This window comes from Sphaeramia orbicularis, chromosome 12 (genome assembly GCF_902148855.1).
Source record: "Sphaeramia orbicularis chromosome 12, fSphaOr1.1, whole genome shotgun sequence".
NCBI lineage: Eukaryota > Metazoa > Chordata > Actinopteri > Kurtiformes > Apogonidae > Sphaeramia > Sphaeramia orbicularis.
The window spans coordinates 29,311,601-29,383,689 of record NC_043968.1 but is presented as its reverse complement, the minus strand read 5'-3'; positions in this window follow the sequence as shown (position 1 = coordinate 29,383,689).

Genomic DNA, 72,089 nt, shown 5'->3' with positions numbered 1-72,089 from the left:
CAAAGAGCCCGGACAGCCGTCAATCATATACCCTCAGTTTAAATACAGATTGACACACATATCCCTCTGAGATTTGCCAACGTGCACGTGTGGCCAGGACCACTCAAGCACATGTGCAGGCGGACAAAAAGAAGTCAGGCGCTTATTCAGACCAAAGGCACTAAACTGAATTGCTAAAGGAGCTCCTTTTTTATACAAGTCTCTTTACAGAAGAATAAAACATACAAAACACCACAATTTCCAGACTACAAAAGAACCAATAACCCAACTATCTTCGCAATAAGATGCAAAAGCAATGTTTCCACCTTCCTTCCTTCCCTCCCTCCCTCTCTTTTTCCTCATCATTTCTTCCCTCCTCCTCCTCCCTTTGCGTCCTCCCCTCTCTTGCTTCTTCCCTTCCCAGTGGTGTGGCCTGTCATGTACAGCCTATGATTAGAATAATAAGACTAATTAAATCCATATCGCAGTGGGTCTCAAGCACATCAGTGTATTTGTGAGTCTGTGTGTGTGTGTGTGTGTGTGTGTGTGTGTGTCTGCCACTGTTCTCTACTGTTCGAACCAGGCTCCACTCATGACAGTGGGTCATTGTGGAAGGCCTTTTAAACATAAACAAACCATTACAAATGTTCAGCTATTGAAGAGTTCTTTGGCCTTCACAAACAGACATCATGTACAGTATAGACTTTCCATTTAAGGTTGTGTCCAAGAACAAGAGACTCTTAAAAGAGCCAAGAGAGGGAACAGTAACACTGTGTATAAATATAGAAGCAGAGGGAGAGAGAGAGGGAGATGAGTGAGAATGGCAATACTGTGTTTTAACAGTGAGGGTTGCAGAAAGTGAGAGAGGCTTAAATCTATGAGGCAGAATAACAGCGCACTGTATGATGACAGAAATGAAAAAAAGGGGATATATAAGAAATCTCATATTGATTTTGCACTTGAGGCTACTTATTTGTTCAATAGCAAGAATTCAGATGAGTTTAAAGATCCATTATTTAAGATTAAGTTACAGTGTGGAAGGTTTTAAGGGATTTCAGGAGAGTCAATAATATTCACTCAACCAAAAAGCTCTAAATAGACAAATCAAATACTGGTTCTAATGAAGGCCTGGCCACCGTAGGGGAGGGTGATGTGGGAAGTGTTCACTAAAATCCTTTTTATTTTATTTTTTTTTAGTTTAGTTTATTTAGAATATGCAACAAGACAAAGTAATCTTATAGTCCTTTGAAATAAAACAGGTAGTAAGGAGTCATGGAAGAAAACAAAAAAATAAAAACAAAACTTATACATGACTTGATTTGCACTTTTGAAAAGGAGTGAGAGGAAGTATAACTTATTTAATCCCACCCCTTCTCCACACAACAGTCTACCCTTTAGCTTTCTATCAGCATAATATATGAAAAGTCAAGTCCTTTCGATCTTTTGTAAGTAATTAACCTCACTTATCATTCTTACACACACATACATACACACCCATATTGACATACCAGAAAAGTAAATACATAAATAAGTACATACATACATACATAACACCTTGAAGGGAACACAAATGAATACACAATAAAGTAAACAATAAGACAACGTAAACAACAACAGCAATCAAACAAAACATAATCAACAAACACACAAAAGCAAGGAACAAACAAATCAGACAAGACAGAATATTAATGTAACAAAAGTATTAGGACCCTCTGTCTTTGTACTGGACCAGACCGTCTGTTTATATACCAGTTTAAATCGGTGGATATTTTGGCATTGCTTGCATTGGATATCCAGACTGTTCCAAAGTTTTATATACAGTATATGTACAGCTTACATATTTTGGGGGCATTTTGTGCCTCTATTAATGGTAAAATGGAGACATACAAGAAAAGTGGGAGTACAACATATCCTTTAAACCTCTTCATAGCCACTAGGTCTGTGGTAACCCATGTTTCCACCTTAAGACTAATGGATAAAGCTTCATAAAGAAATGAAGTAATGAAGTCTAATGCATACAAATTGGCTTCTGTTATGAGTGTAAATCTACTCCCTCTTCAGGTCGGGGTCCCATGATGATACAGCCCTGCAGCCCAACACCACTTCCTCTATGTGACTAACCTTTTGTCTGAGTTTGTGAACATGCAAATACAGAGCTGAGGTTCCACCCCTTCTGGCTCTGCCCCATGGAACCTCATTTCAGATTAAGTTGTTTTATATTTAACGATAAGAGACAAGTAACATTTGTATTCCCTTTGAATTACAAATGTGAATGTTTGTAAATTTAAAGGATAATTGTATAAGTCAAGAACACCGCAGTTTGTTGTAAAACTGTTGAACTATAAGACAGTGGAAATATGTCCATAGAAAGACAACACACCTGAAAAGTTATGGAGGGGACGTATCATCACTGTGTCTCTCCATGATCTGTTCGGATTCTCTGCAGATGTTTCTGTACCTTCAACAGGACCAGACTTGCTGTAATTTTTACTTCTCCTAATACTTTTTCACCTGACTCTCAAAGTTAAATATGCCACAGCAGCAATTACTTTGGTATTGGTGATGTGTATGGCATGCAACAAGAGATGCAGTCCATTCAGCTGTTTGATATTTTTAAGTTTTAACAGTCAAGGGCATCAAACTCAAAAATAATAGTATGATAACCTAAGAATAATGAGTCCAAATGTTCTTCTTGGTTAAATGTGAGAAAAATCATATGATATTATGCTTCTAAATAATGGCAACACCAATATTTCCTCTTTGATTTATTGCAAAGAACATCAAATTCTGAAATCCTTAAACAATAAAATGTCAATAACCTGAACAAATATGAACAACCTGGAATGTCTAAAGCAGGGGTGTCAAACATGTGGCCCAGGGGCCAAATGCAACCCGCCAAAGGATCCACTTCAGCCCCTGGGATGTTTTTGCCAAGTGCAAAAATTCCACAGTCTTAAATTGAATTAAGCAAAAAAAAAAAAAAAAAAAAAAAAAAAAAAAAAGCTTGAATTAAGGAAAGAAATCTTGAATTAAGCCAAAAAAACATCTTCAATTAAGTAAAAAAAAATCTTCAGTTAAGCCAAAAACATATCAAATTTAGCAAAATATCTTGAATTAAGCCAAAAAAAAAAAAAAAAAAAATCTTCAATTAAGTAAAAAAAAAAAAAAAAAACTCTTGAATTACGCCAAAAAAATCTTCAAATCTAAACTGTGGCACTATTTTTTGGGATAAAAAATATTTACTTCTCACCATTGACTGCTGTTAATATTTTATCCAAAAGTTAGGTATCCAACTGTGTGGGCCCTCTGCTATGGTTGGTGCCCACACTTACATCAAGCCCCACTTTCCTCCTGAGTGACTGGACCAGTGCCCCAGTCTTATGGATGACACATCACTGTTTGATTGATATGATTGATTGATGTATTTATTTTGAAAATGAATGTCAAAACAGAAGAAAATAAATAAACAAAACACCTAAACGTAACACATAAGACATATAATGCATATTCGAAAAGGAGGGAGAGGAAGTATAACTTATAAACTCCCACCCCTTCTCCTTATATAATTAATAATAATAATAACCTTCCTAGTCTAAGGCTATCTATACTATATACTATAATATGACCAATGCTTATTATTAAATAGTTTGGTTTCCGGTTTTATGTTATTATGAACAAATAGAATATGATTTACTGTGAGTTGTATTCCTGAGTGGGATGGCCTGCCCTGTCCACAAGGAGGCTGGGACACTGGTACACCTTTATATACAAGGCCATACTTGGACTATTGCCTTCCTATATCTGCAGCTTAATAACAAAAAGAACTGTTGATTGTTATTGGCTGCGATCAAATGATCATTTGTTCCTCTCTGTGCCATATGCCTGTCCAGAACTGGGTAAAAGGGCATTTGTCTACTCTGCTCCTTGCACATGGAATATGTTGCTAAAAGACTGGAAACTGACTGAATTAATCTGCTTGAATGCTTTTTAAACCGTAGTGCTTTCAAACTCAAAGCACTACGGACTAACTCAGTGACTTGCACTTGTTTTTCATAGTTTGATTTGTCCTGTACATTTTTATATGTTGTAACTGTGTGTTGTGTTTCATTCTGCCTCTTGGCCAGGACTCCCTTGAAAAAGAGGTTCTTAATCTCAGTGGGATGGTTTTTTTTCCTGGTTAAATAAAGGTTAAATAAAAATAAAATAAAAATGGACCAATCAGGCTTCAGCAATTGCTGAATTGTGTAGTTTGTGTATTCTGTGGTCTGTTTATCTGACCATAACAATCCAATAACTGGGAGTAATCAGATAATTGTAATAAGTGGATCTGCTGCCTTTACATGCACTTCAGAAATGCAACCATCAAAAAATCCCATGTTACACTGCCTAGTTCATTATTGGATTTCTGACGGAGTTTGTATGTACTGTATGCAGTGAAACTAGACTCAAACTACCTCTTATTTTCTTCTGCACACTCTTGACTGCATCACTTCCATTTTCAATGATTAAATTTTTTTTTTTTTTTTTACACATGTGCAGATGTAAAAGAACAAAGTAAATCAGATTAACAGGTGTACGTGCATGAAGACATCTGAGCTTTAGGGAGAAATCCAGCTGTGTTAATTGGATTTTCCATAATCAGATAACTGCTGTTATCTGATAAAGCGTATCACATACAGTTTATATGATCACTTGAATAATCTGATTACTCCAGAAATCGCACAATGATCCTAGTTTTAGTGTGCATATAAACGGGCTCACTGATAGAGTTGCTCTTTCATGTTGTGCTGACACACTTCTTGTGTATTTGATGTGTAACTTTGACCCCTGTAGACTGGACCAGGTATCCTCTGCACATGCAGCACATGTTCCTTTTGTTGCTTCCTTAGTAGTCACACTAGAGGTGTTACTCTTTATTGGACTGGTTTGATTAGTAATAGTGTAGGTAAAGTAGAAAAGCTCTTTTGTTTGGCTGTTTTAGGTTATTGTAGATCAGAGAAGTGGTTTTCCAACTCTGACTCAGACCTTTTGTTATATTAAATTTCTGATTTGAGTCGCACCTGTTGGTGGTTTTGTAATCTCCTGATTGATTTGTTCACACACAACTTTCTGCTTTAACCTCATTCCACTTGTGTTTCACATTCTTCACTTTTATCCTAGCTAGCTGGGGTTATAAAATAAAACGAGGATTTAAGAGGATAATGTCAATGGAAACACAAATTTAAATAGATGTCAAGTGAAGCCTGTGAGTTCTGACTTGAGTGAGTCATTTGCTTATTGCTGTGATGCCAAAGCCTAATGTGGCTGCACAAGATGCCTGAGATTATCCTTGTACATGTCCAACAATATATGCAAACTTCACTGATATACATGTCATTTCTGACGGTCAGGTAGAAGACATCATGTAGGTCAGGGGTGTCCAATCCTGGTCCTTGAGAGCTGCTATCCTGCATGTTTTAGATGTTTCCCTCTTCCAACACACCTGATGGTCGTTATCAGTCTTCTGCAGAGCTTGATGATAGGATTATCCTTTGAATCAGGTGTGTTGGAAGAGGGATACATCTAAAACATGCAGGGTAATAGATTTCAAGGACCAGGATTGGACACCCCTGATGTAGGTAATGGGACTGAATCTGTAAAATCTAATATTCAGCTCTACTTTGCAACATTAAATGGTAATTATATATAACTGCATATAATGACAAACCCATGCTGCTGGTATACACTCATATTATGAATGTATGTTGTGTTTTTTGTACTTTTTCTTCAGTCCATGATCTAAACCCTTTTTCCACTGGTGACATGGACAGACGGAGACAGAGAGACGGGGAGACAGACATTAAGTCCTGAACTCCAGCTTACAGAGGACCCTTTCTGTCGAAAGAGAAAAGCTTTCCTTTCCCTCTTACTGCTCCTTGTTCCCTGTTCAGGAGAGTTTACATTTTCTATTAAACATGTGGTACTGACAGGGGCAACTCAGGGGATCCCCTACCTGATATAAAACACACACACACACACACACACACACACACACACACACATGCACGCACACACAGTGGAGTTCTGTCAGTGTTGCAGACTGTCTGTCTCCTTGTCGATCCAGCGGTGACTGTAACTAGGTGTAATGGCCAGCCTGTGGTTAGCGACTCTATGGACCTATTCACAAGTCCCCCACCCCCTTCTTCACATACACAGACACCACACATACACACACATGCACGTACGCAGTGTTTACAGTGGTGTATTTGGACTGAACTGCTAATTGAAACATATTTCTTTTTCCATCCAAAAGAGTAAAGGGCATTCCTATTTTCTCTGTGTGAAAGCATGGTGTGTGTGTGTGTTTTCTTGGGAAGTAACTCCACTGCAGGGTCCACTTTGGCTCGGAGCCATAAACATTACCATACAAATCCAAGTGGCGCTGCCCCCACATTCCCAGCCAAGTTATTTGGGGTATACTTCACTCAGTGACATATGCAGGTACAAATTCACCACACTTTTCTGTACATAGTTTGATATTGTAGTTTGTTTTTTTGTTTTTTTGTTTTTTTGTTTTTTTTAACCTAGCAAGTAAACATTTATGTAGTGGCTCACAGTTATTCCCAGGGTCGAATATGTGAACAAGCTGTAAAGCATACTGTATACATCTGGCAGTGCCTTATAAAATATTACATAACTTGAAGGAGAAAATATCACATGAATATTAGGGGTGTGTATTGACAGGAATCTGGCAATATGATACAATTCACCATACTAGGATCACGATACGATATATCACGATATATCATGATACTGCTAAAAAGTTGAATTTTTTGTTTGTTTCTTTTTTTAAAAAAAAATTATTTCCTTGAGGAATTGAATTACACCAGAAATATGCACAAATGCTAAACACATTTTTGTTTGATCACAACAGGATCTAATGCTACATCGCAAAATTTTCCTGTGTTAAAACTTAAATTATGTTTTACAGACATTACAATTTAAGATCCTGTTCAAATGTTCATATTCTATTAGTTCATAGCTAACATCATAACATTATTTTTCTGCAATCCCAACAAAGACACTAACATTATTTGATAAAAGAGTGTTAAATAATAATAAAATATAAACAAAAAATAAAAACAAAAATGAACCACCACAATATCTGCTTTTGAATAAATACCTAAAAATATTGATACAGGACTTTTTGATATCGATACAGTATTGTGAAATGAAATGTCGTGATATGTTGCAGAACTGATATTTTCTTACACCCCTAATGAATCTGATAATCTCAGAAACAAAGCCTTCTTGTTTATTTATTTATTTATTTATTTTTTAACCAAAATCATCCTGCATATAAACCCAGCTGATGCTGTAAATGTATTTCCTCAGATAGATGTTTACTAATTTTTCTCCTAAATGTTGTCCTCTGTCCTACTATCAAAGAATGAGCCTCAGGTCTTCGGTGATGCATGCCTTGTGTTTGGCTATTGTGTAAAGTCATTTCATGTAAGCTCCAGGCTTGGACAAAATCGATTGTTCTGCAAGTGACAGACGAGACAGAGACCCTAGTCAGACCTGCCCCTAACATGCATTTCCTGTGATCTTATCTCAACATGTTTCTTGAGTGACGACTTATGATCAGATCTCACTTCTCCACTTCATCTACAAATAAACATGCACATTGACCATACAACTAAAACATAGCTGTTATCTGTTGCAGCACAAATTGTCTAAGTTCAACAGGTGGATTTGTAATATTTCAATGTAAAGGCTCAGAAATAAAGAAACTGTCAGAGGAGTGAAAGGAGAATGAAATAATATTTTAATAGTTATTAATGAAGTACAAAAAAAAAGAGAGAAAAGTTCATTCATATCTGTATGAGTTGATGTAAATTAAATGCCACTATCAGAACTGTAACCATTTACTTTGTTTTTGATTTCTCTCTTGCATCACATGTGCTTTTTTTAGTGACTAGAAGAAAAATACTTGTCTGGGATGGCCAGGTTGTGTTTCTTTAGATGAACACACTCATCTGATGTGGATTGTATCAGTGTACATACATTGGCTCTTTTTACATTTAAGACAAAAACTGTGACTGTTGTCATGGAAGTTTCTAGCACTCTGAAGCAAAACACAAAAGTCACTGGATTGGGGGTCAAAGCATCAAAGCAAATATAATCAGGGTGCGATTTGTCAAAAAACCAGAAAGGGAGATTTTTTTTATTTTTTTTTTGGTTGGAGCGGGGGGGGGTGGGAGGTGTCAGCAGTGGGGGTGTGATTCGTAACTAACATCACTAACGCTGGCGTGAAACGAAAGTGAAACTTCTAACCTGTATCCACTCGACCTCCTCCACTGCTCTATGGGTTCCATGAATTTGTCATGTTTACCCCCCCTTTATGGCACCTCAGTGCAATTCTGAGACTACCAACAGTTCGGTTCACGTGAACGTTAATGCCAGTAATGTAGGATACAGGTGGAAGAAAACTGTCCCAACCTGCTGTTATTTACATTGGTTGGTTGTCCCCCCCGAGGATGAAATTCATTGAGCAGAAGGAGGGATGTAAAAACCAGAGGGGGTGTTGATCCCCCCCATCCAACAAATCACACCCTGAATATATTGTTTTTTTTTTCCCCACAAGTGTATTTATTTATTTTTTCAAAGAAAATAATCCCTTTACAACAAATAATTAACAATAATTAGTACAGTAAATAAATATACAAACAATAATATAGGTGCAAAACATAATTATCACAGTAAGGCTCATATTCAATATAACAAACATGACAGGGCAGTAACATGCATTATAGCTGGTACAGTCCAAGACATAAATTATTTTTATTATCCTTAGAGGTCACTGATGATCTGAGGGTTCACTTAGTGGTCTCAGAGTGAGACGCATTTCAAATGAAACGAAAAAAAACCCCAACAAAAACAGACGTATACTAAATATATTGCAATGCTCATTTGTTGATGGACATATTCAAAGAGCATGCCTTCAATACTTTCCTCCCTTCGCAGAACACCATAAAAGATCCCCACATTCTGTCAAAGATGAGAGATTTACCCTTTAACATAAAGGTGAGTTTTTCCAGTGGTAGAGTGTTCGACAGTCCTGCAAGCCATGCATTTGGTTTAATAGTGGATTTCCAACATTTGGCTATGGTATATTTAGCTTGTTGCATACATAAGGTAATCATGCATTTGTAGGTCTCGCTAAGGTTATGATTTGCAGGAAAAAAAACAAAGATACACAGTTTGGCATCTATTAATAATTTTATACCAGTAACATGAAAAATCATATCTATTACTTCACTCAAAAAGCCTGGATTTGTGGACAGTCCCATAGGCAATGGTATAATGTGCCCTTTCAGCCACATTTGTAGCATGTGTTTGTAATATTAGGGTTGAATTTGTTTAGCCGAGTTGGTGCCCTGAATATATTGTTACATCTGTAAGAATATTGAGACAACTGACCGCACTTGTCCAAAGCCGTGCCCCCTGCTGTCTGACCAACAGAAGAATGTTCAAAGCTTATGTTTAGTCTTTTCCATGTTAGATTAACTATGAATTGGTTGGTTACTCTTATCTTTCTGCTCCCTGTGCGTATTTCCTTGAATGGAAGACTTGTAAAATGAAGTCAGTGGTGTTTCCTTAAGGAGAGGCTAGACCGTAAGTCTCTGACCCATTAATTTGTAGCCAGAGAAGGAAACAACAAGGTTGACATGTTCACAGCAGGTGGTCATACATGTTATGTCATGTTTAAAATACTACTACTGGACACTGCAACATTCCACTTTCTTCATCACTGTGACGAAACTGTGTGACTGAAGATTTCTTATTCGATGTCCTTTAACACTGATTCAAAATAATCCTCACAAATTTGAAGATTTGGAAAGAGCAAGAGATATGAAGCCAGACAGCGACTCAGAGGTGAGTTTGTGCTCAATTCACACCAGGTTTCTTCATCTGTTGCGTGTAGTAAGTGAAATAAAAGTGGCAATTTTCACAAGTGTTTTACAAATGGGTGTAATGTTTTTATGCAACAAGGCTTCTCTGCACAGAAAGGCGAATTTTATGCCTCCAGATGAACACACTCATCTTATGTGGATTGAATTAAGAAAAGTTGTTTTTAGGAAATAATTGCATGCGGACTGTGCTGTTAACTTCACAAAATAAACCACATAAAAAGACTTTCAGTATGTAGTTGCTTGGAGGTTGTCGCTCTTTCACATATTGAAACATGCAGATAGTGGAGGGAAGGAAAATGCAGAGAGTATTCACCCAATGATATGATTATCTCACAGTACCAGACTATACCTATAACACACTCAAGATACTTCACTCTGAACTTTCTGATTTTTTTCTAGATATCTTTAAAGCCCTTTAATATGACTTGGTGTATAAATGAGAAAATGTCAGCTCTGACATTTGTGCTCTCCTTGTTAAAAGTGCAGCAGCAGCTGGCAGTGACAGCACAGTGGGGGACGAAGAAACTGGAAGTTAATGTTGAATAAAGATTTTTTTTAAGCAAGAAAATCTATTGATCCTCATACTTCAGATGTGTAGTCAATGTATAAAGATAGACCAGCTTAAGCATTTACGCCAACGTTTTTAGAGGTGTCTCGCTAGCTACACACATAATGATGCAGCAATGATTGTAGATCAAACAGTCGCTGATCTGCATGATCTTACATCACTGTAAAAAAAAAAAAAAAAAAAAAACACAACTGTATTTGATTGTACTGAGTGGTCCCTGTTTTCACCCAGTGGAAACACCAAACAAACTAGTGCTGAGTCTGATACCAGCAGTGGAAAAGCACCAAATGAGTTCTTAATGTGTCTTGAGTGCATACACACCTGACAGTAGAACTGCCTCTTTGTGATTAGAAAATGAATGTGTCAAGGCCAGGTGTGAACAGGACCAAAAACCAACTGGATAAAACACTAAGGCTACGCTCAGACTTCAGGCAAATGTGGTCTAAATCAGATTTTTTTTTTACCCATATGTGACCGGTATCCGATCTGTTAAAGACAGTTTGAACAGCACTAATCTGATTGTTTCAAATCCGACCCAGGCCATTTTCATATGTGATCCTAAATCCAATACATATCTGATATTTACCTCCGAGGTTATGTTTTCTTTTCTTAGGTTTCTTAGGTTATGTTTTCATCGGGGTTTGTTTGTCTATTTGTATGTCTGTTAGCAAGATAACTCAAAAAGTTATGGATGGATTTTGATGAAATTTTCAGGAAATGTTGATCCTGGCGCAAGGAACAAATGATGAAATTTTGGTGGTGATCGGGGGGGACTGTCACGTACTACGTCAGGATGTCTTTTACACATGCAGGTCACTTCAGGGTTGCATTTATTGTGTAATATGGAGTACATTAAAAAAACGGATTTCATCCAAAAATCTGAATTGTGCATTAAGACTTGCTGTCTGACAGCTAGCCTTAGATATTGTCTAAATACAATGAAAACATTTGCACTTTTAAACAAACTCTTAGACCATAGCTATTAGCCTCCTAAGACCCAGCTATGCATTTTCTGTCCACATTTATGGACAAGAGTTTTACAACTTTATACAAAAAAAAAGCAAAGAAAAGAGAACTGTCCACCACAAAGGACATTCCATAAAAAAAAATAAAAACTGCATCTGAAAAAACTGTTGCATCATGATGTTTCCAATATAGGCACTTATTTAATAAAAAACAAAAAAAGCTTGTACTTTTCTGACATTTCCTGGGTCTTAGGAAGTTAGACATTCTATACATATAATTAGAAAGATGAACAGAACTGCCTATCTTTTACACTGTTATAATATTACATGTTGCTAAACAAACTCTATCTTCAGTGAGTGGTCATTTTAGCCCATGATGTGAAAAACATACGGAGCATTCAAAGAGAAAACAGACAAAAGTCTGTAAAAGGCTTCTACGGATAGCTGAATACATTTAGTGAGGGCAAAACTGTACCATCGATATGTCTTTTCATTTTTTGTGAAACACATTTGAAATGCGCACAGCTGAGGTTGGAGCATATAGGCATGTGGGCACCGTTCAGGGAGGGGGTGTGTAAAGACAGCACTGAAGTATCAGAGGCACACACTAAACAAGACAAATGCTGTGAATGTCTGGATGTTTTACAGTGGATTAGCAGTACAATACTGTTGAAAAGAAAATGAAATTACACAGGTTGGTGCTCAGTTAAAAAAACGCTTTGTCCCATGCTATTTGACTTTTTTTTTTTTTTTGAAATTGAAAATTCTGTTCAAGGACATAATATCACATTTATACGCTTTATGTAGAAAACTCTTTATAAAACGTTTCTCAATAAATCGTGTTTAAAGAAATGAAAAGAAAGTTTCATACTACTATATGTACTTAAACAAGAAGAAAATGTTAGGATTGATCTTTTTGAAAATGGTACTATTCTCACATTCAAATACTTTATAATGTAAATCCACCTACAGCACATCTATCCGTCTTCACAACCAATCCCTTAATTTTCTCATGCTGGTCACTGATTTGTAACCTGGGTCACTTAAGGAGAAATGCAAATAATCCCCTCTACCAGCCTCTCTGATGACCCCAGTCACACTCCTCTGGCTCCAAAAACTATGCTCCTCTACCTCATAATGGGAGACCCAGTCATTTCCAGTGACCCTGAGTTCCATTCTAAGTGGATTTGAATGGATGAAAGGAAAGTCAAGCAATGAAATGCTATTAAAAGCTTTCTGTAGGTCACACCACTATCTGTTTTCCAGTTCACCTTGCATCATGTCAGCCTGATTTGAGGAGATTTGATTGTGAAGGGGTGTGTGGACATATTCACATGTTTATCCTCGTGCTCAGGTCCTGGGGACAGAAGAGAACGGCAGGTGTTGGGATTAAACTGTTTTTCCCTCTTGTGAGGCTAATGGGAGGTTTGATTTGTAAGGAAATCAGCTGCAGGGAAATGGTCAACACATAGGTCAGTGCATGTGCAGCCTTGGAAGGAGTCACCGTGTCTGTATGTATTCTGTTGGCTTTCAGAAGAGGTGATTGAATGGACTTCGTAACACTGCAAGCTTAGAGAGGTCATCGTAAACTGTAATAAAAAAAACAAAAAACAAATTACTAATGCAGTGAAAGGGTTCCCATTTCATAAACAACCATCAGTTTGATAGAGAGCATAAAGACTGGACTGTGTTTCAATGGAGTAAAGGTCATGTGGTCCGATGAGTCCAGATTGACCCTGTTCCAGAGCGACGGGGGTGAGAAAAGAGGTTGATGAAGTGATTACCCATCATGCCTAGTGCTCTCAGTACAAGCCTGCGAGGGTAGCGGGAATGTCGTTAACATCAGATCAATCAGGATGTGACGTTCATTAATAACATGTTCTGGATTTGCAGGATAATAAGGTGAAGTGCTTGTAATAAAGCAGTCTCATCTACATGAGCTCTTTTGATATTTGGGTACACAAACTATGACTGCCACTAAAATGTGACTGAAGATTTCTTATTCAATGTCCTATAACAACCCTCCCTCCATTCCATTTATGCTGTCCATCACTGTCCATATGCATCACTGTCTATAGGCACCATATTTATATATCTTAAACTGCACCTGTCCAAATCTGTATATATTCAAATCTGTATTTATTTATATATTTTTTTTATATTTATAACCACTGCACTACATTCATAACAAACCGTATTTGCACTCTCTTTTTAAAGACTTTTTTACTCAAATTTATATGACTGTTTTTGTTTTACATGTATGTGTATGTTTATGTGTATATTTTGCTGCTGACAACACTGTTCCCCATTGTGGGATCAATAAAGGAATATCTTATCTTATCTTATCTTATCTTATCTTATCTTATCTTATCTTATCTTATCTTATCTTATCTTATCTTAACACTAATTCAATGTAGCCCAGTGGGAAAAGTTATATTATACTCCCGACCACAAGGGGGCGCATCATACCTACGTTAATGCTAGAGTGACGTACAGGAAGTGCACGTGCACATTCACTGTCATGGCCGCTTGAGTTGACTACTACAGAGCGCGAGACATCCAGTCATCTGGGTAAATATATTATAAATAATTGTTTATGTTCTGGCTCCTCAAGAACCATCCAGGATTATTTTTTTTGTTCTTATGTATTTTCAGAGCTGTGTGTTTTACTTTGTAAGAGTTTTAAGTTTTACGTTTTTAATGTGAAAGGCAAACCGAGTGTTGCGGAGTGGCGCTTCCTGTTTTAATGTTTTGACCAAGTGTCGTCTGAAAATGAAAATGACTGCAGCTCTGTGTTCTGGGCCAAGCACAGCCTGTACGTGTGAGAAAACGTTCTGTGTCTTATGTGTAGTTTTGTTAAAGTTAGTGGGGTTTGTATTTGTGCATTTGAGTAATGAAAGACGCTAAAAAGACGTTTGTTTATAATTAGCATTTAAGCTAGCGATTAGAGCGTTAGCTGCGTATGTTAGCATGCTAGTGCTAAGTACTCATTGTTGCATGTCATCTTAGAGGGACATGGTTTTATTCTTGTTTGTAAAATTCTTTTCTATGTGTTTGTTATTTCAGTTTTACACCCCTGTGAGTCATCTCCACGATGAATAAATATGAAAAATCATCAATAGGTGTCATCATTGAGGAGTTAGCTATCTGTCTAGCTGCACCGGGGAAGTAGCAAGGACAGAATAGTTTATGATCATGATTCGCTTAAATATAATTACCTTGTAAGATGTGCTAGATGTGTGAGTCGGCAGATAGAGCACGTTGTTGATGTAAAGCTTCGATTGTTTCAGATTCGCCTTAGCTGAGGGTGCCTCATGTTCCGTGGCGTATTCACATTATGAACAGCGCGGTACTGAGTGTTGTGTGAGACAACCATCAGTATTTCAGGTGAATAATATTTTATTTATTTGATTATTGGACTTATAGCCTCAGATTTTAATCTGATATTTTTCTTTGAATGTTTTAGTCACTTGTGTAGCTTACAACAGGAGTCAAGCCATCCATTCAATGTACCATAGCAAGTCTGCACAGTGAGTTTGGAGGTACGTGGTTTTGCTGTTTTAAATGTATTGTGTCTAGATTGTAAGACATGTCTAGCATTTGTGGAACATGTTTAACATTCTTGATGTTTTCTTCAGCAATGTGTTGCCATGTGTAATGTGTATTGTGTATTGTGTGTTTCTTATTGTCATAGGATCCCACACAGTTGTCTATGCACTTAAAGGTTTACTGAGTTTTCTCTGCATTTTTGTACTAAATACACTTAGTGTTATATGCACTTTGTTGTGCAATCAGTTTTATATGCACTTTGCAATGCACTCTATTTCCTATGCAATTTTTGTTATTTTTGCACTCTAAAAGTTGAGCAGTTTTGTGTGAAAGCAAAAGAGAGATTTCTGTGAGTTTTGTAAGCCTGTAAACAGCCACTGTTTAAACTCTACAGTGTGAGTGAGCTACAGATTTCATTCTAAAATTTAATTACTGAATCCCAATAATTAATGCCGTTCTTATTCTATCAGTCATTGAGAACAGTGAAGAATAAAAGAAGCTGTTTATAGCTTGGTGTGTTGTCCTCATATTTCACCAGCCTACATCAAAATAATTCAAGCCTCACAAATTTGAAGATTTGGAAAAAGCAATAGATACAGAGTCAGACAGTGATTCAGAGGTGAGTTTGTGCTCAATTCACACCAGGTCTCTTCATCTGTAGTGTGCACCAAGTAAAATTAAAGATTTTTTTTACTTTTACCAGCCATTTTTACAGGTTTTTTTTTAAATACTTCTGTGGCAGCTCCAAAATATTTTTTTCTCTATATTTATTATAAAATTATTCTCTGTATATAGCATTTTTTCAGTGAAAATCAGATATTTTTCTATATTTCATTCACTGACTATGTAGATGTTTATAAAAGCTCACATTAGAGTTAAGGGTTATATCAGAAATGGAGAAAATTGAAGAAAAAGTGAATTTTTCAGTAAAATATCTCATTAATTGAACATAAACCCAATGTGTCCATCCACTGTTATTGATCCAACTCCATGGGTTTTACCGGTGAATCAATGTAGAAGATGATGGTGTTTCCATGGTAATTACAGAGCCTCTGAACGTCCAAATGGGTCATATCTGATGACCATGAAAAGATGACAAATTGCATTTTACACCAATTATTTACATGGATTGATAGGATTGGTGGATCAACAGGTATTTAACAGTTTAGATCAGTAGATGGTTTTGGTCACAAGTGGATGTTTGGGTTTTTAAGTACATTCTGATATGAAAAATTACTAAATCCTTACAAAAGAAAATTCCACTTAGTGAAGTCCATGCACAGATAGTGGAAAGGAGGACAATGCAAGTCCTGTTACAGTCACCTTTATTCTTGCAGAGTAGGTTACATTCTGTGAATCAGCTCATTAGGTAGCCAAACTAGACCACTAACTGGTACTGCTGCATTTCTGTGATAAGTGCAACCAGCCACCTGTTATCAAATCAGAGCAAAGTATTTTGGCTTAATTTCACATTGTCCAAAAATGACAAGTTGCATAATTCGCCTTCCGTATAAACCAACAAGTACATGTAGCTATTATCTCCAACAGTCTCAGAAACATTTGGTAGCATAAATCAATGAGAGTGATAAAGATGAAGTTAAGGCTTCACTAGGCTTCAAATTGCATTTCCTTTCATCAATGGCCAAATCCACCCACACACTATCTCTCAAGGACGAGAAGATGAAAACACTGTGTGAGTGTACATATTATCTGTTCTGTACTTCTCTCGCTACCTTTCTCTAATGCAACAAAAGAAGCCATCTGTAGCCTTTGTCTTAGTTCGGGGATAAGCTGAAGCCAATCCAGCCCTCTCAGGACTGATCTGTGGTTGGGCCCCTGTCCTCGTAATCCTATTAGAAGTGAGTGATTTCTTCAGATCCATCCAGGAGTATGTGAAGCAAGCTTTTAAGCAAAGAGCCACATAGGAGTTTCACTCTGTAGGAGACATCCAGCTTTTGTAAGAACTGGATGGATGAGGAAAGAAAGCACAAACCTCGTGTTGAATATTGCAAGCGATTGTGTTTATCTTTTTGGAGCTAGTTTATAATACATTAAAAAGACTTTTCAAGTGGATTTCTGTTACAAAGTCATGCGTCTTATAATTGTTGAAGTACTGAAAACTGCTGAATAATTTCTGGAAAGAGGCTTTAAGATGTTTTGGCATGTGATCAAGGTGAATAAGGTTGATCTCAGAGAAAATAAAGGCAGTGAACCCTGTAAGAGGCCAACTTTTGACAGCTGTGTATGAAGAGTGTTTATGAGAAATTCTGGCAGGGAAGTCTGAGTGTGTTTGGGTGACCATGCACGTGAACGCATGTCTGTTATTGTTTTGATCTGACCCCTCGTGTCACCTGATTCTTCTTGTGTTTGCATGAAGGTTCTGTCACATGCTGCTCTGAGAACACACACACATACACACTTTCTCTTTCTGTCTTTTTCCTGTCTTGCACACACACACACCCACACACACACACACACACACACACACACACACACCCTGGGGCTTCAGCTGCTGACTGTAAGCAGGGAGGAAAATGGAAGACGATCATAATAGTGGAATTAATAACAAATAGTTCTGGCTGAAGGCAGGGTGGCTGTTCTGGGAACAGGCTGGTATGAACCTTCTGAAGAAATATTTACCACACAGTAGGGTGAGAGCCAGCTCACACACATTCTCCGAAGCTTTGCATGATCATCACAGTATGTTTTCACTTCTAAGTGGAAAATAACATTTGAGGGTCTGGTGAGGGTGTATAGTCTTACACTCTGCATGTGAGATCTATTAGATTTTTTCCTGCTGTTCTCCCTGTACAGTACAAATCACAGTTATTAAATTCAGTACATTTGGCACAGTTTGATTCGTTCACACTTTTACAACTCAGTTTTACTTTTTACATTGCTAATATTAGCATGTAATATATTAAATACTATTTTAGGCTTTCTTTTTGACTAGCTTTGCATAGAAACTGCAGAGATAGGATATATATTTAGTACGTATTTATTTTTTCACCATTTTGAACATTTCATTTACATATATTCCCTGTGGTGACTCACTTTGTATTAAGAATGATGTGAAATTTCAGAATGACAGAGGGTCCAAGGTCTACATACATCTTCTTATATCTGTTGTCAATGCCTTTACTTTACAAAGCTACACACAGTGCTCTGCAGTGATTTCCAGCTGAACTCGCACCACTGACTCAGATTTGTGGACTTCCTCATACAAATCATGCTTTTCAGCTCATAGATGTTCTACTGGATTGAGGTCAGGGCTTTGTAATGGTCATTCTGAAACTTGCACTTTGTAGACCTCCAAAAATGGCAACAAGGTGATTGTTCTGGCTGTTAGGAGCTTTGTCCTGCTCAAAGATTAACATCCATCCTTCACCCTCTGCTCTGATGTGTTTGGATATGGTTTTAAAATAGATTTTGCTTATTCATGAGGTCACCATGATGTACACCTGACTTGTAAAAAAAAAAAGCACTCAACAACCTCACAACATGATGATGATGTTCTAAATTCATGTTTGACAGTTGGGATGATGTTCTTTTGGTTCCAAAACTCACCTGTCCTCTTCCTTACATTGTATTGATTATTCTGTCCGAAAAGTTGTACATTCATCTGACAGGAGGATGTTCCTCCAAAGATCTACACCACAGAGAGCACATTTGTAAACTTTTGGAGATTTTATGTTGGTTTTGTATGAGTTCCTCCTTGTGTCTTTCAGGTTCTGATGATGCAGCACTGTCTTTATGAGTTCCCTCCAACATCTTTACGTGTTCCCACATAGTTGTCCTGGAATATGTTTGAACTAGTTGCACCACAGTTATGCCATGTTTCCACTACGTGGAACCGGCTCGACTCGACTCGACTTGGGTACCAGGTACTAATCTTGAAAACTGTTTCCATTACAGGATACTACTGACTTTAGAGTACTTGGTCGTCATAGTGACCGTGCTGTCTGCTCAGAGAGTTGCTGATAAACTCGTACATTGTGTGTTGCCCCGTCAAGTTCATGCTGAATTTTTTCATCAGCCACCAAGAACAGAAATATGTGAATCTCTTGACAAACCACGGTGTGGTTTTGCAAGCTTTCTTCATGTGGATTAATTTACCAGCATATTTACTGTAACCTTCACAATCTGTTTTTTTAAAAGCGGGTCACACATTGATGACAAAATGACGCAGAGACAACTCTCTGACCAATTAGTGGTCTGTAATGTTTACACATCACATTTTAGTATCTTTTTCCTCATTTTGGAACCTTGGTGGAACAGATACTAAAAAAAACTAGTACCAGGTACCAGATTCCAGGTTCTTTTATGTAAAGGAAATGCAAAAAGGCCAAGTTGAGTTTAGTCGAGGTGGTACCATGTAGTGGAAATGTGGCATTAGTCACACATCTACAGTGTACACTACAGTTTATACAGATAGACATTGTGTCTTCTAATCTTTGGACATTACTGCCCAGGACTTTAGAAGTCAACATATTATTTCCATATCTCTTGGCTAATTTTTACAAGGGGTCCCAATATACAGCCATGGATTCCCAAAACAACTCCCAGTAATGACAATTAGCTAGCTAGTGTGAGGACCAGACACATCTGCCTGTGAGCAAATGTTCATTTGCTCTGGCTGATCAGTCTGGCAGTGATCCCACTCAAACTAATTTCCACTGAGCCAAGATTTGGTAGAGCCAATCACAAACATTTATCAGATATGGAACGAGTCAGATGTGGTCTGATACAATGACGGGCTGCTGCGTGTGACTGCTGCCTGTCTACTGTTGCCTTTTGTTAGGGACTATCAGGGACTAAAAAAGATCTAAAATGGCCCAGGCTAATTCTCATTTAAGAATTAGTCTGGCAATAGCATCCTATCTACTACTAATATTTTTCCATCTTTTATCTAGGAATCTATGTTTAATCTATGTTTCTAAAGTCGTGATCTTGAACACAGTGAACACATCATTTTGACCTCTTGACAATGTGCTAAAATACTTGAAAGCGTTGGTGTTATTTTGAAATGATCATTACTTTTGCTGAAAGAAGTGTTTATTTTTTTCTATAAATTATCTATTTACATGAACTGTAGCATATTTTCTTTATATATAAACATTTACTGCTGCTTGATGTTCCCTCACACTGCAGGCATGTTGATGTGTTGTCTCTGACTTATAATTATGAATTTTGAGGTTGTGTGTATGAAAAATAAGATGCAAAAAAACAAAAAAAAAAAAAAATCACCATCTTGAGATAAATGTTGTCTTCATCTGAACAGTTTCAAATAAATGTTGAGAACATGTTGTGATAAACAAATTAAAACCATATTTACTGGATGTAAACTTCCACCCTCGACTGTAGCACCTCTTCCATAGTGTGGCAGTGCTGGTTGTTGTGTTGGAGTGTCAGAGAGGGGGTTTCTCATTTTTCCATATGTATTTCACACTTTTCATAGCAAGAATCTCAGAATGTTCTCACTTCATGTAGCACCTTCTTTTTGTGTGGTGACACAATAAGTCATGTTACACCTACTTAGAGGTTTAATAGAAGACTTTTTTGTGCTTGATGTTAGTCTTCAAGCTAAAATAGCAAAACCAAAGTTGTATAGAGGGATTGATGCTTGTCTGTACTCTACTCTTAGCCAACCAAACACCAGTGGGTCTGTTTTCAGACAGTACACTGTTCCACAATCAGTGTTAAAGTGGGGGAAGCATTGATTTTTAGAAATGTTTTTAGTTAACTATCCCAAAAAATATCAATGTATTTTGAAACTGCATAGTTTGATCAGCTTTCTGCAGCTTAGCTCACAAAGAATACCAAATGCCAGGTTCACTTTGGGAAAACACTTTTAAAATAACCAAAACTGGAGGTGGGAGAGCTACTGAGAGCCATGTGAGGTGAGAATAGTGGAGTGTGGAACTTGGCACCGGTACCAAATGTGTCCTAGAACACTGAGCTGAGCTGCCAGGCAGGCGGACGGAAGGCAAACCACCACGTGAGGTACCACACATACTAGAAACACACAGAGTTGGACAGGAAAATATACACTCACTCAGACGTCTCACAATCTGCACTCATACTGTGCACAAGTACAAGCACACATACAGATACAAACTGTGAATTTAAATCTCTTAGAACTAAAAGTAGAAAAAGGCAAACACGTAGTTATGAGCTCAACAATAAACGTACATGCTGTGCACAAACAATGACTAATCTGCAGTTGGTCCTCTGGGTGCTGCACACTGGCTGCTCCTATTGCATAGAGTAGGTCCAGTTTGAAAGATGGACAGGGACTTAAGAAGATCTAAATACAATATAATATTTACAGTCATGCCTTTGTTAGTGTATAATCACTTAAAAAAAAGAAGAATTGTTGCCATTAAAAAGTTCTTTCCATTTGAGTGACAATTTTGCAGAGTATATGCAGTTTATTAAATAAAATGTAAGTTATGAAAAATAGCCTGCTTGTATATTCAACAAAAATAAGGAATTGAAAACTACTACAACTTCAACTCCAAATTCAGCAACTGAAATTGAAATTAAAGTAAAATCGAGCAGTGCCCTACAAAGACCTGCAGCCCACATGGTAGGGACGGGATGCTCTTTTCATTTGTGGCATTTTCTGTCAGTAAGAATTCTGTCTTTTAATTTGTCTGTCGTTTATTGGGTAAATTGTTTAAAGGTAGATCCCTTTGGTTGTTATTTTGGCTGTGTCCAACTTGAAATTGTGTTTCAGTTGCTGCAAATAAAATGAATTATTGAGCTGATTTTGCATATCCTTGGTGCAAAATAGCAGCTACCGGTAGAACCACTAAATGCTGTCTGACATCATCAGGCCCCTCATTGATATTTGCCCTTGCACTCCCTGAGTGCAGTGTTAACATTGGTGAACTTCTATTCTGTGTTATTCTGAGCTTTTTCAGGGTCAGAGTGTAAAGTAACAGGAAAACACAAGGTTGTTCTTCACCTGACAAAGATGAACTATATGCAACTGTTTTCTGGCTGTCACATACCTTTGTTTGGTATAGTAACCCATATTACGTCCTTCTGCATTCCCCATTCAAGTGTATGAGAGGGGTGTGTTTATTAATGAGTTTAACTGATTAATTTAGTCTGAACCAAATGCAGGAATCCTAACCTAAATATTCTGCCAGTGTGAGTACAGGTTGTGTATTGACTACTTCATAATGGAACCTCAGTTCATGTCATTCTGCCAGTTTCTATGTAGGTCTACACCTGAGTACAACTCAAAAGTCAAGCTTTTACTGGGATTTATGCATTGGGCAACTTCTTGGTCAACAGAGTAACCTCCTGGAGCTTTTTTGTAAATACAAAAGTGGCATTTTGGTATCTTTTCATCTTACTCCCTACAGGGAAGTGAATGAGTGTATTTAACCAAAATGTCAAGCTACTGTAATGTTTTAACATTTCAGAAGATCCAGCTGTGGGGATAATAAGTCAGTAATGTTAAATCCATCATTTTGATGACCATGATCGTCTCAGGATAACGGAATCAAGATGTGTTGGGTTTCATGTGACGGGAGTGAGGAGGATGTATAATCTCTATCTATGAGATCACTAACAGCTTCATCAAGTATTTTCGTCACTGTGTAACGACTGCCGATACGTATGCTTAAATGTGTCTGATGTATGGATGGGCCAACAGATGGGCAGGCTGTCAGTAGGGCTGATTGACAAAAGCACAAATAAACTAACACACACACTCCCCCTGAGAGTGTTTGATTGACGGATAAATGTCTAGAGGGGCCTTTGTATTCAATGCTCTCTGCTGCAGCTGCCACTTCTAAGCCACTTAGCACAAAGACATACACACATATATGATCAGTAAATATAAACACACAAGCAGATACACACACACCTGCACACGTGCACAGAAACATATTCAATCATGCTCTTGGTCCATGCATAATGCAGTAGGACCTCTGTGTTTACACTTGCCATTCGTCTAATCAATAAATTTATGAAATGCTTCCCGCTTCTTCCCTGACACATGCACACGCATATATAGATGTGAATACTAGAATATTTCACAGTAGATTAACCACAAGGGATGGATCTCATCTGGGTCCATAGTAAAACCAGTATACCTTCACAGATGATTGATCAGATACACGACTGTCAGGCGAGGTCACTTCGCTCTGTGTGGTTGTGTGTTCCTTACTCCATCAGACACACTCATATACACACATGGAATAGCACACACAGACTAAAACACACACTGACCTCTGACCTAGGTGTAATAAGGTCCTCTGAGTGGAGTGGGAATGGGCTGTAAATGCCACTGAATGCTGACATTCTCATCCTCTGAGGTTACCGAGAGGCCAAAGAGACGAAGACAAGGTAAGACAGAAAGTGATGAATAGATGAATGGGTTGATAAATGGAAGGAGGTATGGATGGAAAGATGGAGGGATGGTTTGGTTGACCTTTAGCCTGGCAGAAGATTGAGTGAAAGCAGTCGTCCATGCCATAAACTCACTGCATCCCCTTCTCCGGCCTTGTAAAACCAGGATGCCATCAAGCCTGTTATGTTTGCAAAATACAGTTCTGAGACTGTTCATGTACAGTAATGTTTATGCAGAAGGCTACTGTAAAAAAAAAAAAAAAACTGTTAAGAACTTATAGTAACGATCTTCAAAAATCAATATGCTATTGAGTAAATGTCTGAATTTCATCATGAAGTGGGAGGACAGGATTGTTCAGAATGTGTGCTTTTTAGCTCCTCTGACATTGTAAACTAAGAACACCCAGAATAACTGCAGCTGCTTGTGTTTTACAACTCCTCCATTGACTAAAACAATAGTTTTACTGTTGCAGGATGCATAGATGTGGATTTTGTGGGGGTTCAGGGGATAATCCCTCGATATATAGAGCATGTACATTTGCCCCTCCCACCAAAAAACACAAAGCTGCACCAAAAACATATTACAACAAAATACAACTCATGAGCTCATACATTTAGAGAGTGTTTAACCCATAAACACCCAAACATCCCCTGGCAACTAAAATAATTTACTGATATAAAACGATAATTACCAGTTGATCCACTAATCCTATCAATCCATGTAAATAATTGGTGTAAAATACAGTTTGTCATCTTTTCATGGTCATCAGATATGACCCATTTGGACGTTCAGAGGCTCCGTAGTTACCATGGAAACACAGTCACCTTCTACAACTTTGATTCACCAGTAAAACACATGGAGTTGGATCAGTGAGAGTGGATGGAGACACTGGGTTTATTTTCAGTTAATGATAGATTTGCTGAAAAAAAATCACTTTTTCCTCCATTTTCTCTGTTTAGATATAATAACCCACAACTTTAATTTGAGCTGTTATGGACATCAGTCATGATCATTAAATTAAATATAGGAAAATACCTGATTTTCACTTCAGAATGCAAAATACTGAAAATAATATTAGAATAAATGGTGATAAATCACTTAAGTTTAAAACAGAGAAAAAAAAAATATTTGGGAACTACCACAAAAGTAGCACTGGGCCTTTATGGGTTAATGTCCATCAAAAAGGCTTTCACATACTCAAATTGTACAGCAGGCCTATTCTAGCTGTTGAGCTTTAATATTCTTGAATCATTTGAGATATGTTTACAACATTTGTACAAAAAGTATTTAACATCAGAGATATGAACTTTTGTAAAGTCAAGGGGTTTTAAATTAAAGAGATTGAATGTATCGTTGAAGTGAATAGATGCATGTTTAAAGAGGTTAGTTCACCAAACAAAAGACACAAAAGGACATAAGGGTAAATCATGTCTGTATGTGAGTAGACTCTGCAGACATAATTAATGAGAAAAGCTGATCTACAGGAGAATACATACTTACTGAAGGATAGTCATTATATTCTCGTCACCTGCTGTCAGAATTTTATGCTTTCCTCTACAGGAATAGACCAAGACATTATTTTTAAAATAAATATCAGACTAGTAACACACAAAACACAGTCATCTCTGTGTGTAAATGTGTGTTTTCACGTGAGGAGAATCAGTAACCATGGATACCTTTCAACATCAAGTTGACCCCTGATTGTCTTGGCAGTTGATGGTATTTCACGGTTACCAATTTGCAGTGTGTGTTCATGTGTTGGCTTGTACATGTGTGTGATGTCAGGGGTCACTGATGGGTGATCAGGTTGCCAAGTGAAATCACTGACACGTTTGACACCTTCAAGGAATGAGTAGCAAATAATGGAAAAAAAAAAAAAAATTAAATAAAAACCATTGCACACGTCAAATAAAACTGAGACTAAACATTTAAAGTGGAGTTTAACGTGAAATATGTCATAACCAGAATGATCTGTTCTTTTTTTTTTGCCATCACAGATTAACCCATAAAGACCCAAACAATCACCGGCGGCCAAAGCATCTACTGATCTAAACTATTTAATACCTGTTGATCCACTAATCCTATCAATACATGTAAGTAATTGGTGTAAATACGGTTTGTCATCTTTTCATGGTCATCAGATATGACCCATTTGGATGTTCAGAGGCTCTGCAGTTACCGTGGAAACACAGTCATCATCTACAACATTGATTCACCAGTAAAACCTATGGAGTTTGATCAATGACAGTGGATGGAGACACTGGGTTCATATTCAGTTAATGATAAATTTTTACTGAAAAATTCACTTTTTCTTCAGTTTTCTCTGTTTCTAACATATTAACCCTCAACTTTTATCTGAGCTTTTATAAACATCTACATAGTGAATTAAATATAGGAAAATATCTGGTTTTCACTAAAAAAAAATGCCAAATACTGAGGATAATATTATAATAAATGGTGAAAAATCACTTAAGAAAAATTAAATATAGAGAAACAAATATTTCTGAACTGTCACAGAAGTAATACTGGGTTTTTATGGGTTCATTCATCCTAAGGAAGAATTAAGGATTGACCCAGTGCAATATTTCTAACCACAGCACAGACATAATATTAAACAGACCGGAGATCATGCTACATACAAGTTTTATTTTAAACTCGATTCCAATGCAAAACAGAAATGTGATGAGACAAGGTAAGAGGAAGAGGAATAACATGGCACAAATGCTATGTGGACGATAAAAAAAAATCAGAAATGTGTTTATGTTTAAATATATCCAGACTTAAATGATTCATCTAATGTACAGACAGCTGATTAATTGATTAATTGTCAACTATTAAATTAAGCTTGAGATAAATATCAAACTGGAAGAAAAATCCAAGGCACTCTTTAAACATTAAAATGCCTTTATTAACAAGGCACGGTCATATCTAGACCTAAAAAACACTTCTACGTGTTTCAGCTTCAAGCCTTCGTCAGAAAGTCATACAGGAGCATGGAAATATGCAATAAGAACTGGAACATAAACTACCCAATGGCAAAACATTACCTGGAACTCCACAACAGGAACCCAGCCACATTACAAGCTATTGGCATCAACCGCATTCCATCCTCCAAAAGAAAGAGAGACAGACAAAAGACACTGAATCAACGGGAAGTTTTCTGGATTTTGAAACTCCAAGCCACTGTATCCCCTGGTCTAAATGAAGAGTTGGACCTTTCTGTTTTCCTGTAATGTATTGCTTGTTTCTTGTTTTTAAAGACTACACTGTTTTGATCCTACATTTACAGGGATATGTAAATTTTGCACTGTTATTTATCCATGTATATTTGTAAATATTTCTGTTAGTGAGGTTTTCTTGTTTGTGTATGGTGTTTTGATCTGCAGTGACACCATCTGCAGGCTGTTATCTTTTTTTTAAATTTTTTATTTAACCTTTATTTAACCAGGAAAAAAATCTCATTGAGATTAAGAACCTTTTTTCCAAGGGAGTCCTGGCCAAGAGACAGCATGAAACACAACACATAGTTACAACATACAGTTACCTCATACAGTTACAACAAACAATAATTTACAGGACAAGTCGACCTATGAAAAACACATGCAAGTCATTGAGTTGTCCACCAGCACTTTGAGTTTGGATTTAAAAGCATTCAGGGAGATCAATTCAGACACTTTCCAGTCTTTTAGCAACGTATTCCATGTGGACGGAGCAGAGTACACAAATGCCCTTTTACCCAGCTCTGTACGGGCGAATGGCACATGGAGGAACAAATGATCATTCGATAGCAGACAATAAGAATCAACACTTCTTGCTATTAAAGCTCTACCTACCGATGTGGCATTTCTCACAGCACTTAGTAAAAGTTTGAACATGAACAACCCGCCTCCCTCCAAAGCCCCGCCCCCTTCCCTCTGCCTGAGCACTGAGGCTCCTCCTCCTCTCTCCTCCTCTCACCTGATGCGCGATGGAAATGGAGGAGGAAGCAGAGGTGGAGGTCCGGTCCGTTTTGGCGTGTCCGCGGACCCCTCTCTCAGTAATCAGATGCATCATCCACCTGCCGCGGGCCCGCAGCTCCTGTTCCATCAGTAGACCTGGTCTGTGCAGTACTGGGTCAGGGTCTTCACTGCAGTGCCCAGGGGATGGGCGCGCGCACTGTGAATGTGCGGCCTCCGCAAATTTTCCGTGGACATTTGAAGTGTCATAGTCCATACATTTATCATCCTACATCATCTTACATGTGTGACACCATGTACATGTACCTGTATGAGTCCCACCGTCATAAAAGCTGAGCTTTATGCAGACCTGTTCAGTCCAGTACAGCTGACTTCCGGGCTTTTATCTCCATCCTTCATTCATCAGACTCCCGTTTGTGCCCCTCAGTTGTCGTTTCTGTTCATAAATCCGTTTTTTCCCTTCCACATGTGCATGTCAGTTCTATCCAAACACATCCTAGACAGTAGACTGTGGTCAGTGACAGGAGAAGCAGCGCCAGTGAAGCGTCAGATTCAGAGGGACACATATCGGATGTGAGACGGAGATAATGGATCGGATGCTGGACGGCCGTAATGGATGATTGACAGGAGGCTCAGTCAGGTTCGGCCAATTATTTTATTCGGACCGACTAAAATGATTGGTCAGACTTTTATTAGAAATATATGAGAATTAAACATTTTTGAGTTTCAATACCTGGCGGATTTCTTTTACATTTTAGTTTGACACACACTTATTAGGAGCATTTTAAGATGACAAAAGAAAAGTGTAAAAATGCCACATCATACGGTATAGCTTTAAACTACAGATATAGGAAGGTAGTAACCCACGTATGACCTTTTAAATGACGGTGTACTAGTGTCCCAGCCTCCTAGTGGACGGGGCAGGCCAGCCCACTCTGGAATACAACTCAATGATGTGTCATGGTTTTAGAATTAGTAATAAACCTCAGAGAAGCATGATAGACTGTGTCAACCATTTGAAGATACTTGGACAATGCGTTCATATAAAGTACATCTCCGTAATCTAACACTGATAAAAAAGTGGCAGTGACAAGGCACTTTTTTACATTAAAAGAAAAACAACTTATTTCGAAAGTAAAAGCCCAGTTTAAGCTTTAAGTTCTTTACCAGGTTTTCAGTGTAGGGCCTGAAAGTGAGGGAGTCATCACTCAAGACACCACAATACTTATACACATCTTCATGCTCAGTTGGCAAGTCCCTATTGGTTAGATCCTACTATATAGGAACCTACAGCTTTCCAGGTTCCTGTTTGACTTCCTGATGAAGGCTTGAAGCCAAAACGCGTAGATGGGTTTTTTAGGTCTAGATATGACCGTGCCATGTTAATAAAGGCATTTTAATGTTTGAAGAGAATGCCTTGGATTTTTCTTCCAGTTTGATATCTACTTTATGAATCCCCTTTTCCAAAGAGCACCTCAAACAAACTCTTTTTTGATCCGAGAATCATTCCTTCCCATGAATTTTTAAGCTTGAGGCAATTTGTAAGAAAAAGAAAAACAGCTTCTTTAAAGTGAATATTTCCTGGGTTTCTTTCATCTTCTTCAACATTAAATGGAATATCTTTGAACCAGTGAGACATTTGAACTGATTTTCTGACATTTTACAGGTAAACCAATTCATTAATTAGTCAAAAAAATGATCCACATATTGATTAACTATAAAAAACAAAAAACAAAAGTTACAACACTATACATATGATGCTGGTTTGTATGAGGACACTGCTGTCTTTATTCATCCCTACTGTGATTTGTAGTTTCACTCTTATTTTGTTTATGTGTAATGTGTTTTTTTCATTTTGTGTGAATACGAGCAGCTTTTTCCCCTCCGCCCACTCAACAGGTTTTTTTTTTTTTTCTTTACTCTTTTTTATCTTCTGTGCATAAATAAACTAAAAACCAACCTTAATATAATGCCATGCAGTAAATGCTCGCTGTCTTTTTATATGTGCCAGTTGTCGTACAGTGTTCTCCTACTCTCTATGGCAGACCAGTGGTGGGGAATCATCTGCTGCTACTAAGTGACAGACTGCGACTGGTCTACTCAGCAGGAGGAGGAGCAGAGATGGACACTCATTTCTCACTGCCTGCCAGCCACACCACAGGAGTCGTCTGCTGTAATAGGCTTGAATGGTACGCATGTTGGAAAGAAGCCTGTCCACGTGCACCCATCCACACAGAGGGATGTGCTCTGCGTGCGTGTAAACATGCATCGTGTTTGTATAGACTGTGCACATGCAAGCCCACAGATCTATTCAGTAGGCCCAAACACATGCAAGCGTGTAGCATGTTTGATGTGTGTAACTACACAGAGATCGCATGCCTAAAATGCACATTACAAAATGACACGCATGCAAATTTACACACACACACTACAGAGGCTGTCTAATGTAATATGACTCAGTCACGCTATACTGTGGTTATCAGTGTTTGGATTAAGGGTGGGTCATATGGATGGATCATAGTCTTAACTAACATGACTTAGATTTAAACCTACAATATTAAGATGACCTTATATGGACATCAAACTCTGCACATGCTACCAAGCTAATGGACCCAAGCACAGTAAAAGCCATCATCATTTCAGTTAAGCAGTAAATATTCGGCTGTTTAATCTCAGCACACATAAAAAGACATATTCATTTAGAATGCACGCTTTGATCGACAAAGGATTTTCTCACAATTTTTCTCTCAGTGGCTCATTCATTCTTTTTTTTTTTTTTTTTTAGCCATAAAAGTAAGCACCACAACTGATCTTTGCATCATAAATAACACTCAGTAATCTCCACACATGGGGCTGAATTAGATGCAGAATATGACAGTGAACACCACAGGCAGATCCAGTGATGTGTGTGTATTTATTTCTCATGCCGTTTACAAAATTACCATCTTTCATGACAATCTGATATACAGGGGTTGGACAAAATAATGGAAACACCTTAAAAAAATCAACAAAATATAATTTAATATGGTGTAGGTCCGCCTTTTGCGGCAATTACAGCCTCAATTCTCCGAGGTATTGATTCATACAACTTGTGAATTGTTTCCAAAGGAATTTTAAGCCATTCTTCAGTTAGAATACCCTCCAACTCTTTTAGAGACGATGGCGGTGGAAATCGACATCTTACTTGAATCTCTAAAACTGACCATAAATGCTCAATAATGTTGAGGTCTGGGGACTGTGCCGGCCATACGAGATGCTCAACTTCATTAGAATGTTCCTCATGCCATTCTTTAACAATTCTAGCTGTATGGATTGGGGCATTATCATCTTGAGGTGAAGGTGTTTCCATTATTTTGTCCAACCCCTGTAACTACAATGAGCATTAAGTTCATAAATGGTGCACACACATACAAACGTACAGAATTGTCAAGCATTTTTTTCCACAATTTGGAGTGTTATTCATCATACTCAACCTTTGTCAAACAAGCTGACCTGATTCAAGTACAAATTCTTATTAGAAACGACAGCCTGAGAAGGAAAACATGGGATGAAATGGGACTGAAGGAGGGATTTGGCTGAGGGGAATGAAAAAAAGATGGATGGGAAAAAAGACAGAGAAGTGGAATCCTGACCACAACACCAGTGAAATGTCACCAGTGTGCATGGGTTTGACACTGGCGTTACAGGGCATTGCTGTGACTCAAGAGTATAGGTAAAATGTGACAAGTCATTTTCAAAGCCCTGTTAGGAATATTTCCATTGTTTCAAAAGAAATGTTAACTTTTCTAATAAATAAAAAAAAAAAAAATAGACAGTGAAGTGTGTTTAAAAAAAGGGAAACAGACATTTAAGGCATTTAGGTCCTATTCAGACCTTGCATTAATATACTGTATGTGCTTACCTATCCATCCGTCCAGTTTTTTCAGTGTATTCAGTACTGAGAAAACAGTCTGGAATTGGACCAGTCTGTGAAATATGCTGAATCTATTCTATACCAACCAATCACATGTCATTTCCAGTCTAGAAATCTCTTTACAACTGTTGACGGTTGTTTATTTAATTCAAAAGTAAGGATTGAATTACAAATTAAACCCTGTATTCTTAAAATTTCACTGACAAAAGCGTCACTTCCATCTTATCTGTGATTGGTTTACTTGGCGCCTGTTAGTCCCGCCCTCATATTTGGATTTCAGACAGATTTCTCATTGAGAAAGACAGATGGCTGGCCAGGCTAGTATTTCCTGATACATCTGAACACAACTGGCCACCTTTTAAGTGTGTCTGTTCATATCGTCCATTAGAAAGCATCTCCAGGTGTATCTTCAGTGATCATTTTTGATTCGATCTGACCTCCATGTTCAGTATTGCAAATAAGCAAATGTTTATGTTTATGCATTTGGCAGATGCTTTTTTCCAAAGCGACTTACAGGGGAAAACCAATCAAATCACGCAATCAATCAAATTTTATTTATATAGCACCAGATCACAACAAAAAAGTTATGTCATGACACTTTATATATAGAGTTGGTCAAAACCAGACTCTAAGCCAATTTACAGAAACCCAGATAAATAATAAGTGGTGCCAGGCACAACAAACCCCGCCCCTCACACATATTGTAGCTTATTTTGGAATCGATCCAGCTGATGTCATCATGTCTATGCGTGTGCTGATGTCAGCATAGACAGACAAATTTTTCCCATTATAAGTAAATAGAAAAAAAAAGATTTTAAAAATTCATAAAATTTTTAACTTTGACCTAGTTTTCCCAAAATGTAATGACATCTATTGTGGGCCACTGGCAATCAATAAACCCAATTTGGTATGAATTCAACCAGTAGTTTTGCTGCTAAAGTGTTAACAAACAAACAAAAAAAAAAGCAAAAAAAAAATGCATGTTCCATTTCATTGTACTGGAGGATTTAATGAAGACATGATTCTTTTAAATTTAATTTAATTTTCTGTTGTGTACTATACTGCAACTGTGAATCATCCGTCTGTCCGTCTGTCCATCCATCCATCCATCCATCCACCCACCCACCCAACCATTCGTCCGTCCATCCATCCAACCAACCAACCAACCAACCAACCAACCAACCAACCGTTCGTCCATCCATCCATCCATCCATCCATCCATCTTGGAGCCTGACTACTGTATCAATGCACCTTAAATATGGATATGACAGCTTTAACAATTCCATAAATCTTTATTGGTTCTCTCACTCAGAATATGCTTCAGTGACAACTGAATGATTCATTGATTAACACTATTGTGCATTTCTACTGGATTATGTGTGCCGTGGATATTCTTCTTTGTTACCGCTGAACGTCAGTCACAAATGCTCAGGCAGCACTGCACTTGTAAACATATCTTTGTGGGTTTTGTCTTTAAAACACATTGACACCATTGGTGAGCTGAGTTTCACTGAGTAGGTAGCCCAGGATGCGTTCCTATGAGTGACAGGGGTCAAATACCTACTGAAATGCATCCTAGGTGTGTTGTTCAGACATTTCAGTACAGTTGTCTGCCTGTGACAGATGTTAGTGTGAGTGGATATTTTCCCTCTCTCCATTTTTTTTCTTAAATATCCACATGATTGTGGCTTTACAAAATATTTCTGCATACACCAGGAAGCAAAAACAGCTACAAACCCTCAGACAAACCACACTGCTGACCTTCAGATAACACTGGATGTTGCAGATGTAGAGGCTTTTGTTTGTCACAAAGCTGAGTAGAAACAACACGTCAGGTTAAAAAAGTTACTGTTAAGTTGATGCAAAAGTGTTGTTTCAGGTTTTTGAACTGTATTCTTTGTATATATGTATATATATATATATATATATATATATATATATATATATATATATATATATATATATATATATATATATATATATACTGCCTACACCTACATAGCCAGTATTTGATGTTTCAGGTTTATGTTCATTATGCAAAGCAGCAATAGGCATGGGCAGAATGAGGTGTGACACCATTGTTTTCTCATCTCTTTTTTCCATCTTCAGATACAAAAGCTAGATTTAAAATAAATAAATAAATAAATCTTCATGTACGAAGGAGTGTTTTTCTTTTTTTTTTTCTTTTTTTTTTTGGCATTTCTGTATTTATTTTTTTATTTTTTTATTTAATCTTCATTTACCCAGGCAAGCAATTAAGAACAGATTCTTATTTACAAATGCAGCCTGATCAAAGAGCAATAGCTCCTTAAGGGGTAGGGGGTGGGGGGGCTAAAAGTAAAAACAACGTTAAACAATTATAGAAACAAACAGTATTGATGTGAAGAGGACATTAGTGGTTTTTAGGCATGGGTACCTTTACATATTGTTGATATTATTCTCCACCTCAGAGGTAATGTAAGTGCTGTTATCAGGAAAATGCCACGATTAGCCCCAATTATCATGACACTTCTAGAGCAGAGGAGATATATAAAAAGATACTTTTTTTTTTTTTTTTTCCCTCACTTTTTCTGATATTGTGAGACTGGGTGTTTGCTTGAATTACAGGACTGTAACTGAACTTAAATAAAAGCACAACACATGAAGGAAACTCAACTGTAGTTTTCTCTGTACTGTTGCTGACCAGAACCAAATCTAATTCTAAAATGCAAAATATGTCTGGTATTTGCACCTTTGTGTCCATTAGTGTGTGTATCTATATGTTTGTCCCTTTCTGGTGTGCTCATACATCATAGTCTTTGTTAAATGTCTTTGGTGCATTTCATTGCTTTATAGAGTGTATAGGAATTCCATCGTGAATACTTTTTTTCATTTCTTTCAGTTATGAAGCATTCATGTGCCACAATCGAATAGTAAAAAATGACTAGGTGTGCTCAATAGACTGTCAGATAAAAGCGACTATATTATGAAGTTACTGACATGACCTTGACTTTACATCTAAGTGGCTTTAGGTGTGCATCAATAGAAACAATGAACTGTAGATTTAGCAAGTACTTTGGGTCAGTGGTTCAGGTAGCTGCGTCCTAAGTAAGTTTAGAGAAAGTAGTCCTGAAGTACATGTTAGAGCTACATGAATAAATACATGTCGGGACTGGAAGAGCTTGTGTGAGCGTAACCATTACACCTTGACATGTGTGAGGCTGTGTGTGGAGGTGTCTGTCTGCAATGCAGTATGTGTCTGGAGTTGGAGTATCACTGTCTAGCTCTGTGCTTGGCATTAATGCGACGTTCCCTCTGCATGCTATATCTATTTTGGTGTGCCTCTGTGTGTGAGAGAGATGCGCCAGGGACAAAGAGTTCACACTGCAGCAGTTCTGTCTATCTCCTCTCCCACATCCCTCCCTCTACAACCATCAACTCTCGCTTTCTTGCACAAAATTTTTTCTCAGTCTCCCTCGCCCCCCACCCCCTGTAAGTCTGTTTCCTTCTCCTCAAATGATCTCTGAGTATTTCTGTCTGTCTGAATGCAAAGCACATCGCTCTCTCGTACACAGACAGACTTCAGGGCTGATTTATTGTCTGTACATTTTGTGCCACATGTGCTTTAACGGGGTGTATGGTTGTACGGGCTGCTGTGCGTTAAAAAGGTTGCTATAAGAAACATGAGATAAAATGAATCTATTGATGAAAACATGTAGCATTTTAGGGTGTTTTCAGGCAAGAGATTTCAATGATCATCACCCACTATTTCACCCCCATGATTTGTTTTAATTTTTCCTTTTATTTTAATTTTGCTCATCACTAAATACAAAGTATGGAGCACAAACATTATGTCATAACAGAAAAAAAAAAATACATTTAGTAATAACAAAATGTCCTTTTGAATATCGCGGATATTAAAAGTATCCTTCAGAATATATACATCAGCTTTATTCTTTGCATACTTTTGACATTTCATGAGTGTATGTATGCCGATGCCTTTTATTCTTGCAGTTCACTCCATCTCCTCATTTGACCTCTCTGTCTCTCGTCCCCTCAGTCTCTCCCCCGCTGTCTGTCTCTCTCTCCCTCTCTATCTCTTGGCAGTATATTTCAGATCCTCCCACATGGAATGTGTACTTTACCCTCTGTCTGAATGTGCATGCATGCGTTTGTGTGTGTTAGTGAATGAAACCATTTGATGCATCCTTTTTTTTTTTTTTTGAGGCTGTCGGGTCTGCCTCCGACGGAGATGCTTGATGTCTGTGAAGCTGTTTGTTACTGATGTCTGCCTGTGATGTACAGTGTACGACTCTGCATTCTGTGTGTGTATGTGTGAGCATATATGTTTACGGGTGAGTATCCTCTATAACCTCACATAAACTTCAGTGTGTATATCTTTGCTCTTTTTTTGTCTTAAAATACATCAGCAGCATGTGAGAGTAAGTGTATGCACAAGTGAGTCAGTGTGTGTGTGCATATGCTGTGTGTGGTAGTGCATGGCAGTGTGTATTTGTGTACATTTTGGTTTTAACATGTGTATGACAGTGCCAGTTTTGTGTGTGTGTGGCTGGGGGAAGGAAGCAGACAGTGCAAACGTGACTCGAGTGTCGGGAACACAGAGTTCAGACTACTGCGCCATCCCTCCCTCTTTCCTCCTGTCTCATCCCTTCCTTCCTTTTGCATCTTCTCTCCTCATCCCTGTCTTCCCGTACATCCTTCCCTTCCTTTCTGACTTCACTCTCTTCCTCCTCCTATGATTTCCTCTTTTCCTTCCCTCCTCATCCTCCTCTCCTCTTTCCGTTGCTCTCCACTCACTCTTCCTCTCTCTTTGTCTTTCTCTCTGTCTCTCTGTCTGAAGCGACCCACTCAGACGTTGATGAATAATTCAGACTGTGTTGCACTGCAGGTTTCCCCCCCTCTCCACCCCCACACCTCTCTTCTTCTTCTCTTGCCTCTCCTCCTCTGCATCATCCCTCCTTCCTCCCTTCCTTTTTTCACAAAATTAGACAAAACTACCTGAACTTTCAAAGATACTAGTCATTTTTCAATCATCAGAACTCTTAACTGAGTGATTTTGGAGAATTGATTGGGCAATTGACTATATTTAAATATGTGTCTGTGTGTGAAAAAAGATGAGAGATCCCCTCAGTGTTTAGGTATTCTGCAGTATTCTTTCTGCACAGGGGTTCAGTGTGTGTGATGATCTCCCCCTTCTCTCTCTCTTGCTCTCTCTCTTCCACAGACGCACACTCATAGGAGTTGTGTGCGCACGCTCAACAGCAGGGCTCTCCCACTACCCCTCCCGACTTAACACAAACACACACACACAGACACACACACACACTTCCACCAGCATCATCACTCTCACGTCTCTGACTCCTACTCCCTCTTTTCCCCCTGCTATCTATTTTCCACCTCTGTTACTACTGAGTTGTGATGAGGCGAGGCACCGAGAAGGAGGAGAATGAGGAGAGGAAGGGTGAAAGTGTCGGAAGGAGTGACTCATGGTCAGTCGGGATGGAGCGTGATGACCATTCAGTAATCAGGAAGCGGGCGCGTTGGTGCTGAGATTTCCAAGAAATCAGCCTGTAACATTTCACTGATAATCCATGACAACACACATGAACATCTGGTTTACAGGAAGAATGATGTTGTGAGTGTGTGACGTGTGTTTCTGAAAAATATATGCATGAACTAGAAAAGGACACGGAGAGCACAGACCTCCACGAAGGCAGATCAGCCTCCCTGATCACCACCAAAATGTAATCATTTGTTCCTTGCACCAATATCAACAATTCCTGAAAATGTCATCTAAAGCCACCCATAACTTTTTTAGTTATCTTGCTAACAGACAGACAAAAAAAACAAAAAAATACCCCTCCCCACCACCAAAATTTAATCATTTGTTCCTTGTGCCAGTATCAACATTTCCTGAAAATTTCATGAAAATCAGTCCATAATTTTTTGCGTTATCTTGCTAAAAGACAGACAAACAGACAAACCCCATTGAAAACATAACCTCCACCGTTACACTTGACGGAGATAAAGATATCAGCCAGCAGAAAAATACCAGTGATTTATGAGATGAGACTCTAATAACCATAATCCTGATGTGTGATGTCCTCAACATATTCACCTAAAGTGGATTTAATGGGTGGAAATAATAAACGACCTTCAATATGACATGGAAATACTGATGCTGCCTGTAATATATCAGAAAAAAGTAGGTGGTCCTATATTTTAGCATAATGTTTGTAGTTTTCACGAGTTATAGCCTGTCTCCAAGTGTGTATATCAATGTGCAACCAAAAAAGGGCAGTTATTAAAACATGAAGTGTACACAGAATGAAGTAAATGGCTCCAGTCACTCCTGACACAACAGGATTAAAAAAAGAGTTTTATTTGACGTAAGGACTAAAACGGAGGTTCATGAGGTAATTGAGTGATGGCTCGTGAGAATCTTAGTTAAGTGAGTGTGTTGTGTTTTTAGAAAAGCTGCATGTGTCATATCAGGTTGATTCCTCTCAAGCTTCACATGTCCATATGATGTGTATCAGCCCTAAAAAGGAGGTTTTCCTTCCTGTCGAAGAGATAGAGACCAAAGCAGAGAGACATGCTAAAAAAGGAGAAAAACACAAACAACCATAGAGAAGGATGGAGGAAAAAAAAAAAGAGGGAAAGAAGCCAAGAGACCATAACAGAAGGCTGAGAAGGAGAGGTGGTAAAGAGGAAAAGGGGATATTTACATGAGGCTACCCTCCTGAAGTAACAGTTGCTATGGCTACCACGCTCGGGCGTCTGAGCATTCCCGGTTTGGATGCAGAGGAGGGGCTGTGCGATGAGGGGAGTGTGCTCCGACAGCCAATCGTATGACTCTGAATGCTCTGACACATTTCCCACATGCAGAGACCCGGTCTTAACGAAGTTACACAACGGTCTCCCAAAAAACACAGCACATTGCAAACAAGGCTGTCTCTTTTGGCTGCAGATGGATGAGATAAACTCAGAAGATGGTTATTATCCTCCTGAGACCCAGCAATGGATTTTTGTCCTCTGTAGGGGACAAAAGTTTCAGTTTTACTTAAAAAATGCTGTCCATTGCAAAGGATATTCCCTTAAAAAATGTCTAAATAAATAAAAACTACTTAAAAAAATGTATTTGAAAAAACTGTTGCATGATGGAGTTTCCAATCAAGACAATTAATTAATGTAAAAAAAAGCTAAAACCTTCACTTTCCTGGGTCTCAGGGGGATATGTGCTAGTGTCCAATAAAGCAAAGAAACTCTGATCATTTGCACCAACACAGAAACAGTGAAACAGACACACCAAGAGAAAACAGGAAGAGTGTGACTGATTATCACATACACAAAGTATAGTAACAAGGTGAAAAGACTGCAACACACACTCCAAATAAACAGTTCACTTGTGTTACATAATTACCCGGCTGACAGAGCAAACCTGGGGGATACTGGGTACACAGAGTGCTGGAATGTTCTGTGTTTCATCCAGACACATCACATGGGCAGAAAATATAAGATCATCACCTCTTGTACAACAGGGACAAAATGAGGACGGCAATTCATGTTGAGAGGGTCTTGATGTTTCTCAGATTATGTCTTATTTTGTCTTCTACTTAAGTATGTTCCAGTGCATATCAGATTTTGCTTCTGCTGCACAAACTACTGAGAAATGTCAAATGAAAATGTGTTTTTAAAATTGCAAAAAAAAAAAAAAGAATAAGTAAGATGAAACCACATCTATACCCATGTGCTGCACATACAACCTTTCTTTGAAACGGCCTAAACCACAATGGCAGCAAGTCAGTGTGTTGTGTTTTACCTGAGTGTGTTGATGTGGATCTCCAGACCAGACTGCACCCACAAGCAGACACAACAACTGTTTTGTTTTGGGTTTTTTTTTTGGAGTTTTTTTCTTTGTTGTTGCCAAACTTGAGGGCATTGAACTCTGAAGAATGAAAAATGTCTGACATAAAGAAAAAGACGTTTTACAAAACAAATCTGGCATCTTTTTTTCATGCTGGTGTGTTCATGTACAGTTGAAGTCAGATGTTTACTTACAACTTGGCTAAATACATATTTAAACATCCTTTATTTATTATTCTCAGTGGGTCAAATGGGTACATACAGTTAAACCGCATGAATCAGATGCACACAGTAGGTAGGAATTTGTCCCGTTCCTTTAGAACAGCTCATCCAACTGAGTGACATTTGTAGACGTGATAGCTTTAACCCCTCTTTTCAGTTCATCCCATAAATGTTTGATTGGATTAGGGTCAGATCTTTATGATGACAACTCTGAAATGTTGATTTGAGTTATGATCAGCATCCTGTGGAAAGATCTATTTGTGTCCAAGCTTCACCTTCCTGGCTGGTGTTTTCTGATCAAGTTTCAAAATATCTACATATCTCTCCATCTTCATGATGCCATCAGCTTCATCAGCTCCTCTTGGACAACATGATGCTCCACCCCTATGCTTCACCACAGGGAGGGGGTTCTTCGGGGGTTATAGGCCTCACCACCCACCCATACATTTCTGTATATTGATATGATAATCCAACAGGTAGATGTTTGTTTCACTAATCCAGAGAACATTACATTAGTGATGTGTGGATTGATACTGAAGATCTTTACACCGATCTTTACACTGTAAAATCGATTCACAAATCAAAATATCGATACTTTTGATACTTTGGTCATTTGAGGTAATGTATATCAGGAACACAGTGGAAAGTAGCTGAGCTTTTGGGATCTTGTCCAAATGATATGCGACTGGTGGGAACAACTTCTTCTGCCTGGGTAAGTGTGTACTGTGTCACACTTCTCAGTCAGTCATCTGACTCACGGTAGGAAAAAAATGGCAGAATGGAAAAGGAGTCATGTGTGGAGCTATTTTAGCTCCACAAACCACCAAGAAGATGATTAATGTGCAAGTTAAAATTTTTTATAAAACTTATTAATAATTAAACAATAATTCCTCTCATGTCTTGTATTCTTTATAAAGTTATGATTTGAAATACACTATTTTTTTTTTTTTTTTAGATTTTCAGGACATTAAGTGTATTTATACAAAGTATCCGATCGGTGTCACCGATGCTAGCCTGAATTTTGCTCGGTATCGGATCGGATAGGAAATCTATGGTACTGAACATCACTACATTCTACTAAATAGCACTGCCTATGTCACAGTGCTCATTCACAAGTTTTAGTTTTGGTTTGTTTGGTTTCAGAGTTGGGACTTCCTGCTTGGGGGACATGTTTTCAGGTTATTCAGTTTATGCAGAACTTTTCTTACTTTAGTATTATACTAGTACAATCTGTGGTACTACACATGCAGGTGCAGGTGAGATGCCCTGGTTACCAAGGTCACATGCTGGTAAGGAAGCTTTCAGGAAGTAGTAGGTACACTTATGTTCAGAGAGATAATACTGTGTATTTACACAAAAGTAAGTTGAATGCTAGTATAGCTTTTCCTGCGCTGACGTTAAGTGACTGGCGTGGAGACTCCATTGGTTGCTTGGTAACATCACAGAGCCAACAAAGCACCACACCATCATTGTGTGGCTGCAGAAATAGTTGAACATGAAACGATGGGAGGAAAAAAAAAAAAAAAAACTTTGTAATTTTTATTTTATGTGTAGATTTTGAAAACAATTAGCAAGTAATAAACAGCATGACATACTGATTAGTGATCTTGAGAAATTCCACGGTAGTAACAATGAGCGTGGCTAACTGTAAAGTTGTTTCTGAGCTTCGTACTTGCCGTAATAATAAGATAATCTGTCTTCTCTCATGTAGTGCCATTTAAGAAGCATCAGTAAGCCACTGTAATGTACTCGAATATTTGGTTCAATCGAACTCTGACATTTCAGATCTCAAGAACATTTATAGTCCTTGGAAGGGGTTTGCAAACATCTAAAAGACAGCCCCTAATATGCAAAGCTCATTAATCACACATGCAAACAGGAGCTTAAATCGTGTGTCCAAACATTCAAATGATGTTTGCACACGTGTGTGTTTAACAGCTCATCACACTGTCACTTATAGGCTGTACCTGCTGCAAACTAAGGGTAAACAATGAATGGAATCCAAATATTCAATTTACCTCCAGCTCCCTAAGGTTTACTAAGTGTCAAAGGGCAGACATGGGTCATCCATGACCTTGGAGTTTATGTTATGGATTTTACTGAGAACATGGGATCTTACACAATAATAAAGCTCTGTACCAATTCTTCTTGAGGATAACCTACATGTTTGCATGGAAAGAGTTCACATTATTGTAGATAAATAATGCTGCCTAAATGAAGAACTTTTAATTTACAAAAATAATATCTAGAATAGTTTTCAGTGGTGTTAATGCTCATTGCAGTTATAAAATGTGGCATTAGGAGCACTTTGGAATTAATCTCTGACATCATCTTCTGGTGTTAGACAATTATAAAGCAAGTCTAAATCAGTCCCACCTTAAAGAGGATTAGATGGAGAAGTAGAAAAGAATGCAATCATAATTTTATCATTAAGTTTGAACTAGCAGAGAATCCTTGAAACTGCTGTATTGGAAAAAGAAGTTGACATTGAAAATTAAACATTTTATTTGTATTTTACTGTACATGAATATGAGCTGTAAATTATTCTGGTTTCTTAGATGTTTAAAGCAAATTTTAAATCGCTTGGTGTAATCACATGGTGAGACTTGAGTTTCACAAAACAAACAAAAGCAAACAAACAAATTTCAAGCTTTAAGATTTTTCAAGCTCCCCTGAACATTTTACATCAGCAACCACAGGGAAGGATTTGAGCCCTTCACAGGCAACAAAAATATACTGCAGTGTGGAAAATGGAGGTCACAGGTTTGAGGTTTGATTGTTGTAAATATTTTCATAAGGCATGTCTTGGCACTGAGCTTATGAGCCAAATGTAAATGACCAACTTGATGTGCATCTGTCCTTGTTCCATTCCTTTTTTTCTGTTACTCAAGGACACGTGTATTGTTTAAGGCTTGCAGCTTGATATGAAAATCAAATGACATGAATCACATTAGACTGTGTGAAGACTCCATGACAAGATGTATGATGTATCTCTTACTGTAGTGCTTTATTTATGGTGTTTATTGGAGCTACAAACAGCAAGAAACCGCATTCCACTGAGAAGGATAGAAGAAACTCCGAAGTAAGTAAAAAATGATGTACTTTCATCACAAAAGTTAATTAACAAACACTGGAAACATTACTGAATACACAGAGGGTCATTCATTACAAAGTATGCTGCATGAGAATCAAATTATTATTATTATTTCATATCGAAAGGAAAGGAATCTAGTAAAACAGAATCAGCTTTTTTTGCTCTTTTATCTATGTGGAAATAATCCATAATAGCAAAGATTACAGCAACAGCAATAGATGAAACAGAATAATACTTTCACCTTTCAGTGCTAAAGTCAAGGTGCCCTTGACCAGGACATTTGCCCTGGCTGAGCCGCTGCTCTGTGGCCAATGATTAGATCAAAATATAGGTATGTGTGTGTGTGTGTGTGTTGCTGAATGCAGTTGTTGAAAACAGCATATGATGCCAGTGCAAAGAGGCTGAATATTGGAAGCAATACATTGTATTACATTAGGCTTAATGTTTAGAGAATGGATAGGATTTATCAGATCAGAATTTTGCATTTGGGTGGACTATCTATAAACTATCTTAGTATTTGTCTTTGCTCTTATTTATTTATTTTTCTTTTTTTGTATTTTTACTGACGCTTCAGTTGAGCAAAACAGAGTACTCAAAGTATACAATCCTGTTTAACATTTTAAATCAGAAAAATAGTGGCTGTAAAATTTGCAGGCCTGATAAACAGATCACAATAAACTGAAATTAATTCTATTCATCATTTGATGTAAATTATTTTCCATGTGTTGACCTCCAAGACATGAAGTGTATGCTTAAAGTACAGTAAAAGACAATTCTGTTCATTGTGAAGTCTCACATAAATTACATGCTCTACTAGTTAAAAATTCTGATGAATGAACATGAATGTGGTATTATAGTACAGCCCTGAAAGGTGGCACTTCAAACATGGCTGTGTAAAGAATATGATAAAGAAGCATCCTGTCATCATCTGACAGCAGCAGAGCAGCTAAGTTGTGGCGTGATAGCAAACTGTGAGACTGAAATAAACCTCTCAGCTGTCATTTATAAAAGACTGTTTCCTTCCGTTTTATTTTTCTGTATACTCACTGAAAAGACAGTTTGTCTGATCCTGTGTCTTTTTATACTTTATGAGCCAGGCTGTGCTTTTTCTAGACTGAATAAAGCACAGCTGATGGCACACGTGCACTCCCGCATGCCCAGATTTTGACCTCTGACACTCAGAGTCAACTTAGAGAGATAGACTGAGACGCTTACACAGATCCAGTCCATTGTCCTTTCCGATGAAGCGCTACAATATGGCAAGAAAATGTAATCCTCGCTGTCTGTCCACCAGTTAGCCAGCGAAAGGCTAATCCATTAAACACTGGAGTTCATCCAACGTTGACAGATTAACCCACTACATCCTGGGACAGACTCACACACGCGCGCACACACACTCACACTAAATCTGTCAGTTAAGGTCATGCTTTCGGTGATGGAGCAGAAAATGAAAAGTGCAGACAGTAGTGTGTAAAAATAGTAGTTCAAAATGTGAGTCAAAGATACAACTGCTAACCAATGGAATATGATGATGAATGCACCTGTAGTAAGTCAGTGGTCTGTGTTAGAACATTACTCTACAGCTCCAAAGGGCTGCTGTTCTCCTTCTTCGCCACCAGGGGCTCCCTAGAGTCTCTGCAGCAGCCTTGAAGCAGGGGCGCGGCTCTGCACCGATTCAGGTCAATGAGTTTCTTGTGGTGGGGAGAACAGTCAGGCACAGTGCCAGAGATGCACACATGCAGCTCACACACTCACACAGGCAGTGAAAAAGCAGTGTGACACCATATTCAATGGTCTTATTATTAGACCCTAACATTTTCAGAACCTGTGCTTGTCCCTGATATAGCACTGCTCGGACATGAAATCATGAAACAAACACATCTGACCTGTGCATGGGACATACAGAAATCACTGTGACCCACTGTACGTATTAATGTATGAAATTTTACTGATTACAAATGTGGCTGAACCTGTTTTACCTCACGAGACCTGTGACTGTGATTCTGAACTATATGATGAATACAGCTGAATTGCATTTTTTGCTTATGCATGCATGTACATGTAAGTGCGGTTGAGTGTTGGGGTAGCAGTTTTGATGAAGAGTGTTGTGCGGCAGAGGGGATTGAGTTACATGTATAAAGTGCAGGGAGGAGATCCGGGAGCTGAGAGCTGAGCCAAGCTGGCTAGAGTCGCTACAGTACTGCTGCGACTGCAACACACACACACACACACACACACACAGAGTGGGGGAAATGAGGTCGGCTTGGCACTCTGTCAAATTTCTCTTCTGCTCGCTCTCGCCAAGCGCTGCGTAGGATACTACACTACACACAGAGGGGCTCTGCTGTGCTGCACCATTTTAGAAGTGCAAAGCTGGGGCATACAGTGTGCACACACAGTAACTCACATATGCTGCATTTTGTTGGGGGGGGGGGGGGGCATATATGGGGATGCACCCATTAAATCCTCCAAACTGAAAGAAAATTGTGCATTCTGCAAGAAAAGCTGTGTGTTCATATGTACAAAGTGGCTGCAATGACCTCTGATATTTTTCTTCCTATAAATATCCCTGCCTCCTGCTTCAGTTATATAAAACCATAAAACTTGAGTGAGTGACATTTTGGTGTGATTCTTCACAGCTGTCGTCCTGGACTCCTGCTCCCACTTTCACCTTGAAAGCAGTCCTGACATCCTTTCCTTTCCTTTCCTTTCCTTTCCTTTCCTTTCCTTTCCTTTCCTTTCCTTTCCTTTCCTTTCCTTTCCTTTCCTTTCTCCCATCTCCTATGTATTTCAAAGAAGAAAAATAGAGTAATTCAGTTTGGCTGATATAACCCCTTCTGAGTCCCCAGTGGTGTTTTAAAAAAGACATTGGCCCTTACACAAGCTAAGCTGCTTATTAATACCACAGTCATTCCTTGCTGTTTCCTGTGTTTGCAGTGGACGCGTGTGGATGTGTTGGGGCTATATATAGGCTAACTGGGCCAATAAATAGGGATTAGGGCACTCGCTGGCACTGATTGAAAAATGGTGTACGTCAGAAAGAACAGCCAGCTGACAGATTAGACCCCTATAGTTATGTGTGGATTACAGCAGGTCAGCTGATTTAGGAGGTGGGAAAGAGATGGAAGAGACTGGAGCAAACGGAGGTAATTTAAGGAGATAGAGGGTGAGAGCGAGGACACAGGGGAAGGAAGAGTAGGGGGAATGAAGAGGGAAGGATCTAAAGAGAAACCGAAAAATGGGGAGCAGGAGAAAGAGAGATGGCAGAGAAAACAGTCAGGCCTATTGTCAAGAGGACAGAGAGATAATGTTACTGTTGGTGGACTGTACACTAAGCAGCCAGTTTGTGATGAGTGTGCAAAAAACAGCTGCTGAAAAACTCTCCTTTTGCTCTTACAGAACACACACTAAGGTCATAGTTTGACAATGCCTTGCTTAATTTACAGCATCTAAATGAATGGCCTATTCCTGTGAGTGCCAGTAGTTGCTTTTCCATTGGACATCTGCGCAAAACTTTAACGATATTTACTAAATGTCAAAAAAACAGAAGTGCGTAATGTCGGTTTTTCCATTAAATCACAAATGCGATGATTTGTTTATTTATAATCGCAAGATGACACAAGAAGTCATTCCATGAACATGGCGACAAACGTAAATATGGTGTTGATTTACAGATATATTCATTATTATTATTATATATTACCCCTCTGTCTCGTACTAAATTAAAAAATAGGACCAATGGCCCTGTAGCTTACCGGCCAAATTAAAAGCTTTCAGAAATGTATCCAGATGCCATTTATTATCATCCAGTTCTGTGTATTTATTATATTACAGAAATAGCCCATGTTTTGGTCATATTCTAATCAGATCTGTAAAAAATTCAAATTCCAACTTCATATCATTGATACTTACTGATTTATTGGATCAATCCACTTCCCATCTCTTATAATGGAAAAAATTTTCAAAGTCGCACCAAATCCAGAATCAGATCCGGATCAAAATAATTTCAATACCTTGTGTTGACATCATCCTACAGAAGCTGTATACCAAGTTTGAAGTCAATCAGAACTGGAGTTTCAGAGAAGAAGACGATTGAAATTTTTTCCCCATAAGAGCCCATTTTAAATTTTCCGTAAGTTCCCGGATCCAGAAGAAGATCCTGATCAGCATGTGGACATTGTGTTTTGGTCATCTCCCCATCAGGGCTGGACGGTAGAAATTTACACTGGATATCATTTATATTTACTGAATTATTGCATCGATCCACTTCCTATCTGTTATAATGGGGAAATTTTTCAAAGTCGCACCAAATCCAGAATCAGATCCAGATCCAAATAATTTCACTAACTTTTGTTGACATCATCATAAAGAAGCTGTATACCAAGTTTGCAGTCAATCGGAATTGTAGTTTTGGAGAAGAAGACAATTGAAATTTTTGTAACGGACGACAGACGACAACGACAGACGACGCCGGATGCTGCACGACGACAATAGCTTACGGCCTGTTGGCCGGTAAGCTAAAAATGATTGGGTTTCCTGGTGTGTCCACACTTTTCATGACATGTTTCTTTTTCTTCTTTGCTAGTTGTAATGTACATCAACATCCTGTTTTTAATTCACCTGTTGCGAAAAAAGGTCTTTCCATTGAAGTTTTGTGTGATATACTATTTGCGCTATGCCCGAAAAACCACCTCTTGCCAGCACAAAAACTTTTAATCAAAAATGGAGACTTTTGGCAAAATTGTGGTTTTCCATTAGGCAAATTTTTATGCACAAATTATATTTGCTTAATTTGAGGGTCAATGGAAAAGCGACTAGCGTGATTGGCTCCCAGCTATATACCCTTTGATCGTACAAACAGGCGCAAAATATGGCACTGCGAAGAGGAGGAGACGTGGAAGCTCTGCTGTCCCCTGACAACCTTTTCAACACCGACATTTTATGTTTTTTGAAGTTATCAACACTCAAGTGTGCTGCACTCCAGGCCTGCTCCCTGACATGTTAATTGTGGGGTTTCAACTTTTCAGATGTGGATTTTTACTAGTATTGCTCTCACTCTCACATGCGCTGCGTTTGGGAAAATGTGATTGAAGATGCAGATAGGTCCAATTCAGATTTATACCACTGTGACCTGATGGCCCTCTCTATCCAACAGGAGTGATAGACATTGGATTTTATTTTTATTTATTTATTTATTTTTTAAGAGTATATTTATTACATTCTCATTTTTCAAAACGACACAAAACAAAACAGCCCAGCACCACAGTCAAAACAAAAATAGAGATTTACAGTCAGCATAGAGACAGATTCCCATCACATTCATTTCTATATAATATGATAAAAAGTCCATTTAAGAGCAGATGAAAGGTCGAGACAGAACTGAGGACACATTTTCCTTCAGTATAGTCCAAGAACGGTTTCCAAATACGGTTGAATATGTCAATCTTCGAATGAGCCAAGCATGTCGGATTTTATTTGTTTTTAGAGCCCTCACTGGTCTTTTACCATTTTATATTCATTTTTTTTTTTATCTTTTAATGCAAGTCAATATCACACTCGCTCAAAGGACTTTGCTCACACTGCAGGTTCCTTCAGTTCGTACTGAATTGGGGAAGTCCAGTTTTTCTTACTGTGCACCTGAAACCTGGAACACTCTCCAAAACCTTCTGAAACTTACCACACTATTATCATTAGGACAATTTAAATCCTTGATCACTTCTTATTTTACCTCCAGCTGCTCCTGTTTTTAAGTAGATGTCCTTGTTTTTAGTTCATCTTTGTCATTTTTACTTATACTTCTGATATGTGCATAGTATGTTTCAAATATTTTGTGTTTTAAATCCATAATTCCATCTTTTTTTTTTTTCTTTTTTTTTTTACCTCCAACTGCTCCTGTATTTAAGTAGACTTCTCTGTTTTTAATTCATCTTTGTTACTTTTACTTTTTGGTATTTCTGATATGTCCACTGTATGTTTCGAATGTTTTGTTTTATCTTGGCTATATTGCAAATGAGGTTGCGTCCTCAGTATATCTTGGAGTTTAAATAAAGGTTATGAATGAATGAATGAATAGTCAAATCAGACATTCACAATACACAGACAGTACACAGACACAAGACAATACACAGCTGTAAATTATATGGATTCAATATCTCCCACAGTTTTTTATTTTTGGTAGTGTGAAATGTGAAGTCCTTCTGAAATAACATTTAGAGCCTCATAAGGGGCACTAAAATGTGCTGGAACACTTACAATCCAAATAATTTTTAGTGGGTTAGCAGCTGTATAACAAGTAAAATTTACGCTAATGTTGTTAAATAAAAAAAGTGACCCTAAATGTTTAATGTTTAAAAGGATCCCCATTAGCTGCCACCAAAGTGACAAGCTAATCTTCCTGGGGTCCGCACAGAAGGACAACACAAAACACAGAACATATAATAATACATGATATACATGACAGTCACAGTTCACATTATTAACAATGCAAATCTAAAAATAATAACCATTATTAACATCAATAAAAACGTAAACATCATTGGAAATATAGGACTAGTTATTACATTCATGAGTTACATCCATCAAAGAAAATAACATACATTTAAATAGTGCCTTCTCAGATGATACTTGAAAGATGATTTCCCTTTCAATTTACTGTACGTATGTTCAGGGGGCAATTATTCCAATGATTGATGGCACAATAACTGTCCTCTTTAATGCATTTAATTTTGGATGTGGCAACATAATCTGGCCATCAACAGCTAAAATGAAGTGAGTCTTTTAATATGTTGAAAATTCACATTTTGGAAAGATGGTCAACCTGCAAAAAGGTAAGGAATGACGACATGGATCAACTGTAATTGCTCCAATCAGGTGACTCTGCATGAAAGAATTTAAAAGGAGGTACAAAGACACAATTTTTCAGAGGTACAGGGAATGAGGGAGGTGTTGGGTGTCACTGAGTGTTATAAGGATGTACAAGTATGTGGTATGTGTATGTATATGTATGTACAGGTGTGTATGTGTATGTATGTATGTATGTATGTATATGTATGTGTATATGTGTGTATGTATAGATCTGTGTATGAATATGTATTTACATATACTGTATGTGTTGATGTAAATCATATTATATTTGTTCATAATAATATGTTGATATGTGAGTGATGCATATTTTGTTTTTATATTTTGTTTTTATTATATATTTTAGAGTTATTATTACTGTTTATTACTATTGCTATTTTATGAGTCCATATCCTGATAGTGCACCTGAATTTCATTGTACTTTCTGTATAATGACAATAAAGTATCTTATCTTATCTTATCTTATCTTATCTTATCTTATCTTATCTTATCTTATCTTATCTTATCTTACCTTACCTTACCTTACCTTATCTTATCTTATCTTATCTTATCTTATCTTATCTTATCTTATCTTATCTTATCTTATCTTATCTTATCTTACCTTACCTTACCTTACCTTATCTTATCTTATCTTATCTTTTCTTGTCTTATCTTATCTTATCTTATCTTATCTTATCTTATCTTATCTTATCTTATCTTATCTTATCTTATCTTATCTTATCTTATAAAGCCAGAAACCAAATTATTTAATAATAAGTATCAGTCATATTATAGTGTATAGTATAGATATGCTTATACTAGGAAGGTTATTATTGTTATTAATTATTTAAGGAGAAGGGGGGGGGGGTTATATGTTGTTCTTCTTCTCACTCCTTTTCAAATATGTATTATATGTCTTATGTCTGATGTTTAAGTGTTTTGCACATTTATTTTCTTCTGTTTTGACATTCATATTCAAAATAAATATATCAGTCAATCAATCAATTATTGCCATTATTATTTAAATGTTGTGTATTTAATTTTTTTTTACATACACACACCCTCCTACCACATCTGTAAGAAAACAAATGTCAAAAACTAAAGGATGCAGACATTGGCTGTGAGAAACTCCAAAGTGACCGCTGCGTTTTCTCCTGAGTTATGGTGCGAGGCCGCTCTCTGTAATTTACCTTCTGTCAGAGCACATAGGGCTGTTCGCCCAGCATTCCTCTGCCTGCCCATCGCAACACATGAAAGCTTCGGCCACAGCTGTTCTAGATGGAGGGAAATGAGTCTCAGATGGCAAAGTGTTTTGTGTGTATGTGTGCGTCTGTGTTTCTTGCCACATAAGAGAGTTCTTTTACTGTACGAGTGGCCTGAGTCACATCCCCAGGGTAATGTGGGGAAGACTGCAGCAGGATGGAGGCCGATGTGTGGGTGTAGCCAGCTGTGAGTGGATGCATGTTGGCCATCTACACAGCAGCTGGTATGTACTGGACATGTATATATTCATGCATGTGCTCCTATTTTTTAACTCGAAAGTTGCGCTCCACCCCAAGAGAAGAGAGAAGACTGAAGCGAGAGAAAAAGTTTTACAACCCAGCAATCGACCATTTCCTCCGTGTATGTGCTGCGTCATGCAAGCTCAATACAGCTCAGAGACTATTGATTACTCAGCTGCAATAAGCATCCGTCCTGTTAAATTATGCATGTAAAACCATAAATTATATCTTTTAGAAAGATGGAGTAAACCTGATGGCTTGAATCTGACAGCTTACTGAGTGCATAAATGTTTTTAGCTCATTTTAAAAGTAGCCAGAACTGATCCATCCCTGTTTTGTTTTTGTTTTTTTTATCTATGCACTTGTTAGGTCAACACTGAAGCAACACTGTTGTGTAACAGAAAATCTGAAAGTGACAGTGTTTAGAAGCTGAATGAGCCACGTCAGCACCAAAGTACTAAAAATAAATCACACTGAGCTTCAATTCAGAGCATAATTCTGTTTGTAAACTGCTTATTTGAAAGATGGAGAATAAGCTGCAAGCTGCGTCACACTGAAAAGTAACCAGTCATGATGAATGCAAGGCTTTGAGAGCTAAATGTGGTCAACAATGTTTCTTGTTTTGACCAAATCTTTTCATGCGTGGGTGAATATGCCTGTGCATGTGGCTATATGTGCACGTGAATAGCTCTGGTACATATGTTGCATTTTTGTTCGCAGAGGAAAAAAAAACCCAACATTTACTGTCACAAGATAGGACTTTATTAATCCCACCATGAGGAAATTACACATATTACACATATTGAATTGATCTGTGTTCAATGTGATCATAGTCAGTACTTTTAGAATGTCCATTAAGAATATGATGTGTGTGCATCTGTGAAATGTATCTCTCTTTTGCTAGAATTTCAATAATGTCATAAAAATTTTAAAGCTCAATTAAAAACGCAATTTCCAATCTCAGCATTAGATGTGCAGTGTCTGCCACAACACTGCAGCGATAGCTTAGCCACACTTTGTTTCACTGCAGAATTTGCACACTTCTGTGCATTAATTTTCTTTTGCACACTGTTGTTATAAATAAACTTTGTGGGTTTAGGTTATCACATTTTATCACAGAAGATTGGGCTGATGTGTCCTCCAGATGGCTACAGCTCCTTCTTTAAAAATATATAAATAAAATATAAATAAATGAATAAATAAAAAGTATATCATGAAGTCATTGGTAGCATTTGAAACTGGAAGATTTACATTAAAGTGATGATGTTAACAGTTAAAGCAGACTCCACTGACAGTTAAGGTGATTTACGAAGTGTTTTCTAGTCTTGAAATAACACCTAGAGTCCTGTTTGTCTCCGACTAGACCGAGTAAAAATATGGCCAAGACCTAGACCTTCAACACTTTTGCATCTTATATCTTGAAAGAGAAGCTCTTAGGTAAATATAAGTAGCAACATAAAGAATGTCTAAAGAACTGACTATACATTAAGTTAGTGATGTTGTGCTGCTTTTCCACTGATGGCTTCCGCTCGTCTCATCTTGACTTTACTTACCCTGGCTCGGTTTTGAAACAAACACACTGCATTTGCACTGTAGGTACAGTCCTCCGTCATAGAGACGTATTGTAAACATATTGTGACGTCATCTTCAGCACGACTGAAACTATGAGTACGGCACAGGTGTCAAACAGGCAGCCCGCAGGCCAAAACTGGCCCACCAAAGGGTCCAATCAGGCCCGTGGAATAAATTTGTGAAAAAGAAGAATTAAACAGAAGATATTAACAATCAAAGATGTTAAAATCATTTTTGTTCAGGTTCAGTCAGCAACTCCAATTTTTTTGTTTTTGTTTTCATGCGAAAAAAGCCAAATTACATGAAAATGTATACATTTAGAAACTATCCTTTCACAAAAAATGTGAATAACTGGAAAAAAATATGATCAACTTGAATTATCTTTATAGAAGTGAAATTTTAACAATATTCTGCCTGTTAAATGTTTTGTGTATTTGTAGATCCACTGTGATCTGTAAGTTGTAATTCACGTTTGCGAATGATAAACTGAGGTATAATATTGTTAAAATTGCACTTAAATTTCTTAAGACATTTCAGATGTTGATGTCATTCACATTTTTGACGAAACTTTTTATACGTAAATATTCTCATAATGTAATTTTACTTTTCCAACTGTTAGTATTTTACTGGTCCAGCCCACTTCAGATCATATTGGGCTGAATGTGGCCTCTGGAGGAAAATGAGTTTGACACCCCTGGAGTACAGCAATGAACAGGATGGAGACTTGAAAGTTATCATTTCTGCTGTAAAATGTTATTAAAGTTTTTTGTGATGAGATTCACTGTCATCAATCAATCAATCAGTCAATTTATTTCAAAAGTATTACAAACAGTTAAAATCGCCAATTCATGTACTTTTTTTTTTTTTTTTTTTTTTTACAGCAGAGATCATTTTAATGGTCCCAAATATTCTGAACAACTAAGTGTACACTCATGTAACCGGAAAAAAATAAGATATGACAAAAATCATCACATCTAGAATTCCATTACAAATTCTCCAAAAAATCTGCAGTTTCTAAGGGCAAAAAGGGTAAAACTAGCTCACCAACAATTCATTTATAAGATACATTATGTAACAGGACCCCCCAGAAGCAGTATTCAGCTTATAAATGGGGGCCCTTAAACATGTGATCAGAGACACAATTTACATTATAACCTTTAATAAATTCAAATATTCTAAATAACTACAAACATATTTTAAAATATTTGCCTGTCTACCTAATGAAGATTCATTTCCTTTCTTGAGTCCTATTGTAGTCAGCATATTCCAGTATTCTCAGATAATTTATTAGTCAGACATGGGGCTGTTTCCACATAAAAAATAAAGAGTTTACATGATTTGTATATCAGCCATGCAGGGTTTAGGGTCAGGCATATTCTTGAAGTAGCTCTGTTTATTTATGTTTACATATTTTGTTTTAGTTCATTAGGCCATGTGGGGTTACACTAAGCATAAAGCAGCAATAGTTTTTGCTTAAGGTGCTTTTTAAATATATTTAAAGAAAAAACAAATTATAGAGTTTTCAATGTCATTCCAGACCTCATTTGTTTATCAAGATGCAGTCGACTTGAACAATTTCTCAGATTTCCTGCTAACTTGTCTTGATGTTCTGTTCTGCGACACATGTATTGAAGCAGTGATGATTCTGGATTTGTGGATTGCAAAACAAAAAAAAAATTGCAGAATCCAGGCAATTGATCCTATCAGGGGGAAAGTGGTTTTGAATTCTCTATTAGTGCTTGACCTAATAAACCAGTGGTTTCCAACTTTTTTTGGCTCGTGACCCCATTTTAACATCACAAATTTCTGGCGACCCAAGACATTCAAAACGGAGACTTTTTTTTTTTTTTTTTGCTAAAATTAATTTGTTTTTGATCATGTAATAACCTACTATAATATGTTGCAAATAAATGTTGATTTTACCCAACATTTAGGTTATATAATGTAAATTTTTATTAGTAAGTTTTAATTTAAAAAAAAAAAAAATTATCAATTACTAGAAATTTCAGGCGATCTCATTTGAATTCCAGGTAACCCCACGAGGGGTTCTGACCCTAAGGTTAAAAAACACTGCATTAACTGCTCCCAATCCCCTTTTAAAGTTGTGTGGTACATTGTGTTCTTTCTCAAACTGATAAAATCTTGCACCACAAACATCTGAAACCAGTGTTCAAGGGGTTAAATTGAAATGAGAAGGAAACAGGGTCTTATTTAGAGGCTCATCTGGGGTGTATATCCACCAGCAGCACCAAAGTTTGCACTGGAATAACGTCGATCCTTTTAAAGTGAAACCTTGCCACTTTAATAATTTTTTTTTTTTGTCTTTTTTTTTATTAATTACTAGAAATTTCAGGCGACCCCATTTGAATTCCAGGCGACCCCACGTGAGGTCCCGACCCCAAGGTTGAAAAACACTGTACTAAACCATCTTTCTAGAGCTGCCAATCAAACAATGCAGTAAAGGCAGGACTGTTAGAGTGTATGTATCTGTTTTACTTGTAGAGTCATTATCTGATAAATTTGTACATCTGTGTGAATGAATCATGTTTTATCTTCCTTAGACTTTGACTCTGGGTGAGAGTTCACGCGACATGAGTCCTTCCAACCTACAGTACAAGACAGCAGTTGTGCGTAAAGAGGCCCACTGTGCGCCGCAGAGCAGGACTACAACGTGTTCAGGAAGTTAAAGGTTGCTTGTGCGTTGGTATAATATCACACAGCTAACACATGAAGGAAAGTCAGCAGCATTGGGGGGGTGAAGTGAGGGGGTGGACAGAGATTATCGGATGTTATCCATTGCTTAGAGAATTGTAGCGGAGTTAAGCAAGAAGGTGAAAGTTCAACTGAACAAGACAGATGGATGTTTGTTCCGTGTGAAGGTCCTTTATTGATGACCCTTATATTATCACAGAACAAAGATCCTGTTAGAGCCTGAATGGTTGAAAGATTTGTTCAATACTTGACACTTTTAATTCTTTGAGTGTTTAGAATTTCAGTCGCACATTTATATGCAACCCCCCTGAAAGATCCGTCTTGTAAAAGTTTAAAGTTGCCAACAAACACTAGCTGTCAGATCTTAGAGCCACTTTAACACTCGACTCATTTGATTTAGGAAATTAAAAGCTATAAATCTTTAGTCTTCTCTTCCATCTGTGAGAAAAAATGGTCAGCCACTAGTATTTAAATTCATGTGCCATTTTCATTTTTAATTAAGCACACTGAACTTTCTTTGAACTCAGGGGTGCAACACATTCTTTGACCCTCAATTTGACAAAACTGAGCCCGCCGACGAACGGTTAGAGCAGGGGTGTCAAACTCATTTTAGTTCACGGGCCAGATTCAGCTAAATTTGACCTGAAGTGGGCCGAACCAGTAAAATAATAACATAATAATATATAAATAATGTCAACTCCAAACTTTTCTCTATGTTTTAGGGCGAAAAAAGTTAATTTACATTATGAAAAGGTTGACATCTACAAAGTATCCTTTCAAAAGATGTGAATAACATGAACAAACTGAAAAAATAAGTATAATTTTAACAATGTTCTTTCTCAGTTTATCATTTCCACATGTACATTAGAACTTACAGATCACAGTGGATCTACAAATACACAAAACATTTAGTAACAGGCAGAATATTGTTAACATTGTACTTACTTCTCTTAAGACATTTCAGATTATTCACATTTTTTGCAAAATTATACTTCATTTTAGTGTAAATACATGAAAATATTTACATTTACAAAGAGAAACATTTGAAGTTGTCATTATTTATATGTTATTATGATAGTATTTTACTGGTCCTGCCCACTTGAGATTGAATTGTTCTGATGTGGAACCTGAACTAAAAGGATTGTTCATATTTGAGTGTAATTTTTGCATTTAACAAATTCATCCCGAGGGCCGGACTTTCCCCTTTGGTGGGCCGGATTTGGCCCCCGGGCCGCATGTTTGACGCCTGTGAGTTAGAGCATGTAAATCAGGAAAAAATGAAAGGAAGCACAATATCCATCACTGAAGATGAAAATCAGTCTAAGATGTTGAAAAATGTCGGACTGTTTGTGCAGTCTGTTCACACCTCTGATGCACCGTGACAAAACTGTTCCCCCCTTTTTTTCCTGTGAGACCTGTCAGTAAGAAGGACACCACTTTTTCAGCCTCAAAGAGACAGTGAGACAGTCGGGCGCCACGTTAGCGGCCTCTGCGTCTAGACACTGCCAACAAGACTCCTTTTCTCCAGTCGGTAAAACACAGTGTGAAAAGTGCAACTTTATATTGCGCTCACACACGGTGATGTCACCTCACTACTGCCAAGAAAACAGCAGAGTTCATTTGCATTTTGTTTTAGGATGACAGCATCTTTTAAAATCCGTTCCAATAACGCCTGACAAAGATCCTGGCTGTTTTTTTTTTTTCCCCCCGTCTTCTTCCGTCCCACCCTCGTTTTCTTTTTCAATTACTCTTAACTTTTATCTGCACTTGTTACCCCACAGTACAGACACACACTCTCTCACACACATAGACACACAGTACGCAGCTTAGAGAAAGAACCCTCTGTGTTCTGGAGACAAAAGCTCCTCTTTCTCCAGAATGGGAGCAAAGCTTCCGGTTGAAGCTCACTGTGTCAGAGGGGAGAGCAAGGGCAGACGACGGGCCAAGAATACAATATGCAGAGAAGTGTGTGTATGTATGTGTGCGTTGTAATTTACATCTCATTACTTATCTGTGTTTTGATCTCCCATGATATGTGCGTGAGGATGAATCTCTAACTGACATTTTCCTCTGGAGTTTCCCAGTGAGTGTATGGTGTGAGGGTGGTCTGTGAGTTGGGTTAGGGCAATGGGTTTGTGTCAGCCTGGTGTGAACCAGTTAGCTGCCCCCCCGCAGACACAGCAAGACTGATTGGTTGCCAGGGAGCAAGGGGAGCGAGTTCAATTCTCACCATTTATACAAACATGAGAGACCTACTCACTTTCTCTTTATCTTCTTCAGCCCTTTATTATTTTCCATACTTAGCGCCTGCCTTTTGTGGTCTTTTCTTCTGTCCTGTCTTTCTGATTTTAAGTGCTCTTGATTTAACTAGTTTTACTTTTGATGTTTACTTTTAAAACTTATTCTCATATGTTTTTCTTATGCCTTATTTTAGCTTTGGTAGCTTTTGTAGTTATTATTGTCATGTCCTGTGTCATGTTTTTACACCTTTATGTCTCACATCGTCTGTATTTATTTAATTCTGTTTTATTTTTTTTTGTGTGTCTCTTTACCAAAATGAGGGTTTTAAATGGATGGGTGGATGGATGGATGGATGGATGGATGGATGGGTAGGTGGGTGGGTGGGTGGATGGATGGATGATTCACAGTTATAGTAAAGTACATCACAGTAAATTAAATTAAAAAAAAAAAAAAAATCATGTCTTCATTAAATCTTCCAGTACAATGAAATGGAACATACATTTTTTTATCCAGTATTGTTTTTTGTTTGTTTGTTTACACTTGAGTAGCAAAACTATTGGTTGAATTCATACCAAATTGGGTTTATAGATTGCCAGTGGCCCACAATAGATGTCATTACATTTTGGGAAAAGTAGGTCAAAGTTAAAAATTTTATGAATTTTTGTAAATCTTTTTTTTTTCCTATTTACTTATAATGGCCTAAATTGGTCTATGCTGTCTATATCTATGCTGACATCAGCACACGCATAGACAGGATGACATCAGCTGGATTGATGCCAAAATAAGCTACAGTATGTGTTAGGGGCGGAGTTTGTTGTGCCTGGAACCACTTATTATTTATTTGCTTATTTGCAATACTGAACACAGAGGTCAGATCGAATCAAAAATGGTCATTCAAGATACACCTGGAGATGCTTTCTAATGGACGATATGATGGATGGATGGATGGATGGATGGACGGATTTCCCTTGTCACCTCCCGTTCTTTTGCTGTTCCTTTTGCCTCTCATTTTCCTTGTTGTATATCTGTTAATATAGTATATTGACAGATATGTGATGGTATTATATGATGTTTTTTTATAATTGTGATGTCATAGTGGTGGTATTAAGAGGTGGGTTAAGTCGGGTAAGTCCCCACTGAAGGCCCAGGTACCAAATGCACGGGCCGCCACTGTAATACACAGATGGTTAAACCCAGACCTGTAGATAAAGGTTGCTATTATTCCTCTTAACTCTTGTGTTGACTGGGTAAAGAGCAGCCATTCAGCTCCTTACATGTGCGAACAGTGGAGTCACTGAGTCTTAATGAGATTCGAGTGGTGTGATGGAACGTTTAGCACTCATTGCTTGACATTCACAACTCTCTATTACAGCATCCGTATTGCAGAGGCTGAACACACACTAGTCTCTTTGAGTATTTACTGATGCAAATTGAAGACAATTTCCACAAAAGAGCAGTGACAATAACATCAGTGGCCTCATTTTGTTTCAATCAATCGATCAATCAATCAAGTTTTATTTTTATGACATCACATCATAACAAAAGTTATCTCATGACACTTTACATTTAGAGCTGGTCCAAACCAGACTCATAAGCCAGTATTCAATATTTTGAAAAGCCGTTCTTTCCAGCTTATAAGATTTTAATTCAGACAAGGTTATGCTTTTAATAAGTGGTGTTCCCCATGGTTCAATTATTGGTCCTATTTTTTTTTTCTGTTGTGGGTCATTCATCATGATAATTTTTTTATGACTATGTTTCCCATGGTTTGCTGCTGTTTTGAATACAGAGTTTAGGTAAACAATTTAGTTGAAAGCTGGTTAAATCTAGTAGAAAGACATAATAGTAATCGAGAGTTCAATAACTCACTACTTTGGAGGTATTCATGATAAAGGCATGAGATTTTCAGGACTAGGTCTAAAGTACAAGACATCTTTAACATCTGTAAAAGAAAGTCCACAGTTGCATATTTGTCAATGTAATGCAATTCACAGCAATTCTGACCTGGTGTACCTCCACACTGAAGAACATGAGATCTCACACCTGTGCAGTATTACAAATGCATATTGCTCATGTATGACAAGGTCTACCAAAAAACTACATTATGAGAAAGAGCATGTCTGTGGTACATGCTTGACATATGAAGTTAGTCTCTTTAATCAAATTTTATGCCTTGAAACATTATTTCTGTCTTTAGCAAAAAATGGCAGAATTGTGTCTGGTGTTCACTAGAACAAATAACACTGTTTTCTTAAAGCATGAAGCAAATTGGAGATGGACAGTCAGGAGGTGATTTCATTTCAGCTGACCTTTCAGTTTAATGTGCAATAATCATTGAACTTTAAACAAATCAGTCCAAGTTGTACCGTTTTGTTCAAAGTGTCCCATCCTCAGGCAAAGTGAGTATAGTACAGAAAGGTGTATACTGAATATGGGATAGATGCTGAACATTTTAGCCAACATTTGTAATTACTGATCATGTAAATTCCTTTTGTGCTCACACGTGTCCATGTCTGCCTCCACCATACTTAAATACTCTGAAGAATGGTAGCAAAAGCACTCCATCCTACTTTTGCCCCTGTGCTCACTACCCATTGATTGGTGTCTGGGGATCGCAGTAAATCTGTTGTAGCTGACAAGAAAAGGAGATTGCAGGTAGCCACCCATGCACAAATACAACCCAGTACACCTAAATCAATGGGTCCAATATTGGAACCATATAAGCAAACAGACAAAAGTCAACAAACTGTTGCACGGTTTTCATAGCTGGAGTTGAAAGGATGAAAAATAGTGTCTCTGTGTGTCAATATAATCAAAACAGAGTGTGTGTGGTGATAGGTTGTGTGTTGCACAGAAGCTTATGTTGTGTGACTATTTGTACAGCATCTATACCCGGAGTGTCAAACATGTGGCCACCACAGGTTCCAATCCGGCCCAGTGCAAAAATTAAACAAAGAGAAAAATTTGGCATTGTCAATATTTATAGACTATTATCCTATTATTTTTCTGGTCCGGCCCACTTGAGATAATAATAATGGATTAGATTTATATAGCATTTTTCTATGAATGCATACTCAAAGCGCATACAGAGGATCCATTATTCATTCACTCTCACATACACACTCTGGTGGTGGTAAACTACATCTGTAGCCACAGCTGCCCTGGGGCAGACTGATGGAAGCGTGGCTGCCAATCTGTGGCTACAGCCCCTCCGACCACCAAACATTCATATGCATTTATACACCAGTGTGAGTAGCAGCACATGGACAGAGTGGGATTCGAACTGCGAACCCTTTGGTTATTGGACGACGTGCTCTACCATCTGAGCCATGGCTGCCCCGAGATCAAATTGGGCTGAATGTGGCCCTTGAAGAAAAATGAGTTTGACACCCATGATTTATACATTGTGTGGATTGATCTGTTTATTCATGTGTCTGTAAGCATACATTTGGTATACTGGGACACTTTAATGACTGTTACAGTTGGTCCAACATGTGGGACATGTGTGCTAGATTTAATATGTGTATATATATGTGTACGGTATATGCAGAGAGCGATTGTGATGATACAGTCCCACCTGTTAGTGTTGCTTTATTGCATGGATGCCCATTTAAAACCTGAGGTCTAATTTTATGTTTTTCAACATCACAAAATATCAAACCATGGTACTGTGTTCCCATCAACAAAAGGCACTGTTATAAAGTGGACACACCTTTCCTTTCATTCCAAAATAGCAATAGACTATTCCCTGCATATTGTTCACTGTCTATAGCTTTGTTTAACTGACTCTATCATTTTTTTTACTTACTGTTTAATATCCCTTATAGCAGTGATACTCTGATTTTTTTAACTGCAATTATTCATTTTAAAACATTTCCCTGTGCTCTACATGAACTGTAAATGCTATGCTTGGTTCTGAATTCTTCATTAATTCAACTCTACAGGTCCATCTTTAACAATATTTCTGAGTAATAACACTGGAAAGGTCGTTTTGAACGCTGGCCCTTTAAATGCACATGAGCCACTTCAGGCCCCGCCCCCTTCAGGTTGTTGACTGTGCTGCTCTGTCCTGTTTAACCAACAACTGAACATTTTAGGTAATCGGTTCGAAATTTGGACATATATTCAGTATGGACTACAACCACTGCTGCTGACAAACAATTATGTCGTACTCTGAGAAATGTTTGTCTGAAGTCTGGACCTTATATGTGCAAATGTTGTGACATTACTAGTTATAGATGGAACAAATTAAGAAGGAATTAAAACAGGTCGTAAAAATCCACAAAATTTTAGCCAAAATGAATATAAAGATAGCTTTGCAGCACCTGGAGGGTTCATATTCAAACTTTCTGAACTATTAGGGTCCAAAAACACAAATAAATGAACCAAAGACTAATAAAAGTGGGGTTAGCAAAATATGACCCCTTTAATAAACGACTGATTCAACATTCCCTAAAAGCACCATTGTTCTTGATTTCATCAACTCTTGTCAATCGAGTATGTGTTAAATTTGCGTGGACCAGCCATAATGAACGAACATACAGGGGTTGGACAAAATAATGGAAACACCTTCACCTCAAGATGATAATGCCCCAATCCATACAGCTAGAATTGTTAAAGAATGGCATGAGGAACATTCTAATGAAGTTGAGCATCTTGTATGGCCGGCACAGTCCCCAGACCTCAACATTATTGAGCATTTATGGTCAGTTTTAGAGATTCAAGTAAGACGTTGATTTCCACTGCCATCGTCTCTAAAAGAGTTGGAGGGTATTCTAACTGAAGAATGGCTTAAAATTCCTTTGGAAACAATTCACAAGTTGTATGAATCAATACCTCGGAGAATTGAGGCTGTAATTGCCGCAAAAGGCGGACCTACACCATATTAGATTATATTTTGTTGATTTTTTAAGGTGTTTCCATTATTTTGTCCAACCCCTGTATGTAGCCTGTGTGCACATGTATTCATTTTTTATTTTACATTATTTTATTTGTTTTCATTGCTGTTGTTGAATACCAAATATCAAATAGAGTGAAATTTGACCCTGAACAGTGTGTAAGGAATAATGATATCCTTGGGATGCTAGATTCTTATAGTCATGTGTGAAACAACTGGTTGTGAGTCTCAGGCAGATAGAAGGTGCTTTTCTGTCCTGGTGGGTCTGTGTTCACTGTGTTCAAGTAGGAAAAGACAGATTCACAAAAGGAGGTTGATTGAAATAGGGCAGACAGGCAGACACATCATCTTGTGTTGAAGTACTTCTCCTCTGACAACAGCACCCAAAATTCATCCTTCATGTCGATGAATGGCCTGAATATCAAGCAACAAGATTTTCCATCTCCACAGCATCTGTGTCCAGATGAAAAACTGATCCAACTTTAGATGCAAGCTCATCTGTGTCAAATGCATGGATGTGGCGATAGATTCACTTTATGTGAAGTCAGTAAAGTGTCCGAGCTCTGATGTTATGATCAGAACTTGAACTTGAGTTGAACTGCATTTTACTCCTCATGTTCAAGCTCCGAAAGTTGCTTTGAAAGCAGCTCAGGTCCTGGCATTGCATTTTGGTTAGGAGCAGCTGTAATTTGCACTTAAGGGCTCCACAAAGCTCATGTGGTGGTTTATGTTTTTGTTTTTGTCTTGGAGACACTGAAGAATGCTAAGTCCATGAGCCAATCTCATCATCTGGCTGAAAAGGTACTGCATCTCCACTGGTTCAAATTGCTGTTTTTCTGCAGGCAATACCTTGCAAAAATGCTCCATAAAGTTAACCTCAGTCATCACACATCAGTACTGTTTGGGTTCTGTTTCATATGGCTTTGAACTTCACAAGACCAAGAACAAATATTAATTATTCAAAAATTAGTCTACAGTCAATGTGCACACAGTTTATGTCAAAAAACCATGAGGACAGTGATGATGCATTCAATAGCCCTTCACCATAACCAGAACTGTCACAACTGAACACCTAACCCTAATCCTCAAAAAGACATTAAATGTTATGAGGACTGTCCTCACAACCAGTGGTGTAGTGGTCCCCAAAGAAATGGGTATACTCTCAATTTTTTATTTTTATTTTTTTAAGTAGTCCAGAAAAACACCCTGTTTTAGGAACAGTGACATTTAAGACTACTTGATTTAGTTTACCCAAAAATCTGTTAGTATTTGCTCAGTGTTATAAAATTATCATGACTTGATCAGGAGCAGTTTGTAGGTTTTACTGGTCACACAAGCAGCTGCATTAGGTGGGTGGGAACTGGAGAATAAAGCTACGACGGCGTATTAGAGCCACATAAGAAAATAAAAACACTTGTCACTACGAGAAGAAATAAAACAAACAATTTTATGATAATAAAGTCGAATACAAAAAGAATCACAATGTTATGAGACTAAAGTCGTAGTTATAAAAAAAAAACTCATAAAAATGTCATTTGTTTATGAGATTAAAGTCGTCATATTCTGACAATAAAACCATAATATTACAAGAATAATGTCGTAATTTAAAAACAGGTGGGAAAAATATCATAATTTACAAGAATAAAGTCGTACCCTGCTCGTACACAGCAGTAGTATCTGTGTTGTATAAAGTACTTGATCTGAACTAGATGTAAATCTCCTCAGTACCAGTAGATCTTGCATATATTCACTGGGGTCTGTACACGGTCTACTGTAAATGTGCTTTGGATCAGCTGGTTTTCTGCCTAGTTTTAGCCCCTGGTTGTAAGTAATGACAAAACCATGTACATTTGTTTCAGGTAAAAATAGCTATGATACTTACGCTAGGTGTCCAGATACGCGATTTCTGTCCACATGTCAATGTTCGTGGACCAATTGTTCTTTGGTAGCTCGTACGGATCAATGTCCAGTCCAAATGTCCTTAATTTAATTTCATATTTCACATTTCCCCGGTCTGGCTGTGTTTACTGCTATACTCCGTCATGTTGAGCAGGTTGGTTTTTGCCTCTCAGTCTGACTTAGAGGGGTGTGGCCCGGGGGGGAAGTGACGTATGTGCATACCCTCTACAGAGGAAATGCACAAACGTCACTTCCCCCCTGGGCCACACCCCTCTAAGTCAGACCGAGTGGCAAAAACAAACCGGCTCAACATGGTGGAGCATAGCAGTAACTACAGCGAGACCGGGAAAATGTGGAATATAACATGAAATTAAAGACAACTGGACTGGACATGGATCCATACAAGCTACCAAACAACAAGTGGTCAACGAACATTGATATGTGGCTGGAAATCACATATCCTGACATTTATATGAACCTGATTTCAACGCTGGGAAAATCCACTATGCAAAGGCTGAAAGCATACAAAAGCCAAAGAGTTGTTGACATCCTCGTCATCGTTACTTAGAGGATTACAGCTGGTGAGTGCTTTCAATTCGACAAACTATTGTTTTTGAGGTTTTGTGTCAGTGCAGACGTATTTTCTTGGCGGTGATTGCCAAGGTAAAGGCCCAGCAGTAGTGCTCACAGTTCACTACTGATTTACTGGAGTTGAACCCTTAGTATTGACCCAAGTGAGTGGATGATCTACTGGTACTGTGGAGATTTAAGTAGAGTTAACATCAAATACTTGATCCAACACAGCTACAAAAGCTTTGTGCTAGAGTACCCTCTTATTTGGAAAACTAGGTTAGCCTCAGTTTAAGCTAGTTTACAAATTATGTAGAGCACAAGGTTCAGAATCACACAACTGAAGACAAAAACGTTTCAGTTCTGAAATATAGAACTAAATGACAGATGCTAACATTAAGAGCTTTACTAAGAAGTAACGTTAGCCAAAATGATATGTAATTTAAGGGATGATTTTATGCAAGAATACAGCACAAATTAACGTTACCTGACATGAATCCAGGTTTCGTTGCCTGGATTCCAGTTATTTCTATGAATTGCAGTGATCCATCTGCTTCTTCTGTCTTTGGCATTAGGTCACCACTAAAACGATAGCTCAGAGTGCTTTTTAAACCTATTTGTGCAATCAATGGCACAACAGCTCTTCCCCATTTTTTAGATTGTTCTAAAGTTTTCGCAGTATTCAAGCCAAAGCCGCTACTCATCTCCCTCTTTCTGCCACTCAGTGGACTTCCGCTAGTGGTGACATCACATGCATACCCTCTATATTTTCTTTAGAATGAATGTGCATTGTGCTGTGTATTGAAATTAACTTTGATATTTTTCATTGTTGGGAAAATATATTGGTATTGTGAGCAGTGATGTAGTCCAGGGTATACGGCGTATACCTACTTATTTTTCAGTCAGCTTTGCGTATACCCACTTCTAAATCCCCCTGATGTGCACCATTCTGTACAGGATGTCCCATAAGTCTCCATACATAGGAGACATAATACATATGGTTCTAACATGTATTTCTTTATATTTCTTCTAAATAGTTCTTCAGCAGTGGAGGACACGTATTGAAATGTGTTCCCGACAAAATGGCAGTCATATAGAGCATATTATATAAATAAAAATGGTTTATGTCAAGAAACGTTTATTTTTCCTATGTATGGAGACTTATGGGACACCCTGTAGTATCTGCAGCCAAATTTCCCATTTTTCCCCCTAGGATGGTGAAGCCATGACCCGCCCTACTCTGCCTCTGATTGGCTCTTCAGTCCTCATGCCTAAAGTTAACCAATCTAATCAGTGAAGGCAGCGAGTACTAGCCAATTAGAGGCAGAGTAGGGTGGGTCATGGCTTCACCATCCTAGGGGGAAAAATGGGCAATTTGGCTGCAGATACTACAGAATGGTGCACATCAGGGGGATTTAGAAGTGGGTATACACAAAGCTGACTGAAAAATAAGTAGGTATACGCCATATACCCTGAACTACACCACTGCTCACAACACCAATATATTTTCCCAACAATGAAAAATATCAAAGTTAATTTCACTACACACCACAATGCACACATACAATACACATGCATGCACAAATACATTTGCAGCTCCAGCCTTTAATTGTGCGACACACAGAAAGATGAACACAACCATGCAGCACTCTGACACCTCCCCGCAATTAGCTCATTCTCTGGTGTTAGCCTAAGCTGCTGCAAACTACAACGATCCCTGCTTTTAAATGATCTTCCTGCACAGACCACTCTCAGCTTTTGTATGTGTAATCTGCCACAGAGGGACATAGATGTGTTTTGCCAGGGAAATAAGCTGTGTTTCACGTTATTATATTTGACACCTAATATAGTACCATGCACAATGCAAATTGTTATGGGAGACGGGAAATGTAATCCCATTCCTCTCACTGCAACTGGGGGAAAACACTTTTCCACGGGTGAGATGGTAGCTGACTCATCCAGAAAAAAGCTTTCCAGGAAAAAAAAAGTCCTCGCGTGATTATTTTAAGTGATGGAGAAATTATTACTGTCACTCTTATACATTTCAGTATGTATCTAATTCATTATTTCTTTCATGACACATATACATTATACATATTTTACTGATTTTCTATGCCTTTGATGTCTCTTGAGTGTTTTCCATTTAATAGACATTAAACTTTCCCCATTTCTTATGGGAAATAACACATGGAGCTTCACCATTTACACACATTTATATCTGCAAAGACGCTTGCCTGTCTCTGATGTGCACGGCTGGGGGAACAAACTTGTGTAGCCAGCAAGGAATGAGAGAGGTGGTGCGTTAAGGCGAGGCTAATTTGTTTGTGATTGGCATTGATTAAAGTCAGTCCCAGGAGAGCTGAGAACACACAAAGGGACTCACTCATGATATAACTTACAGTGTGTGTTACAGAAGCTGTCTCATTGTCTATGCCTTTTGTTTTGTACCCATAATGATTACTGGAGATATATTGAAAACTTGTATTCTGACTCTGTATTAAAAATTTGTCTGAGGCCTTTACAGTGGGAAAAGAAATAGAGAATGAATAACAGACGAACTAGATCGATGTGGAGGATTGTTTTCTACAGCCCTCAGACACACATCTGTTATGGAAGCGGTGAGAAGGATCATAAAGGTCACTAAGAAGTGTTACGTGATGAAATAATGTTGTTTGCATTTATATAAAGTGGGCAACTAAAGATCGCAAAACAGTTAGTGCCTTAAACCACAGACCTATGCAAATGTTGAATACCCACCTTAATATGATCAAAAATAAAATAAAGAAAAGGGTTGTTAAATTGTTCTATCCTGTCCGTACAATAATTTAAATTATCTCAAATGTTTTAATAACTTTTTTAATAAATATTTTTATTGAAAAACATGGCACATCAAAGACAGAATCAATATTTCAGGAAACAAAAATCTGACAAACAGATAAGTGTCATAGTTAACGTTTGTTGTTTTGCTTTTGTATTTAATGTGTTATTCAGTTATTTTATGTGTGAAAAATAAATCACAAGATAATTGTAAATTAAAACCATAGAGCTAAAGAAAGTACCACCAGAGGAAAGTTTAATCTGAGGTCAATTGGGTTTTTTTTTTTTTTTTCTTTGGGTAATATATTTGATGAATTGCTCGACTCCTCTTTTTATGATTAAAAATAAACATGTTGACGGCTACACATTGTACGTGTGTAACAGTACTGTATGTCTGCATGTATTTGAGCCTAGTGTTCCTTTATGGTTTAATAATAAGTCGTTGTATTCTGTTTCATATGTTGAAAAGCACTTAAGGTAACCTGACTCTTTTTTCCGCACAGACCTCTTATTGTTTTATTGTTATTGCAGTGGTAGGAGTGTAAATGAACACACCTTCAAAAGAATATAGAATAAAAAAGCCTTTCTTGAGCAGGGGGTGACAGTAAATATGTGCCCTTCAAACCTATGAGATTATATTAGCATTAAATACAGTTACGGAAAAAATTATTTGACCATCAGAAGTCATCAAAAACAATGGTTATGCGATCAAGTCTTAACTCCTGTGTGTATCATGTGACTAAAACAGACAGAAAAGAAAATATGTAATGCCTAAAAGCACTGTTTTTGTCAGTACAATGCCATAGATCTTGATGTAAGAACTGAAGGGATTTTAGTTATTATCAAGAAAACAGAGAAAATGATTAGATATCAGCTCTGAAATTAAACTCTCATGAGCTATTTTTGTTGTTATCATTATATTTGTCCAAACAAATGCACCTTTAGTTGTACCAGGCATTCAAATGAACAAGAAATTGAAGAAAACAAAGGGTTGGTCTAATAATTTTTTCCGCGACTGTATGTCACATGCACAGCTTAAAAACACACTGTGGATTTCATCACCCTTAAAAAAGGAGAAAACTCCCATCTTCTTGCTTTGTATCTGATTGCAGCGTATTGACACATGGCGCTTCTTTCCACATAGACAGGCGCATGTGTTTGTGTTTACACTGTGCATTGCGCTGCGCTTGCGTCGCTTTGTCTGTATAACACGTTGAGGCAAGACGAGCAACTGCTGATGCAAACAGATCCTCCTATAGCCTAGGATATGGAAACCCTTGGCACAGACGAACCGAGCAACACTGATGCAACCTCCCATGTTGACGCTGCTTTCATGATACAGGCGCTGCACTCACACACAGCTACACACCCTACATCCATTCATACCAAAGATCCTTGACAGAGCAAGTCAAGCGGAGGTCCTTTAATGTTATGGTCCCTATCGCTCTTGTTAATCTGTCTGATGTGACAGCCTCAATAATGCCTTTTCCCTGGAGCGCCCTGTGTGTGTGTGTACGTGTTTAAAATATTGCAGTTACAGAAGCACTAAGGGGGACCAAATAATGTACACAAGGCCCAAGAGACGAATTGGGGCCTCACTGTTGTGTCCCATGCACACCAGCCCACATCCATCCTGACAATGCATCCATCCCAGACATCACATTAACCCTGTCTCCCTCTGGACCTTCACCATTAGCGGGCCGACCAGCCCCTCGCTGCCTCCCATTGCTTCCTCTCCCCTTTTTCCTTGAGCTGCCTTTGCCACTTTCAGGCTAGGCTGCTTGGGACCTTTTTGTCTCTTCTCTTGTTCATAAGCCTAGGGACATCAGGGGATCATGCACCAAGAACCTGTTGAAAAAAAAATCTCATTACACTCTGTAAGCTTTGTACATGAGCTGATAGGTCTCAGCTGGGTCACCAGCATGTTAGTTAACATAGGAGCACATGTTGCTGAATGTAGCAGCAGAAATAATGTGTGTAAGGGTTGAAAAGAGGAGGATTAAAAGAAACAGTTGGCTTTTTTCAGCTACAATGGGAGTCAGATGTGAGACTGCAGGCAAATGTGGCCCAAATCTGATTTTTTTTTTCCCATACAGGGTGGGGAAGCAAAATTTACAATATTTTGAGGCAGGGATTGAAAGACAGTGTATGACCAATTAGTTTATTGAAAGTCATGAGAATTTATTTGCCACAAGAAAATTGACATAATAGAAAATGTTTTTATTCTATGTGTCCTCCTTCTTTCTCAATAACTGCCTTCACACGCTTCCTGAAACTTGCGCAAGTGTTCCTCAAATATACGGGTGACAGCTTCTCCCATTCTTCTTTAATAGTATCTTCCAGACTTTCTCGTAATAGTTTTGCTCATAGTCATTCTCTTCTTTCCATTATAAACAGTCTTTATGGACACTCCAACTATTTTTGAAATCTCCTTTGGTGTGACGAGTGCATTCAGCAAATCACACACTCTTTGACGTTTGCTTTCCTGATTACTCATATGGGCAAAAGTTTCTGAAAAGGTATGGATAATAGTGTTAGGTATGATTATGACATCAATATATGTTGGTTTCAAAACAATTGACGTAGTGCCTGCTGAGAAAAAACAACTAAATGTTCATTGTAAATTTTGCTTCCCCACCCTGTATGTAACCTGTATCCGATCTGTTAAAGACAGTTTGAACAGCATTAATATGGTTTTTTCAAATTCGACCCAGGCCACTTTCATTTGTAGTCCTAAATCTGATACTTACCTCTTAAGTAAATGTAAATGGACTGAACTTATATAGCATATTTTTCTACACCTTCATGGTGCCCAAAGCGCTTTACAATCCCTCACATTCACCCATTCACACACACACTCATACACCAGTGGGCGACTGCTGCCATGCAAGGTGCTGCCTGACCCTACTGGGAGCAATTTAGGGTTCAGTGTCTTGCCCAGGGACACTTCAACATGTGGACAGTTGGAGCCAGGATTCGAACCGAGCCGACCCTTTGGTCATTGGACGACCCGCTCTACAAACTGAGCCACCACCGCCCATACCTCTGCCAGGTTATGTTTGTTTATGTTTTCATTGGGGTTTGTTTGTTTGTTTGTCTGTCTGTTAGCAAGATAACTCAAAAAGTTATGGATGGATTTGGATGAAATTTTCAGGAAATGTTGATACCGGCACAAGAAACAAATGAGGTGGTGGGGGGTGGGGCTTCGTGGAGGTCTGTGCTCTATGAGTGCTTTTCTAGTTTGCAATCAGTCTGAACAGCCAGGTCGCATTTATCTGACCTTTACGTCATTGAAATGCGACAAATGTCCCAATTCTGCGTCCCAGGAGAAGAAGCAGTGGGTAAAACATATTTCCTTCCGTAAACACAGTGCGTACCTGTGTGATCATGTATTAGATCAGGACCTCTTTTGCACATGTGGGTCACTTCTGGGTCGCATTTAGTTCATACTCAAAACTGCTCGAAACTGAAATCACATTTAATGTGTAATATGAACGAGCACACTCAGAAAAAAATTGGATTTCACTAAAAAATTCAAGTTATGCATTAAGACCTGCTGTCTGAACGTAGCCGTAGATTACAAAAATACAGTAAAAAGTGGTCATAAAGTGAGGCACGTTGGTTAGAGATGACAATGTGGAGAAAAAGAATAATGACTTTGTGTGTCCAGTCTGTTAGAATGCAAGCCTGTGTGAACATATTAGGGGGAAAAATGAGTCTACTGCTACAAACACCAATGCAGAAATGAAAACAACACCAAACAAGCAAAAAGACAAAAAAAATTTAAAAAATCACACAGTTAATTAAGCCAATTTGATGCTACTAACGGGGGCCTTTAGGAGGAGTATAACCAACCCTGTGCTAATTGTCACGACTGATTCATTAAATGATTTTACACTGTGCAATGTGACAGAACGGAGCTTCTTTGGAGATGCTAATAAACATAATTCATTACAGAAACAATAGGAAAGAATTAATTAACCAGATCCACTACCCCAACAGAGTGGTGTAGGATGATAATTTATTGAGCTGATTACAAACAGCGAGGGGCTGAGCCAAAAATGTGGACGAGATGCTTACATGTATTTCTAGACACTCACTAATTGATCTTTGTATGTAAGACAACAAGACAAAGAAATACGAAAATATTAGATGCACATTTGTTGTTATTTTTTTGTAAATTTGTTGTTAAATTGTTTATTTTTTTATCCAATTTTTATGACTATATTAAATACATTCAATCTAAATTAAAGAAATCTATCCCACAAATATGTCTAATGAAGGCCTATATTTTACCATTATTATTATTTTTTTTGTCAATATTCATATTTTTTTGCTGTTGTGTGTTTAAGTTCTGTGTTTTCGATTAGAATAATATTCCTAGACTTTATTTTTTCTTCATATACTCACTGATATCACATGCTATTTTCACATTGCATTTTATCTGTATGTTTCATTGTTTTCCCTCCCTGCTGTTTTTCATGCATAAATTACCTCTGTATCTACAGGAATTTCACCGATGTATGTGTGATAAGAGCTGGGGGCCATTTGACCAAACCTGACTGTTGCTGCTCTTTTGACATGCAAATGTCTCAAATTTCAA